The sequence below is a fragment of the Odocoileus virginianus genome, chromosome 24 (assembly GCF_023699985.2).
Source record: "Odocoileus virginianus isolate 20LAN1187 ecotype Illinois chromosome 24, Ovbor_1.2, whole genome shotgun sequence".
NCBI lineage: Eukaryota > Metazoa > Chordata > Mammalia > Artiodactyla > Cervidae > Odocoileus > Odocoileus virginianus.
The window spans coordinates 41,717,490-41,789,578 of record NC_069697.1 but is presented as its reverse complement, the minus strand read 5'-3'; the positions used below and the strand labels follow the sequence as shown (position 1 = coordinate 41,789,578).

At 40.9% G+C, this 72,089-nt stretch overlaps 2 protein-coding genes across 2 annotated transcripts; both read right to left on the bottom strand.

Annotated features, from left to right (window-relative positions):
* Positions 1 to 22,520: 22,520 nt before the first annotated feature.
* On the bottom strand, positions 22,521 to 37,845 carry IL26 (interleukin 26). The gene is made up of 5 exons (XM_020881705.2): positions 37,653 to 37,845; positions 37,511 to 37,567; positions 37,203 to 37,337; positions 23,170 to 23,235; positions 22,521 to 23,083 (listed from the first exon to the last, which is right to left on the bottom strand). Exons 1-5 carry the CDS (start codon positions 37,821 to 37,823, stop codon positions 22,997 to 22,999), a joined length of 516 nt encoding a protein of 171 aa, XP_020737364.1. The 5' UTR covers positions 37,824 to 37,845; the 3' UTR covers positions 22,521 to 22,996.
* Positions 37,846 to 53,699: 15,854 nt separating this feature from the next.
* Positions 53,700 to 58,887, bottom strand: IL22 (interleukin 22). The gene is made up of 5 exons (XM_070454878.1): positions 58,702 to 58,887; positions 57,693 to 57,758; positions 57,438 to 57,581; positions 56,453 to 56,515; positions 53,700 to 54,126 (listed from the first exon to the last, which is right to left on the bottom strand). Exons 1-5 carry the CDS (start codon positions 58,885 to 58,887, stop codon positions 54,019 to 54,021), a joined length of 567 nt encoding a protein of 188 aa, XP_070310979.1. The 3' UTR covers positions 53,700 to 54,018.
* Between the last annotated feature and the right edge of the window lie 13,202 nt (positions 58,888 to 72,089).

The window sequence follows — 72,089 nt, the reverse complement described above, 5'->3', positions numbered from 1 at the left end:
ACTTTTGCCACAACTCTTATCCATTGACTTGGAAACCACATTCAAAGTAATCCTCTCTACCAAGAATTGGCCCACTGATGTAGCAGCAAGGGGCCGTTAACTATCATTTCCACCAACAGCTGAGGTTGTGGTTTTGCATTCAGCACTTTTTTCCTGTGTGGAGTATAGAGCGAAAGATATTACTAATGTAATGTGAGTAATCAACCGATCCTGTGGTTACTACTACCATGAAAAGTTTTTTTTCTCAGTAGGAAAGTGTCATTGGTCATTCCCAAGATGTTACACCTGGAGAGAAAAAAAGTGAATAATATTGGCTCTTACATTTTTGTCTAAGAAATAAAACTTAGTTCTTCGCTTGTGGTTAAAGGCAAGTTATTGTGGTGACACATACCATTTTTTCATTAAGAGATGAGTTAAGCAGGAAGCAGCAATGAGATACATCATCAGTGAGTTTTACATGTATGTGATTCACTTTGTTTTCCTAATACCAATGGCAAGCACAAAAGTTATTTCTATATACTTATTAAACTTTATGCTTTGAATCACCTCCCAACAGCACATACCATACTAATGTTTTAATTTATTAAATGTTTTTCTTTTTTGTTTAAAAAGAACTCCAACAGATTTTTTTTTCCTCTTCATCAATGGTACATCAATTCTCATTTCCTACTCAGTTGGTGTCTCAAAGAACGATGAGAATTAATATCTTTTTGTTTCTAGAACCAGGCTTTGTTCTAGAACTATGGTAGGAGAACCTAGGAACAATAAGTTGGGTGGACTTCAAATCAGGGGCCCCACAGTACTTGATTTCTAGACAGAAATGACAACTCCAGTTTGGAAAACCCATGCATTGGGCACCTCTACATCTTTCCAAAACTCCTTGAATTCACTACTCTTCCCATCTCTGCTACCTCCTCCCTGATCTAAGTTGCCACTATCTCTCACATGCACCACTGCAAGTGACCTTCAGTTGCTTCCTAAGCATCCACTCCTACAAGGAGGGCTGAGAAGCCATGAGTAAGTTTGCTGTCCACTGTAGTTGGTCATCACTTCACAAAGCACGTAATGCCCAATTGTTTCTCTTTTCTTGATGCTAAGATAGATCAGTGGTTTCAGATGTCATCCAGATAAAATCATTATAAGCTGGAGAGTGGCAAGCCATGATTTATACTGTAAAGATCACTCTGGCTAGTATGTGACCAAGAAAAGTTGAAGACAGGGATGGTAATAAAAATATTTAAGAAACTATATGGCACAGGTTTTGAGCAACTACAGTGGACAGCAAACTTACTCATGGATTCTCAGCCCTCCTTGTAGGAGTGGATGCTCAGGAAGCAACTGAAGGTCACTTGCAGTGGTGCATATGAGAGATAGTGGCAACTTAGATCAGGGAGGAGGTAGTAGAGATTTGGTGGATGCTTGTTACACAAGTTTTGGGGATCATAAAAATTTGATATAATGGAATAGTCAGCTCAGTCACTTGGTCGCTTCCAACTCTTTGTGACTCAATGGATTGCAGCACACCAGGCTTCCCTGTCCATTACCAACTCCTGGAGCTTACTCAAACTCATGTCCATTGAGTCAGTGATGCCATCCAACCATCTCATCCTCTGTCATCCCCTTCTCCTCCTGCATTTAATCTTTGCCAGCATCAGGGTCTTTTCTAGTGAGTCAGTTCTTCACATCAGGTGGACAAAGTACTGAGTTTCAGATTCAGCATCAGTCCTTCCAATGAATATTCAGGACTGATTTCCTTTAGATGGACTGGTTGGATCTCCTTGCAGTCCAAGGGACTCTCGAGAGTCTTCTCCAACACCACAGTTCAAAAGCATCAGTTCTTTGGTGCTCAGCTTTCTTTATAATCCAACTCTCACATCCATACATGAATACTGAAAAAACCAAAGCTTTGACTATACGGACCTTTGTTGGCAAAGTAATGTCTCTGCTTTTTAATATGCTGTCGAGGTTGATAATAGCTTTTCTTCCAAGGAACAAGTGTCTTTAAATTTCATGGCAGCAGTCACCATCTGCAGTGATTTTGGAGCCCCCCAAAATAAAGTCTCTCACTCTTTCCATTGTTCCCCCATCTATGTGCCATAAAGTGATGGGATGCCATGGTCTTAGTTTTCTGAATGTTGAGTTTTAAGCCAAATTTTTCATTCTCCTCTTTCACTTTCATTAAGAGGCTCTTTAGTTCTTCGCTTTCTGCCATTAGGGTAGTGTCATCTGCATATCTGTGGTTATTGATATTTCTCTTGGCAATCTTGATTCCAGCTTGTGCTTCATCCAGCCCAGTGTTTCTCATGATGTACTCTGCATATAAGTTAAATAAGCAGGGTGACAATATGCAGCCTTGATGTACTCCTTTTCCGATTTGGAACCAGTCTGTTGTTCCATGTCCAGTTCTAACTGTTGCTTCCTTACCTGCATACAGATTTCTCAAGAGGCAGGTCAGGTGGTCTGGTATTCCCATCTCTTGAATAATTTTCCAGTTTGTGGTGATACACATGTCAAAGCCTTTGGTGTAGTCAATAAAACAAAAGTAGATGTTTTTCTGGAACTCTCTTGCTTTTGCAATGATCCAACAGATGTTGGCAATTTGATCTCTGGTTCCTCTGCCTTTTCTAAATCCAGCTTGAACATCTGCAAGTTCATGGTTCACATACTGTTGAAGCCTGGCTTAGAGCATTACTTGAAGCATTACTTTAGTAGCATGTGAGATGAGTGCAATTGTGTGGTATTTTGACTATTCTTTGGCATTGCCTTTCTTTGGGATTGGAATGAAAACTGACCCTTTGCAGTCCTGTGGCCACTGCTGAGTTTTCCAAATTTGCTGGCATATTGAGTGCAACATTTTCAGAGCATTATATTTTAGGATTTAGCTCAACTGGAATTAGCTCATGAAATAGCTCAACTGGAATTCCATCACCTCCACTAGCTTTGTTCATAGTGATGTTTTCCAAGGCCCACTTGACTTTGCATTCCAGGATGTCTGGCTCTAAGTGAGTGATCACACCATCATGGTTATCTGGGTCATGAAGATCTTTTTTGTATAGTTTTTCTGTGTATTCTTGCCACTTCTTCTTAATATCTTCTGCTTATGTTAGGGCCATAATGTTTCTGTCCTTTATTGTGCCCATCTTTGCATGAAGTTTTCGCTTGGTATCTCTAATTTTCTTGAAGAGATCTCTAGTCTTTCCCATTCTATTGTTTTCCTCTATTTCTTTGCACTGATCGCTGAGGAAATCTTTCTTAACTCTCCTTGCTATTCTTTGGAACTCTGTGTTCAAATGGGTATTTCTCTCCTTTTCTCCTTTGCTTTTTATTTCTCTTCTTTTCTCAGCTATTTGTAAGGCCTCATCAGACAACCATTTTGCATTTTTGTATTTCTTTTTCTTGGGGATGGTCTTGATCCCTGCCTCCTATACAATGTCATGAACATCCTTCCATAGTTCTTTAAGCACTCTATCAGATCTAATCCCTTGAATCTATTTGTCACTTCCACTGTATAATCATAAGGACTTTGATTTAGGTCATACCTGAATGGTCTGGTGGTTTTCCCTACTTTCTTCAATTTAAGTCTGAATTTGGCAATAAGGAGTTCATGGAATATTACTCAACCATAAAAAGGAATGAGATTGGATCATTTGTAGAGACATGCATGGGCCTAGAGTCTGTCGTAGAGTGAAGTAAGTCAGAAAGAGAAAAATAAACATAGTATATTAACACATACATGTGGAATCTAGAAAATGGTACCAATGAACCTATTTGCAGGGCAGGAATACAGATGCAGACATAGAGAACAGACATTTGGACCCTGGGTCAGGGAGGGAGATTTGAAGAATTGGGGGACAGGGATTGACATATCTGCACTGCTATGTGTAAATACATAGCTAGTCGGGATCCGTTGTGTACTGCAGGGAGCTCCACTCCACACTCTCTGATGACATAGATAGGTGAAGTGGGGGGAGTTGAGGGAGGCCCAGGAGGAGGGGATGTGTGTTTACATACAGCGTCCCTTCGCTGTAAAGCAGAAATTGACATGACAGTGTAAAGCAACTATGTCCCAACTAAGGAAAAACCGACAGACACCCACCTGCCTTTTTTAAAAAGAAAATTCTCATGTCATTTATCTGTACCACTTTTTACACCTACTTACTATAAGACCTATTTAATTATTAAAGACACTCAACATTTGTCATAATTTGTAAAACAATCTTTTTCAAATATGTCTTTTACCTTCTAAATGTGCTAAATGTTGTTTTTTAAGTATAATTTTTATAATTTTTGATATGATAAAACACATTGGCCAATTCTTAATGATGTTGCCTTTTATTTAGATATTTACAAAATTGATCATGAACCTAAGATCAATTAAATATCTCTTATTTTGACTGGAATATGTTTATTTACATATTCAGTTCTTTATATAAATCTGGAACGTTTTCTGGAGTTATGTCTTTATGCAGTGTTACTATTACAATTAGCAGCACAGAAGTTCTTCTTTGGGAATATCTATATATCTTAGGTTTTGTATTTGAGGACACAGCGCTGGAATTTATGGGTTACATTTTGCTGAACTAAGATATTAATAGAATACAAGGTTAGGTGCTAGAAATTTTGAATTAAGAGTCCTGAGGACAGATAAAAATATCTAACACTTGTGAAATTATGCAGATTTCCCTCTTCATCCTTTATGTTTCTGTTTTGGCCTTTCTAGTAACACAACTTCTTGAGGGACCAAGGCTTTATCTCGAAGGTTAATGTTCTGGTCTACTCTTTCCCACCATCTTGGCAGCATCCTGGCTCCCACCACCATTAAGAAAAAAATTCCCTAAAAATCTGCTCCAGTAGAGGTTTCCAGTATCACAGGAGAAGGAGAGATATGGGTCATAAAAGCACAAGGAAAGAAAATGCCTTTGTCAAGCATGTGCTTAAATCGCCAGTCTAAAATAATCAAAACTAACCCCACAATCCCAGTGACTCAGGATGAGGCAACTTGCATTCTTTCAGCATTTTTTGAACTTTGACATCTTTTACAGCTTCCCTGGTGGTTCAGAATGAAAGTTTCAGGAAGTAAGAACATGCCTACTCCAGAAGGAGACCAAGTGATGACAGGAGCCTCCATTACAGGAAATCCCCCCATATTCTATCTTCATTACTTAAGCCCAAAAATGTTGAGAACCTACAATGACCCAGGCAGTGTGCTCAGGCTGAGGATACAACAGCCAGCAAAGTTCCTGCTATCAGGGAGCTTATAGTCTGGGGAGAGAGAGTTGAGATAGTAATCAAATGTACTACTGAAGATAATTCAGTCAATATTTAAGTAGTGTTTCCAGAATACCTCCTAGTGCAAGGTCTGACTCAGCATCCTAGGGATGTAGTATGGACAAGGCAAACACTCCTGCCGTTGGAGCTTAATTATAATTAAGGTGGGAAAGTGATAGATGATTAAACAGACAGTGATTAATAATAAAATTCCAGGCAGGAAAGAAAACAGCTCTTGGAGAGCGTATAACAACACATCTGATTAAATTGAGAGTAGTTTCAATGGCTGTAGGCTGCCTAAGAGCATAGACCCTGGAGCTGGAATGCCAAGATGCTAATACCAGCTGCGGGTCAGTTGCTATGTGACTTTGTATATTTCACTTAAACCACTTATAATAATGGAATTAATGTGTGGATTATATAAGGTTAATATCTGTAAGGCATTCAAAATAGGGGCCAGCCCATAATGTGCATCATGGAAGGATTTTTTTTTTTTAATGTTCAAAGTGGAGGGGGAAAATGTGTTCCACAGGGAGGGAGCAGAATGTACAGGCTCCCAGGGCCAGTGCTTGCACACACTAATCTTTATTTAGTGTGTGCCATGCCAGTTGTTTCCAAATCATCATCCATCCTGAGTGGTTGGGCATCCAGTCTGATTGGCTGGAGCCAATCTATGTTTCAACTCTGACCCTTATAAATATTCCCAACAAAAGAAAATGAAAGGACTAGTGGTCTAGATCTCAAAGCAGAAGGACAGTTAGGGAAAGGGTGTTGCAAGATGAGTTGAATGAGGACACAGAGTACCCTGGAAGCCAGGGCCAGAATGCAGGTGAGGAGAGAGAGGTAACTAGGGCATAAAGTGTGAGAGAACACTCCCCGGATCAGACAAGTACATTGCACAATGCTGAGAATGAGTGGCTCCTTGAAATGTACATACCAGCTGCCCCACTGGCCTCATCCTACAGCCAGCCCTGCTGAAGGTCATCTTATGGTGCTTGCCTACCATGATAGCGGCAATGAAAAGCCACTGCCATATTTTTAAGGATGATGGAGGTGGATGTCATGAGAGAATCTGCACTCTGAAAAGTTCTCCCTGGCTATCCAGACCGGGAAAATGTGTGCCAAGAAGGGTCAACGTGGACCGCATGTGGCATTCCATGCCAGCATATAAGAAGGAATGGTGGTTGGAAATCCAGATCAATCACTGCTCCAGAGGATTCTGGAGAGCTACAAAGGTCATATGTTCCCTCTGGCAAAAATATGCTTCAGTGGCCTCACAATCAGGAATCACAGCCCATTCTGACTTTAAAAGCTGTCTCCTTGGGCTTACGTAGACCAAGATCTATGGGGGTACATGATGCTCTAGCAACTAGGCCAAGAACGGTCCTGGGCAGTCAGAGAGCCTTTGAAACCTGATTCCAGCAGGTGGACATTTATAGAAACCATAATTGTCCAAAAACAGGGCAAAAATGTGGCAATAGGGACAACAAAGGACCCTTTAGAAACAATTTAATCCCAACAATTGTATCTAGGCCCACAGATTCCTTCTTTGTCTGTGTGGAGAAATCTAAATTATAGAGTTAGAAAGCTTGGGTTGCAAGTAATGAAAGATTCTATTCATATTGGCCTAAAATAATGATTGATTATACCACTTGACTAAGATATAGGGCAGGTTTGGGGCATAGTTTAAAGTCCGGCTCTATTTTGAAATTCTATAAACTCTGGCTTCTTGTATTGGTTTCATTCTTAGGGTTAATTCCTTCCTGGTAATGAGAAGCCCCCAAGATTAACTGGTGTTACAGTTTTTCTCATTCATGTCTGGAAAAGCCAGTACTCCTTTTTAAATTATTGATCAAAATTTATAAGCCTCAAAATGATTGGACTCCTTCGGTTAAATCTTCGTGTGTGTGTGTCGATTCAGTTGTGTCCAACTCTTTGCAACCTTATGGACTGTAGCCTGCCAGGCTCCTCTGTCCAAGGGATTCTCCAGGCAAGAATACTGGAGTTGGTTGCCATTTCCTTCTCCATGGTCAGGTTAATTCCTCTGGTCCTGTGTTGACTGAATCCTTCACTGTGGCCAGGCCATTGACCAACCTCTATCCTCATCTTTCCCCCCTCCCTATCCTCTTTACCTTTCTTTATTTTTACACTATAGGTCTGACCATTCAGCTTATTATATAATTGAGTTTGTTTATATATTGCCTATTTACCATTAGAAGAATGTGAGTCCCATGGGGGTCGAGACTCTGTTTTGTTCGCTGTGCCCAGAACTGTGCCTGTCTTAAGTATTTGTTGGATGGATAGCTGGATGGTTGGATGGATGGGTGATTTACAGCAGTATTAGTGGTGAATGGCTATTGAGGAAGCAGAAGAGAGGCATAGACTACTCTTGTAGGAAAGTTAGCTATAAATGAAAGCAGAACAACAAGGTGGGGATGGAGATCGAAGGTGAGCTTGAGGCAAGGTTTCTTTTGTAAGACGAGTTCTCTATGTATTTAAATGCTGAGGAAAGAGATCCAAAGAGAGGAGAGTTTCAAGTGTGAGCTGCACACTCCTGATGTAATGTAACCAGAGGAACAAATTGGCTTCCATCTCTTACTTCAAGAAGCAATGCAAGGCACTTTTACTCCTTATCTTGTTTCCCTTGAGTGACACCTAGAGTTAGATCAGAAGTACTAAATCTTTTCTAGCTCTGCTTTACCTAAAGATTATCATTTGTGTGAATCAGTGTTTACAAAACTATTTTCTGTGAAAGAAAGACACAAGATGTTACTAAATGGTAAAGCTAACTTATTCTTGGATCAAACAACTTCTGGAAACAGGTTAAACAAAGTTCAAGAATTATTTTAATGCAGAACTTCTCCATGCCTTTAATATTCTGATGTGTAGTATAATTCCCCAGGTAGAAAATATAGTTTACATCACTTTCCTGAACTTGTTACATAAGAAAACACTTTCAAAAGTTAAAAAAAAAATTTTACTACTATGTCCAGGAAATGCTAATACTCCATGAAACAGAGTGAGAAATTATGGCCTTAGTCGCATATTTGCTTTTTCTTTAGGATCAAGTTACACCCCAGTTTATGTTTAATACTTTCTGTCAGGTCCAAAGAATCTGTATCATCACGGTGGCCATATATTCTTGACTTGATCTCAACTTCAATTACTTGGTTCATTGTTCCTCTAGGCACTTCAGAAATTTTTCAGAATTTGTTGCCCAATTTTTGATTTAGAAAATATGTTCACTACATGTATTAAAAAATCGGCCACTCAAGACAACATGGTTTTCCACAATTAAGAAATTGTTTATGCCATTTATTAAAAGTCATCTGATAACTGGATGAGAGAAGGTAAGGCACAAGAGACAGCTCTGAGTCATGTAAAGTTTTGTACATTATGGTTTTAGTCTGTTTCATAATAACTATATGATACTACTGAAAATACTTAACTTCCCCAAACCCCAGTTTTTATAGCCACAAAATAAGTAATACCTTTGCTCACCTGAAACTTAACACATTGTAATTAAAAAATTAAATTAAAAAGTGTTACATAATAAAAAACAAGAAATTAATGACAAAAATAATAACAATTTTGCTACCTCTCAGTCATTGTGAAGATTCTTTAGGTCTTGGCAATAACATTACCTCATAAGGGGCCTTTTTCTTACCACACCCTTTATAGATTGAACCATTTCCTGCTCACCCTCAACTCTGTCCCTGATCCCCCCTCCCAGTTTTATTGCTCTTTTTTAACACTTGTCATCATCTGACATACTTTATAATTTTTTCTGGTAAGAATATTTAACATGAGATCTACCCTGAACACATTTTTAGTGCACAGTATAGTGCCGCTACCCCTGGGCACGCTGTTGTGTGGTAGATCTCTGGAGTTAATTCACTCGGTGTAACTGAAACTCTATACCCATGGAACAGCAATTCCCTATCCCCGCCTCAGCCATTGGAAACCACCACTCTCCTTGTAAAAGTCTGACTGTTTTAGATAGCTCAGAGAAGTGAAATCATGCAGTATGTGTCCTTCTGTGACTGGCTTATTCCGTTTAGCATAATGTCCTCCAGATCATCCATGTGGTTGCATATGGTGGGATTTCCTTCTATCTCATGGATAAATAATGTTCCATTGTGTGAATATACCACATTTCCTTTGCACATTCATCTATCGATGGACACATTTAGATTGTTCCTGTATCTTGGCTATGATGAATAATGCTTCAAAGAACATCAGAGTGCCCCCTCTTTGAGATCTTGTTTTAAGGTCTTTTGGATATATTCCCAGAAATGGAATTACTGAATCATATGGTAGTTCTATTTTTAATTTTTTGAAGAATTTTCATGCTGTTTTTCAAAGTGGCTGTACCATTTTGCACTCCTATCAAACGGGACAAACCTTCCAGTTTCTCCACATCCTGACCAGCACTTGTTATCCCTTCTTTTGTTTTGTTTTGTTGACTGTAGCCATCCTAGCAGGTATGAGATGATATTGATTTGCATTTTGATTTGTATTTCCTGATGATTGGTAATGTCGAGGACCTTTTCAGGCACCTATTGCCCATTTGTATGTCTTCTTCAGAGAAATATCTAATCAAGTTCCTTGCCTATTTTATAATCAAATCATTTGCTTTTTGTTTTTGCTCTTGGGTTATGTGAGTTCTTTATATAACTTGGAAATTAACCTCTTATCAGATAGGTGCCTTGCAAATGATTTCTCCTATTCCATAGATTGCCTTTATATTTACTGCTTTATTTGTTTATTTTTCATACACCCCCAACTAGAATGATATTTTCATCTATTTAACCTTCAAAACAGACTCTGACACATGAGTAAAGCAAATCAATTTTTGTTGGCTTAATACAAGTTTTAAGTGATCAAATTTATGGAAACATTTGGAAAGTGATATTGGACTAACTCAGCAGAATTGGAAATAAAGTTGGCCCTTGAACAGCACAGGTTTGAACTGCCTGGGTCTGCTTAGATGTGGATTTTTTTTAACAGTACCTACTGCTGTACTTTCTGCAGTACAACGGAATCTCACGGCTGGTTGAATCTGCAGATATGAAACTTCATCTACTGGGGAACTGTGGTTAAGGATGTACTGCAAGGTTGGAGGGCCAACTATAATTTACTAGGGGGATTTTCCAACTCACAGGAGGGTCAGTGCCCCTACATCCCCCTCCTACCCTCACCTCTGCATTGTCCAAGGGTCAACTGCAGTATCAGTGAGATCAGGTGCATATGAAAGCTTAATATATATTTATAGTGGATTGTTGATAATACTGGGAAATTAACTGATAGGGAATAGTCATTACGGGCAATTGTAACCACAGAAAAATCTGTAGACCCAAAGGGATTATGAGGAAGATATAGAATTGGGTGGGAAATGGAAGAATGAAGAGGGCATTGCTGCTGCTGCTAAGTCGCTTCAGTCGTGTCCGACTCTGTGAGATCCCATTGACGGCAGCCCACCAGGCTCCCCCGTCCCTGGGATTCTTCAGGCAAGAACACTGGAGTGGGTTGCCATTTCCTTCTCCAATGCATGAAAATGAAAAGTGAAAGTGAAGTCACTTAGTCATGTCTGACTCTTAGCGACCCCATGGACTGCAGCCCACCAGGCTCCTCCATCCACGGGATTTTCCAGGCAAGAGGACCGGAGTGGGGTGCCATTGCCTTCTCCAGAAGAGGGCATTACAGATGGACAAAATAACATAGAAGAATAAGATCATGAAAGAAGAATAAGTTTGTCTTATAAAAGGGGTTTCTTTAAAAAATGGACCAATCTTCAAGGGAAGAATACATGTCAAGGACTAGTGAGAAATGCATCTGTAAACTCACTGAGTCACTCATTCAACAGAGGCTTGTTATGTACCTATGATATGGTAGACTTTGGGTGAAGACTCGTGATAGTTAAGGGCCTAATGATGGACTCTTTGGATGTCAGGCAAAGAATTTGGAAGATGCTTGTGCTATCCCATGAGGTTATTTTTAAGACTAACAGAATAGGGTGCTCAGAGTGCTCTGTAAGCCATTATGTTCTATGATGATGTGTATTTATATCATTACCCAGCTGGAGATTGATCTGGTGAAAACTTTGTGTTAAACCATGCATTTAACCAGGTGGTAACAGACAATATATTTCTGAAGATCACACAGTGTGTTAGAATTTAGGATGCAAGGTTGTGGGGAAAGTAAAAAAGCCATAAAATAGATTAAGCACCCTAAAGAAACAGACCGGTTTCACACTGGAAGAACAGAAACTGCTAGATTAAATGATAAACTCAATCTTTCCCAAACTGGAGCCAGACCTTTAAAAAACTAATCAGAAACTAATAAAACATTCTTCTGTTACCTCACTTAGAAGTTGTTAGGTGGAAAATTACAAGTGAATAGAGGAAACTGATTGCTGTCTGTAATATCCAACATCTACTATAAAATATAGAAAAAGTAAATCTATGTCACATGCCTCAATGCACTCTTCTGCCACAAATTAACCAGTTTAACAGCATGAATAATTTTTCTCAAAACATCCTTATTGCTTTTATCCTCAAAGAACTGATCAGGTTTTTTTTCATTCTGACAAACTTGTCAAAACCTTTACTACCTGTAATGGAAAATTCCTCATTGATTCATCCCTAAGATTTTTAAGCCTCTACTATGTTCCAGGCTTTTATTAAAGGTTGGCAATACAAAGATCAAGGAGGCATAACTGCTCCTCTTAATGAGTCTTAATTTGGTGAGAGAATAGACATGGGAGTCAAAGGTTACAGTATGCAGTGATAAACGGCATATTGTAAGTATTTTGCAGGTATTCTGATAGCAAGAAGAATCCAGGGCAAGTATCTGACAAGACCAGAGATGGGAGTAAGAATATAAAATAGATAAGGTCACAAACTATTTGGACAAGACCTTTGTTCTCATGAGGATGGTCAGTCATGTCTTCTGGGAGAAAGAGACACTTGAGCTAAGACCTGACTGAGAGGAGTCAGTTTTGCAAAGAACTGGAGGAGAACCAGGTAGAGAAAGTAGCAAGCACAAAAGCCCCAGACAGTGAACTTGAATGTTTCAGAAACAGAGAGATCAGCAAAGAGATGAAGTCAGAGTGTCCACGTAGAACCTTCTAGATAGGACAATAAGGTTTATTCTAGCGGCAAGGGAAGCCACTAAATAGTATCAAAAGGGATAGTTTGATACTAGGAAGGGATATACTTTGGCTTTCACTTTCTAAATTCTCTCTGTAATATATGTTGAGGCTGGTTTCAGGGACAGGAGGTGAGTGGATACAGTGGGTAAGATGTGAGGCTTTTATAGAGATGTGAGGCTTTTATAGAGATGTCAGTGTATACCAGTGGGGGAAGGAGAAGCAGAAGGATTTGGGATGTATTTGGGAGACAGAACTGAAAGGACATGATGGTGAATTTGGTCTGGATGTGGGAGAGAGGAAGAAGCCAAAGACAACCCTAGACTGTTGGCTTTAGCAGTTGATTATGTGTTAATTTCATATCATAATAATAACTCATGCTTTGTTATTTTTATTATGTACCACTCAAAGCTGTAACCACTATATTACCTCATGTTAGCCTCACAAACAAAGCCACAAAATAGGTACTATTACCATCAACCCTATTGTACAGATAAGGGAAGGGAGGAATGGAAAGATTAAACTTACTCAACTTTTAAATTTCAGCCTATTTGAATCCAGGCTCTACTCACTCCAGAGTTTATGTGCTTAACCAAGACCTTATTCTGTCTTATATTCCGCAGTTGCTCAAGGCTAGAGGATGGGCCGATTTTAGGAGATGACATATTATGTTTGAGATGCCTTACATGGAAGTGTCAGATACACGGTTGGATGGGTGCGTATGGAAGTCAGGGGACAGGTCAGCCTGGAGACATCAGTGGAGTCATGGCATGCTGATAGAATTTAAAGCTGTGAGGTTCCACCTGATATATCTAGTGGAAATCTCCAACACAACTTAGAAGATGCTCCAAACCAAGTCTTGGAGTCCTCCAATTTGTGTTTCTCAGACAGAAACTCACTTGAGAAACTGAAAACCAGCATTCAAGTGAGATAGAAAGAACCTCAGAGGAACAAAGATTCCCAGAAACCGAGCAATTAAAGTATTGAAATGTTTTCAGCCAGGCTCTGTCCTCATGGTGGCAACAGGGATGCAGTGGATCAGCCTATATCCTCTCAAACTTAAGGTTTATTGAAAAAACAGACTGTGCCCAGGGAGCAAACCTTGGGATTCTGCCTGACTGGATCTTCTTAAATCATGGGCCCATCTCTAAATTCTGCACCAATCACTGCAACTAGTGAGCTCTAAGGTAGGGTCCCAACCATGATATATAGATGAAGAGTGGGGAGGCCATCACCCACTGTAGCTTGCATTTTGTATGAAACTATCACCAGATTTTGAAAATTACTGTGGATGAAAAGTACTACAACGATCTGATTTCTATGAAGACAATTCTTTCTCATCAGTTCCAAAGAACCTCAAAAGGTTGTCTTACCATCCAAAGGCTGCCGACACTCATGGTTGCCCATATCTTAACCCCCAAATATGTCTTCTCCTTCTAAGCCACTCTAAGCCTGATCTCAAGTGGGCAGGACTCAACTGTGAAATGATATGGGTAAATGGAAAATAGCAAATCACCAGAGCCTCATTTCATATCAACTGCTTTGCAAATAGTTCTATTTAAAGGAAATGTAACCACATGGATGGGAAGCCATTTCACCCACTCTCTTGTAAGAGTTTCTATCATAGACGAGTTTCTGTCATAGAGTAAGGTTAAGAACCAGCCATGGTTAGAATTTTCGACATCCTTGGCAACTGGGGTTTTCTGGTTCCTTCCCTTTCTCTCTGAACACATCATCCACCCACTCATTTATTTATTCAACAACAGTTTTATTGAGCACTTATTTGGAGAAGGCACCATTTAAGTACCGGAGATACAACAGTAAATCATGCAAAAATCCCTCCTATCATGAAATTTAAATTCTAGTAGAGGGAGACAGTTAACACTAAGTAAAAATAATATGTAAGTAATTTATATAGTAGTTTACTATAAAGAGAGGGAAAAGGGATGTGCAGGGCCATGGTAGGAGTTGTATAATTTTGAAGAGGCTGTCTAACTCTCTTAGACACTTTTTTCTATGTCAACTACCTTTATTTATGAAGAATTTTTTCCTAATCAGTTAAAAACATAAAATCAGTGATGCAGGAAAACACTTCCCGAGGGGAGAGGTGGGGCCTTAGAGGACTCTAGTTTATCAGCCCTGGTTTTCAAAGCCTTCTGGGAGTGCAGGGATCAGACTTCATTCTGGGGAAAATGGAACAATCATGATTTATTCCAAATCAGCTGGGATGATCAGTGTTTCAGATGCCCACAATGAAGAATACCCGTGTTGAATCCCTGGGTCAGAAAGATCCTCTGAAGTAGGAGTGGCTTCCCACTCCAGTATGCTTTCCTGGAGAATTACATGGATAGAGGAGCCTGGTGGGCCACAGTCCATGGGGTCGCAAAGAATCTGATATGACTGAGTGACTAACACTTTCATTTTCACTTTCATTCCAAATCAGCTGGGATGATGGGCTGTCTTGTTTTAGGGGGTGGGGAGCAGATGGAGTTGGTGAAACTTTGGACTGGAGCTAAAAAGGCAAGTTGGAGGGGGGCAGGGGGAGTGGCGGGTGGAGGGGGGTGGTTCTTTACTCCCTTGAGGATTCTGAGGCCCCCATTTGTACCTCCCACAGTAGATGCAAACACCTCCATTTACAGCTGAGCTTTCCTGTTTCCCTTGCACACCCAGATCAACAGAGGGATGGGGTGATACACTCCCCACCTTGGGGACACGGGCAGAATCCATCCACATTGCTGCCACTTGCTGACAGTATGGACTTGGTCAGGGTACAGAGAAAGCACAATATACTATCCAAGGCATGTGGCTCTCTACTAAATTATTTGAAATGTTAAAACCAATTAAAATGTAATATTTTTAGTTAGGTTTGGGGAAGTTTTCAAACTTATCTATTAAATAAATGGCCTCACATTTGGGGGTATGTATCTCAGAAAAAGAAACTGTAAATGGAGTATACATAGGAAAAGATGATCAATTTAACAAGTTGTCAGGGGCGTGTAAACTAAAACAATGTGACGCCCTTTACTACCATCAGGCTGGCAAAAATGGAAAAATGTCAATGGTATCTGGTGCTAGCAAGAACTTGGAAGAAATCAACAAAGGAAGAGTTGTGGGGGGAAATTGCCAGTATTTAGCATAGCTTCTGATTCCCTAATATTGCTCCTAGAAAGTACTCCTATAAACTAAAAGCACAGATCAGGATATACATACAAGGATGCTCATTACAGCCTGTTTTGTGTGAACAGAAAAATGAAACAACAAGCAAATTGGAAAGGTTAAACCAATTTTGCTGCACTCATTCCATGGAATATTTAGCAGCTAATTAAAATGAATATATATATCTAGGAAAGATATCTCTGATGTGTTTTTATCTCTAAAAAAGGGAAAGGTATGTATACATATATATTATTGCTGTTGATGAAACTAGAAACATTATGGGAAGAGCTCTAGCAAATCATCACCACTGGATCACTTGGGAAGTTGAAGATAGAGAAGTAGAGAGAGATTTTTTTTTCTCTCTTTATGCCTTGATAGCATTTCAGACTTAAAACAAGCATGTATTAGGCTTGGCTAATGAACCAAGATACCAGCTACCAGCAGCAACAGTGTTCACAAGACTGAATGTTCCCCAGTGTGTCTGCCACCAGCGTCTGTGCCCCCAGAGTGTGCGGCAGCAACCCTCAAACCCAAACCCACACCCCCTTTCCACCCCTCCCCCTGACCTCTCCCAGAGACTCTTCAAGACTCATTGGACGGTCTGGCCCAGGCGCCTATCAAATTACTGCTTTTGCCCTGGGTCCTAGTGCGTGTGAGATTTTGTGTGCGCCCTTTAAGAGCGAAGTCTCTATTTCCCTCAGTCCTGTGGGTCTCCTGTGATTAAGCTCCACTGGTGTTCACAGATAAATGCCCTGGGGGCTTGTCTTCCTAGGCGCTGGACCCCCCCCCCCCAGGCTGGGGAGCCCGATTTGGGGCCCAGAACTCTCACTCCTGTGGGAGAACCTCTGTGATATAATAATTCTCCTGTCCCCCAGCCCAGGAGGTATGGGATTTGACTATATAGTCAGTCCACTCCTCCTACCCCTCTCATGGTTCTTTCCTTATGTCTTAAGTTGCAGAAGATCTTTCCCTGTAGGTCTTTTTCATCAAAGGTTCTTCTGCAGATAGATGTGATTTTAGCGTGCTCATGACAGGTGAGCTCAGGGTCTTTCTACTCTGCCTTCTTGGCCTCTCTCTACTATTCATCTTGAATTTAATTTTTCCTGCAAATTGATTTTATATACTGTTTTCAGGAAGTGAGATACTCCCATGTCTTGATTGTGTGACTTTTTAAAATACATGATCCAAAGCTTTCTTCTGCAGTAAAAATGAGGCTATTACCATTGTTTTTAAAAAATTCTCCAGGAATTTCTTCTGTGTGAAATTCATCTTAACATGAACTCAGACCAAGGTTTTTGTTTTATGGGATAAAATTTCCAAGATGTACTTAAAGCTGGTGTTTCTAAATCCAGGCCTCCTGCAGCAGCAACTTCTTTCAGCCCCTATTTTTATAATTTTTAAAAACACTAACAAAGTATAAAAGAGAAAAGCAAGGGGATGACCGTGATAAAACATGGCCCCTAGAACCCAACAAGAATTCATTAAGAACAGTTGGGAATTCAATTGGAAGAGAATAAGCTTTAGCTGTTGAAAGCACACCAAACCATGCCATTTAAGAACAGGTGGGAAATTTGAAGCTGTTTGTTAGAGAAGAGCTTAGTGGGGAGGGGGTGATGAAGCTGAGATAGAAACGAAAGGACATGGTGAATGCCTGCAAATAGTTAATGCATGGCTGTATCACCCAACATCCATTCTCCCACCCCTCATGGTATGGGACCCTCAATTTTTAGCTGGATGCATTCTACCCCAAATAAAGGCTGTATTTTCTACCTTCCTTGCGGCTGGGTGTGACTCTGTAAGTTCTGGCCCTGGTCTGTGCACACAAAAGGTGTGCTTCCAACTTGAAACTTTGAGCCTCTTCTCCCCCAACATACCTCTTAACTAGCCCACCTGTCCTGTGGAAGATGGGTCCCAATTACTCTAAACCCCAAATTTTGAAACTGGGAAAAATAGATAAATAGATAAAATTCAAGAGGATAGATTTTAGATCAATGTAAATGATTGTCTAACAGGTGAGATTATTTAGAGAAAAGAGAGGGATGTTCCAGGAGACAATCTTTTTTAATTGTAAGCATATGCTAGGTGGGAACAGTGTTATAAAGAAGGTTCTAGTATAACATGCAAAGTTGGACAGCACACTCTTATGGTTCCTTTCAAATTATGAGATTCTGTGCTCCTATGAGGGCTTCCCAGCTGTCTCCAGTGCTAAAGAATCCACCTGCCAATGCAGGAGACACAGGAGATGTAGGTTCGATCCTTGGGCCAGAAAGATCCACTGGAGGAGGAAATGGCAACCTGCTCCAGTATTCTTGCCTAGAAAATCACATGGAGAGAGGAGCCTGGTGGCCTACAGTTCATGGGGTTGCAAAGAGTCAGATACAACTTAGCAACTAAGTATACACACTCTCACACACACACACACACACACACACATGCTCCTATGAAGTCCAGATTTCAACACATTTCTGTCTTGGTGAAAAGGAGATGCTAGAATATCAGTACAGTTTATTTTTCTGAATCCTTGCTTACATTGCATGCCTGCTTGCAGTGCAAAGCACCACTTCAGTGGTGTCTGACTCTTTGTGACCCCATGGACTGTAGCCCACCCAGCTCCTCTGTCCATGGGGTTCTCCAGGCAAGAATACTGGAGTGGGCTGCCATTTCCTCCTCCAGGGCTCATTTACCTTATCAGTAGAAAATGTAAAACCCTGGAGTCATCCTAGGCTATTTCCTCAGCACCGATTCCCCGTAAACCAGTTGACCACTGAGTTATATCAATTTTACCTCCTAAATATCTCCAAAATCCATTTCCTTCTTCCAGCCTCACTGGCATTGTTTTGCTTTTTTTTTTTTTTTTTTACATTGTTCCATTCCAAAAATACTTCCTGAATATCTGCTCTAGGACAATGCCATACTCAGCACTGAGGACACGATGTTGAATAAGATTCAGTCTGTCTTCAAGAAAGATATGTGAGCAAATAGAAAATTACAATATGATGTGGTAAAAAGCTATGCTTTGCAAGAGACCTATAACCCAGCCTGAGAGTCAGGGCTGGAAGGAGGGATCATAGAAGGCTTCCTGGAAGAGGCAACACCTGAGGTGAGTCTTAAAGGCTAAATTATCTAAAACTTCATCCCTTAGTGCCATGTGTCCTGACCCCCACTCCACTGCACCTTCTCCATAACCCCATTATTGCTTATATTTCACCATATGATTATCTATCTATCTGCATTCCTAAGTCCTAAATTGCTAAAAAGCAATTATGAGTTTTACTGATGCTTATAACCCCACTCATGACCATGAGGCTAGCAGACAGTATGCATTTGATGAATTGATTGGTTTTCATTTTAGTGAACAACTCTCAGCCCTAGCGAAGGATACGATTCTCCTGACTTCTTAGGATGGGTGGTAACTCATAGCACAGTTCTGCAAGTACTTTTTAGAGTTTCTGCCGCTCCTTCTACTCAGCTTTCACTTTTTGTTCCTGGCACTGTGTGCACATCTGACCTCTCCAGAAGCCTCCCTAACAGTGACTCCCATAGCTTCCCTGTCTGGGAAGCCGTGTGGACCACAGCTACCTGGACAGAGACTGTGCTCCCTGGGGGTCGACAGGGTCAGGACCAGGGCTGTGCCACCTTCTAGCATCCCCTGTGGGGAGCCACAGTCATCGGCCCAGTGGAATGACTGACTGGGTGAGTGTGCTTTCGTACCTCCGTCTCTGGAAACAATGACAGGAGCTCTGAAACCAGCTTGAAACCTAAACATCGTGGCTTGACTTTTTCTAAACTGGTCTCTGTGGGTAGGTTAAAATGATCATGTTCGAATTTCCAACTATTTTTCTAAGTTGGACCAGAATGAGGCAGTGGAAATTCATTAAAATGCAGTGTTTCCCAGTGTCTGAGACACGCTCCGCCTGGGGTTAGGAAGGTGATTCTACAAGGTACACAAGTGAGCATGTTTTAGTTGAGACTATCTTTGCTTCAGTTTAATGACCTGTGTTAAAAGTCATATATTTATTTACAGCCATCTGTGAGTTGGGGCGAGTAAAAGAGTGCGTTGATTTCAACTCCTTGTTGATGTAAATAATAACACAGATGCTCTTAGAGGACTCAGGTAGAGAAGCACTGTTCTATCACAGGCTTCAAATTTCACACCGACCAGTGACAATCCTTGCAACAGATATGCCAGAGCTGAAAGAAACCTTGGAAGTTATTGCTCCAATGTACTACTTTATTCACTTATTCACTCAACAAATATATATCTGGCACTTACCGTTTAAAAGGATCTGGATAGAACTGCAGTGAATCAGAGAGGGACAGTCTAGTAGGAGAAACAGATACTAAATCTCAGAGGAATTATGCTTAAGACAGGTTCTGTAAAGAAGCAAAAAGTATATGAAACCATTAATGGCAGGATGACATCTGAATGAAATCTTAAAGGATTAGGAGAAATGAAGCAGGCAGAGCAAGGCTTGAGGGCGGTACTGGAGACAGGTTGGGGAAGAGAAGAGTGTGTGAGGTCCTTTAAGGGCGTGTATCTGGCATAAAGGAAGACCTCAGTCCCTCTCTGGGTGGATATCTGTACCGATCTCCCATGGTAGCTAATTTCACTCAGGATTCATCCAGAAACACAGGCCCAGGAAGTGAATTGACCTGACATTAACCACACCTCCTGAGAGAAGCAGGGTGCAGGCCTCAGTCTGTTCTCTCAAGAGTTCACACATTCGCCTTATGCTGATGTAGTGTCCTGCATTTAGACCCCGTTCTGAGTGCTGGAGACCCTCCAGGAACAGAACAGACAGAGGTCCTGCCCCCACAGAGCCTGTATTCTGACATGGTGGAGAGTCAGTGAGTAAACAAGTCAAGCCAAGCACATCAGTGAGAGAGAAGTGGTTTAGAGCAAGGTGGGGAGGGAGGGGGTTGGTGCTTTGGATGGATGGCCCTCTGAGGATGCATGCAGAGACTTGAAGGAAGTTGGGACAGATCGGATCTCTTGGTCTCACTGAGGGCTTGTTTTTACCACTCCAGGCTATGTGGTAGTATTCAGGCTCTTTCCGCTCTCCCTGTTGCTAAGAGCAGAGTCAGACCCTTAGCTCTAATTATATGCTGCCAGACAAAACATTTTAATAGGAAATGTAGTCTCCTCGGTGTGATCCAGGAGGGATCTGCCAGAAGGAATCTTCCCCTAGGAATGCTAAATTGCTTGGGGATTCTAGAGCATCCTGTGGGCATTTGGGGTATGCAACTGTTTCCCAGTATGCAACCATCACTGGTTCTGGTAAAGTCCAGAGTGGGACCTGTAATCAGAGGGAAACTTTTGCCCTGAGCCCACAGTGACACACCCAATGCTGCTTCCTCCCTGGGTACCAGGACAGCAGCTGCTCTCTTCTTAACTGCCTTTTCAAAATACTAGTCTTTACTCAGTGACACTAAAAACCATGCTTTCCCCTTTGGTATTTGAAAAAAAGCCTTTGGTATTTATGATTAGACACCAGCACAACGATATTGCTTTCTTGTTCAGTGATGATGTTTAAAATCCTACAGTGCTTCTGAGTTTAGCAGCTTTTTAACTGTTCTAGGCGAACAAAAGAATTTAAGAGACAAAAACATCGAATTCATCAACAGGGAAGGGACACATGTCTACTTGTGGTTGATTGACATCACTGTACAACAACAACTGATATGACATGGTAAAGCAATTATCCGCCAATTAAAAATAATTTAAAAACAACTTTGAATTCAATCACTCCAAAGTATTAGAACAATGGTGAAATTTTATCCCGAAGGACCTAAAGTTGCCCGATTGGCAAATGTGAATATTTCACATCCCCTCTAATACCTGGAGTTCCAAAGTAATGAAACAGCCTAAGAATGGTAGCCAAGACAGGAGACTCTCGGCTCCGTGGCAGCAAAGCACAGATTCAGCTGTGAGGGTGCCTGTCCCCGGAAAACACCGCGGGCCTGAAAGTGAGCCAATGAGAGGCCATGGCTGGTTCACCACTCCCTCTCGGGCCCATGGGAAAGCCAGGGGGCAGATTCCTGACCCAAGATGCCAGCTCCTCCAAATATTGCTCAACAAGGAAGGCTTCCCCATTACTGATGGCCTCGAAGCCTGCCCTGGGAAGCCCTAAGTCAACAGCACGAAATGAACGCAGAGTCCCCCAGACTCCCCACCCCCAAACCCCTCCACTCACCACAGCGTTCCCTGCCTGTGGGCCTGTCTAATAATGAGGTCCCCAGTGGGATAAGACGTGGGGGCACAGGGTGTTGATGGGGAAGGCAGGAAGGAGAAAGGGCAAGAAACAAAGGGATACTTTTGGAATATGAAAGAGAAGGTAGTCCCCAGTGGATAGATAAATGAATATGTGATTGAAGAGACTGGATGGTGAGAAAACAAGAGAAGAGATGCCAAGGATGAAAACCACAGAGGCCTTCAGGACACCCTGTCTATTCCTACCACAAAACACCAAGTCCCAGGGTTGTCTGTGTGCAGCAGAGACAGAATGGATGCTTTGTGGAAGCGAATTAGCCATCACACAAATCACTCTCTGAAACTGCCCATGGTTACTCTGCTGAAGCAGGGTCCGTTTGATGCAAAACAATAGTCAGGCTACATGACTCATTCAACTGAAGGGCTGGCTGTATGGGTAAGGTTTTTAGATAGTATGGCAAGTTTCCTGTGGTAGAATCTTCACTGCATTCAGACTTCTATTTGGCCTCTAATAACATTCTTAATTGCATGGCACCTGGAAGGAACATAATCAAGCTTTAGCATCATTTCCACTTAGTTCCTTGTAGTCTATGCAGCTTGAGTTATCTTTCAAACGTGTGTCTACTAAACCATTCCAAGCAGTTAGTTTACATGTGCAACCGTTTGATCTGATCTGATAGTTACCCATTGTACTGAATGAAATTCTAGCATGCTGTCTTAGGATATCCAGGACAAAGAAACACAACTTATTTCATTAAAATCAAAATCTGCTAGGGGCTAAGTTCACACTGGGCATAATTAATTATCATCAAGCCCTACACTATTCTATGCTTACTCCTTAAGTAGACAATAATTATATACATGGCATCTATGTAAGTCTCATTATATTGTATCCCAGAAATCTGTCATTTTCTTTGAGTAAATATTACATGATTTAATTCTGGTTGTACACTTTTAGATTAAACTCATACAATGCACTTGGGAATGACAAAACATATTCAAAATGAAAGCATTCTTTGAAAATACAGAAAATGTGCATATTAATTATAACTTTTCTCCAAAATGTTATTGCATTAAATTCCTCTAGACATCTAACTTGCTGTTAGCACTATGTACAAAATATTTAAAAGAAAATACACTGCTGTAAATTGATCTCTGGTTGTGCTCATTATATTTCAAAATAATAAAACAATCCCACTTGGCTCCTTGAATTACTTAATACTTTCCAAGAACTGTTTAATCCAGGAAAGAAGAATATCCAGTTCACTGATGGCTTTGTAGATTCCTTTATTTCCAATCTGCAGATAAAGTAGAAATATTAGAAGCAGAAATATTTCATATCTTAAAAAAAAAGTACCCAAAGACAAGAATTTGGTATACTTACCTCATAAAATGTTCTTTTCATCCTGGTAATGGATTTCATCTCTCTAGCTGATGAAGCACAGGAAATCTAAGAAATTAGCAGTAAATACAGAAATATTGCTGAAGAAGTTCCAGTACTCACTCTTCCATCCACTCAACCAACAATTTTTGAGCATGTTGTGGGCATGAAATACACTGGCAAGTAAATAATACGCTGGCCTCTGTCCTAACAAAGTTTACAGTTTCATGAGGGAGAATAATGATAAATTTTTAAAAAAAGAAAAATCAAAATTTACAAACTGCAACTAAAACTGTGTTTGTAATTCATGTCTCTATGATAGGGATCTACAGAAATGACCCTCTTTCAACTGGATAGTCAGAGAGGGTTCTTTTGAGGAATGACACTTAAATTAAGGCCTGAACGGGGGGAGGCAGCAGGTATATGAGGAAGTAAAGAAAGAAAAGAGGGATTTGGAAAGGATACACAGGTGGAAAAATAATACACAGGGAACCTGAGCGAAAGGTGGGCAAATGTCCTGAGGCAAGAAAGATTACGCCTTCCAGAAACTTAAAGAAACCATGGCTGGAGCAAGAGAGATGCTGGAAACACAAGAGCTGTGGGAATGATGAGAAAAAAATTTTACTTTTTGAAAAATCACTCTGGCTGTTTGAAATATTGCATAGTACAATATTCAGATGTTGATTCCCAGGAGAAAGCACCAGGAAATGAATATTAGTTTCTAAACTGGAAGAAGAGTAAGCTAGTGTCTTGAGAAGACAGCCTGTAGCCTGACTTGGGGTGGGGAGAGATTGGTAAATGCTGGTCTCCTTTGAGGAGGTGAGTTTTCAAATCTGAGCATGATTATCACTTAGAAGTCATGGAGGAAGAAATTCTCCAACTTCCGTTCCTCAGCTTTTTTTCTCCCACAGATTCCCATAGGGAAGACCTTGCATCGGAAGGTAGAAATTCTTCCTGTGAAAGAGGCTTTTGTGATGAGGCATGGAAGAGCTGCACACAGAATGTGAAGGTTCCGTCTGCAGGACTCCCAAGCATAAGGGCCGAACCTCCCTGAGATAAGGGCCATGAATTTAGGGGACGTTTCCTCCCACACCAGACCCTGTGAGGCCAAAACAAGGTGGAACCAATCCAAGACAGTGGTAGCCAGAATCAGCGCATACAGTCAGGAAGAATTCATTTCTTTGTTAAACAAGCATTCATGAAGTGCCTACTAAGTGTCAGATCATGTGTCAGGCACTAAAGACATAATAATGAGCAAAACAGAGCTAGCAAATAGGATAGTGGTAGATGGGAAAATCAATAAAATACAAGATCAATAATAGAAGATAAAACTCTAGCAGTTCTTCTTTATCCCAATTTCCCTTCATGTGAAGATTGTTAGATAAAAAATAATAGTAGTCAACGTGTATTTTGTTAGCATTCTGTGTCAGGCACTAATATGAAGGCTTTGGTTATATTAACTCATTCAGTCCTCAAAACAACCTTATGAGGTAGGTACTATTATCACCCCCATTTTACAGGTTAGAAAACCCAAGCATTGAAGTTAACATTCTGTCAATGTTCACATAGTATTAATAAGTGGAAGAGCTGAGATCCAAACCCAGGTATTTTGACTCCAGAGTATGTATTTAAAAGCCACTATATTACACTATTTATACACTATATATACACTATTATACTATTTTTTTATATTTAAAAAAACTGTATAACTTGGAAAAGATATTCCAGCCAAGACATTCTCCTGTGGAAAATCTTAAATATCCAGTTCCAAAGAAATCTTAGGTCAAAGATTCCTACTCTGTATTATCCTGGGGGAAATACTGGGAATGCCTCTAAAACCCTCAGCTAATTGACAGAGAAAGACACAGAGAGAGAGAGACTGCACAGTGAGGTAATGAACAAAAGACGAAACCCTGTGTGTGTGTGTTTTTGTGTGTGTTTATGCGTGTTTGCATGTGTGTTTGTGTGTGTTTATGTGTGTTTGTGTGTGTGTTTGTGTGTGTATTTGCATGTTTGTGTGTGTGTTTATGTGTGTGTGTCTTTGTGTGTGTTTGTGTTTGTGTGTGTGTTTGTGTGTGTGTTTATGTATGTGTGTGTTTGTGTGTGTTTATGTGTATGTGTGTTTGTGTGTGTGTTTATGTGTGTTTATGTGTATTTATGTGTGTTTGTGTGTGTTTATGTGTGTGTGTTTGTGTGTTTGTGTCTGTGTGTTTGTGTGTGTCTTTGTGTGTGTGTGTTTGTGTGTGTGTTTGTGTGTTTGTGCGTGTGTATTTGTGTGTGTGTTTGTGTGGGTATTTGTGTGTGTGTGTTTATGTGTGTGTTTGCATGTGTGTGTTTGTGTGTGTGTGTGTTTGTGTGTGTTTGTGTGTGTGTTTGTGTGTGTGTGTGTGTGTTTGTGTGTGTGTTTATGTGTGTGTGTGTTTGTGTGTGTGTTTATGTGTGTTTGTGTGTGTTTTGTGTGTGTTTGTGTGTGTTTGTGTGTGTGTTTGCATGTTTCTGTGTGTGTGTCTGTGTGTTTGTGTGTGTCTTTGTGTGTGTTTGCATGTGTGTGTGTGTGTTTGTGTGTTTGTGTGTGTGTTTGTGTGTGTGTTTATGTTTGTGTGTGTGTGTTTATGTGTGTGTGTGTTTATGTGTGTTTGTGTGTGTGTTTATGTGTGTGTGTGTTTATGTGTGTTTGTGTGTGTGTTTGTGTGTGTGTGTGTTTATGTGTGTGTGTGTGTTTGTGTGTGTTTTGCTCCCTTTGTTCATTTGTTTTCCAGACTGGAACTGCAAAAGTAAATTCTAGAAATACCGACTCTAGTTCCAGCCAGGAGAGTAGTTCTGGAAATAATTATTATAGAGGAGACTGCCTATTACTTTTTAAATGGAGAATCTGGCTAGATGCTAAAGCCGTCCAGTCAGAAATTATCTAGTATAAATGTAGTTGGCCCAAACATTGCAACTGGAAGAGAGGACTTCATGAGGATAATCAATACTTGCCAATTCCAATATATCCAAAGTTCTTAGATGCAAAGATCAGTCACAAGGAGCTGAATGAGCAAGTCATAGGGCACAATATCAAATATGCCTGGGTCAGGATTTAGAACTGTAACACTAGAATCCACCTGCCGATGCAGGGAACAGGGGGTTGATCTCTGGTCCAGGAAGATCCACATGCCACAGAGCAACTAAGCCCCTGCGCCACAAACCCTGAGCCCTGCGCTCTAGAATCCGAGCACCGCAACTGCTGAGCCCCGCACTCCAGAGCCTGGGGACCGCAACTGCTGAGCCCCGCGCTCCAGAGCCTGGGGACCGCAATGCTGAGCCCCGCGCTCCAGAGCCTGGGGGCCGCAATGCTGAGCCCCGCGCTCCAGAGCCTGGGGACCGCAACTGCTGAGCCCCGCGCTCCAGAGCCTGGGGACCGCAATGCTGAGCCCCGCGCTCCAGAGCCTGGGGACCGCAATGCTGAGCCCCGCGCTCCAGAGCCTGGGGACCGCAATGCTGAGCCCCGCGCTCCAGAGCCTGGGGACCGCAATGCTGAGCCCCGCGCTCCAGAGCCTGGGGACCGCAATGCTGAGCCCCGCGCTCCAGAGCCTGGGGACCGCAATGCTGAGCCCCGCGCTCCAGAGCCTGGGGACCGCAATGCTGAGCCCCGCGCTCCAGAGCCTGGGGACCGCAATGCTGAGCCCGCGCTCCAGAGCCCAGGAACTGCAACCTCTGAAGCATGCGCACCCCACAGCCCTTTCTCGGCAACAAGAGAGTAGCCCCCACTTGCCACAACTAGAGAAAAAACCATGCAGTAATGAAGACTCAGCACAGCCAAAAATAAATAAATACTGGGGGAAAAAAAAAAAGATTTAACACTGAAAATGTGAGACCGAAGAAGCCAACCAAATTCTGGACATTAGAGAAATTAAATGTCATTAAGGCATTCCTTGATGACGAGGCCCTCTCCCCAGACAGCTTGGGCCTACGGGGCCTCCCATAGTAGGGTAGGGATTACAAGAAAGGTTTGTGGCTTCACCCCATCTAAGGCACATGCCACCCTAAGAAGAACAAAGAGAGCAGAAGGGGAGAAAAACAAGGTTTGGCAAAAAATAAAAACCCATCACTTAATAGTGGCACTGTTTCCTCTAGAGCTCTGTAGGTTTATGGGATTCTTTCTGGTGCCTTGAGCTCTGTTTACTATAAATGACCCCTAGTAAATGCAAGAGTTTTCACTTTCCTCACTGTTATAAACATGTCTATAGACCCAGTAGGATAGCCTGATTTTACTGCTAATTCAGATTTCTTTGCTTGGAAGGAGGGATTCCTTTTACCTTGTATTTCAAGGTATAGTTCCATTTGCAGAAAACAGCATGCAAAATGAAAGGGCAGCAGTTTTGTTCTAAGAACGGCTGCATGATTTGACAGACTCAGGCAAAGCAGTTATGAACTGGACAAGAGGCATTTATTAGTAGGGCTGGAATAACCAGAGATTGGCTCAAAAACAAAAAATAATGTGTGTGTGATAGTCACGGAATAACACAACACAAGGCAACAGCCTAATCATTCACCATTAAGTCAATGGGTGTTTACTGCATACTTACTATATGCTGGGCATATAATCGTGTCTCTGACCACATAGCATTGATTTTACTTAATTTATAAAAGTGCCCAACATGCTGAAAACAGCCTTGGGGCACAAGCAATGGCCCGTAATTGTCAGAGACAGCAAAGGAAAATCACAATACTACATGATACTATTGTGATTTAAAAACAAAACCCGTTCTAAGGACACAGCAGAGGCCATCCAACTGTGGGACCCCAGGAGGCTTCCAGAAGGAAAAAACAAGAGCGTTGCATCTTAAAGGGTGACTAGAATGGGATGGAAGAAACAGAATGGGTGAGTAGGCAGAGGAAGCCCGATGCTCAAAGGTTGGAGAGAACAGAGATTATGTATTTATTTGTTATTATTGTTATTATTTTGGGGGGTCACAGTTGGCAGCATGTGGGATCCTAGTTCCCTAACCAGGGGTCGAACCTGTGCTGCCCGCATTAGGACTGCGGAGTCTTAAGCACTGGGCAACCAGGGAAGTCCAACAGTGATATATGCAAACACCCTTCTGGTCTCAGATTCAGTTACCTGTGATACGGCCCCCAACCTCCAGCCCTCAGCATCCTCTTGTTTCCTCCCTTCATGGCACCTATCAAAATCCGAGAGTTGCTGAAACTGACTGAGGGCATTCTCAAAAGAATTCTGTACAGAAAGAGATATTATCTATCAATTTTTGTTGAATTTCCAGCATCTGGAATAGTGTTCAGCAACACTAGATACCCAGTGCTTGTTTAATGAATGAATCAATGAATGAAATGCAAGCATCAGCTTAGAGCTTTGGGGTTCACAAAGCCCACTGTTTTAATATTAATAGTAGTCTGAAGTATATACTGGGCATTAGTGAGCTCTGTTTAAAAGAATTTCATGAAAAAATAAATGTAATCCTTAAATCTGAATCCCCAGTATCCACAACGTGTTTGAAAAATCATGAGAATATGTATTGTGTATTATATACACTAAAGCAAAACTGAATAATCTCTCCACTGATAATTCTGAGGAAATGAAATAGCTTGGCCAGGGAGCGGACAGCTGTACATGTCATAGTCTCTCACCCTGTATTCTCACAAATAATGAACTCAAATTCTTCCTACAAAAGGAGTTTTACTATACTATAGTCTTTTATGAGCATGTACCAGGCTTCCCAGGCGGCATTAGAGATGAAGAACCCGCCTGCCAACACAGGAGACCGTAAGAGATGCGGGTTCGATCCCTCGGTTGGGAAGATCCCCTGGAGGAGGGCATGACAACCCACTTCAGTGTTCCTGCCTGGAGAATCCCATGAACAGAGGAGCCTGGTGGGCTACAGTCCATGGGGTTGCACAGAGTTGGACACGAATTAACTGAATTAGCACAGCACAGCCCAGCACAACTAAGGGATAACTTTGATGCAAAAGAAATTCTATAATACAATTAGAAAATATACTTACCAAAGTTAAAACTGATGACTCATAAATGATCTCTTTATCTTTCACTTAAACACTATAAGTAAAACACTAACATTAGGCACTAGAAAGGTATTTGATTGTTTAAGAGAATCTCTCCTTTGGAAATTGTTGAGAAAATGTAATTGGAAGAAAATTAGTGTTCTGAGTATGGAAAACAGTAAGGAAAGATATGAACAATTTTACGGAACTACTATGTATTAGGCACTTTGACATAGTATCTTATTTAATTCTTCCAAAAACCACACAATGAGATTATTTGTATTGTTAAAGACAAGTTTAGGACTTCATAGTTAATGAAAGAATAAACCAGAATTAGTCTCACTTCCTGCTTCAGTTTTTATCAGTTCAGCCAATTGTGATTTTTAAAATATTCAAAATTGCAAACAAATAATTGGCAATGCTTCACAACTTGACAGGCTAGTTGCAACTATTTGATCATACAAATTACTTATGATACAAATTACTTATCAAACATTCTACAAGAATTAGACACAAATATTCTATTTGACAAGACTTGCCAAACTTAAAAATTAATCGCATACAATTAATGTAAAGAAACAGAGCTCTCTAATTACCAATTACTATTTAGACTCTCAAAATGTTAATTAAAGTAGATTATGAAATCTTGAAAACTAATGTACTTTTTTTCCAGTTTCAACTTTGAGCACTAGCAATTAGGTGAATTATCCTATGAATTCAACTAAGTAACTATTAAATTCCCTTTCAAGTCTGAGAGTTTTTCTATAAGAATCTTTAAAATGTCTTTTTACATAGAGGCACTTTCCAAGTATCATTTAGACAAATACCATGGGATCGCAAAGAGTCAGACACAACTGAACAACTTTCATTTTCACTTTTCATGGCTAACAAAGATTAAAAATAAAGATATTTATGTTAACCACTGCTTTTTTTTCTTTAAACAATTATACCACCTGAATTACCCAAATCAGACTTATTAAAATGTATAATATTTTACTAGGTACTGCAAAATACCTAGAATGTTCTCAGAAATGATAAGATGACATTCGAATACAGTGGTGCTGGGATTCCAGACATTGGAGTCTATTGTGAAAATTGTTGTAGTGCCGTGTCTTGAGAATGGCTCAAGAAGATGCCAGTCTCGGTGGATTTATAGAGAAACCCTAAACTTTAAAGAACCAGAAAGACTTCTCAAAAATGAAAAAGAATTTATGTCCAGGAGTTTAATAATGAAGCTAAGAGAAAATAACAACACATTGATCACCTTGAAAGAATATTAGAAAATCAATCGTTATATTGAAAACTGATAAATAAAGAAAATGAATTACATGTTTCTTTTTAAACAGTAGAGATGACATTGTTGAAGCAAATGAAATAACAAGTTTTAATTAAAAATATAATGTCATCATTCGGTAACTTTTAAAAATATCTCATACATTTGCATAAACAGCTGACTCTAAATAAAATTGCACACTATCTAGAAAATCACAATATTTAAAACAGGTAAGAACCAGAATTACATGTTTATTCTGACCTTCTTATATGATAAGGTCCTCAGGACAGCCAAACAATTGGGGAGAGATTCTCTTTACATAATTATCCCTATTTATAAATAAAAGAAATAGAATTTTAAAGCATTATTTTGCAATGCTTTATGAATTAATAGATCTAAACAATAATTATCAGAGACTGATAACAGAAATAGAGTCCATATAGTACATTCTAGAAGCTAAAGGAAAGATGGATCACTTGAAGTAGGAAAAGGGAAAATATTAAAAAGAACAAATTCAGACTTCTAGTAACAAAGGCTATAATGTCTAAGATGAAAAACATACTGAATGGGACTAAAGTAGGTTAGATATTACAAACTAAAAGATTTGTAAATTTTGTAAACTTGAAGGTATAGCGATAGAAACTATCCACAATAAAACACAGAAAAACATTGCCATTGACCATAAAAATGACAGCAAGGATTTTGAACAATTTTAACTCCATACACTACTGGTAGAAATGTAAACTGATTCAACCCCTCTAGGAAACAGCTTGGCTGTTTATTGCATCATTAAACATACACCTGACCTATGATCCAGCCTAGGTGTTTACCACTCCTAACACTCAAGTGTTTACTCAACAGAGGTGAGAATCTCTCTCCAAAAAGACTTGTGTGGCATTTCTCCAGGCAAGATTACTGGAGTGGGTTGCCATTTCCTTCTCCAGGGGATCTTCCCCACCCAGGGACTGAACCCCAGGTCTCCTGCATTGCAGGCAGATTCTTTACTGACGGAGTCGCTGGGGAAGTATATAAATATTAATAGCAGCTTTTTGTGTGATAATGAAAAACTGGAAAAAATAAATAGCCATCAATAGATGCATAGATAAAGTGTGGTATATCATTACAGTGGAATGTTAATTGGCAATGAAAAGGGAAGAAGTAATTAATACACTCAATAACACGAGTGAGTCTCAAAATAATCATACTGAGTAGAAGTCAGACTTTAAAGAATATGACACGTATATAGATTTTCCTCACTTTATAATTGTCTTAAGTCCTGATAAACCTATTGTTAATTGAAAATATCTTAAGTCAAAAATGCATTTAAGGGACTCCCCTGGCAGTCCAGTTGTTAAGACTTCATCTTTCAACCTAGCGAGTATGGGTTCAATCTCTGGTCAGGGAGCTAATATCGCATATGCCTCAAGGTCAAAAAACTGAGACATAAAACAGAAACAAGGCTGTAACAAATTCGATAAAGACTTAAAAATATGCCCAGTATACCTAACTTTCCAAGCATCATAGCTTAGCCTAGCCTAGCTTAAACGTGTTCAGAACACTTACATTGGCCTACAATGGAGAAAAATCACCTAACACAAGCCTATTTCATGCTGAAATGTTGAATATCTCGTAGAATTTATTCAATACTGTAATGAAAGTGAAAACAGAATAGTTGTCTGGGTACAGAACGGTGGTAAGTGGATTGGTTGTTTACCCTCATCTCTTGGCTGACCGGGAGCTGTGGCTGCCGCTGCTGTCCAATATCAAGAGAGAGTACCGGGCCAGGAATCACTGGCCCAGGAAAACTGGAAATACATACCTTTTGTACCTCTATAAAGTCAAAAATCACACCATTGTAAGTTAGGGATCATCTGTAAAACCATTTACATTAAATCCTAGGAAATGCAAATAAATCTACAGTGACAGAAAGCTGGTCAGTGGTCCTCTGGAAACAGTGTTGGGGAGGGGAAGGGGAGGGGATTACCAAGCCAACCAAAGAAACTTTGAGGGGTGATGGATGTGTTCATCATCTTAATTGTGGTGATGATTTCACAAATATACACATAAGTTAAAACTACCCAGTAACACACTTTAAATCCATTCAGTTAACTGCATGCTAATTACATATCAATAAATCTGTTAACAAATACATCATAAATATAAACATGCAACATAAATATAAACATACAAATATATTTATAAATATATATAAACATACATATAAACATACACAAATATAAACATCATAAATATAAACATAAATATAAATATAAGCAAAAATATCACTCCTATGATTGTATTTATGCATGGGACTTGTCAAACTTTTAGCAGACCTAAAGCAATTTATTAACCTTTCTCCAAGCTTTTTCCTTCTGATCTCATAGTGAATGACACCACCAACCAGCCAGCTTTCCAAGTAGAAACCTTGGGCTCACCCAATCTACTGCGGCTGCTGCTAAGTCACTTCAGTCGTGTTCGACTCTGTGCGGCCCCATAGACGGCAGCCCTCCAGGCTCTTCCGTCCCTGGGATTCTCCAGGTAAAAACACTGGAGTGAGTTGCCATTTCCTTCTCCAATGCATGAGAGTGAAAAGTGAAAGTGAAGTTGCTCAGTCGTGTCCGACTCTGTGCGATCCCATGGACTGCAGCCCACCAGGCTCCTCCGTCCATGGGATCTTCCAGGCAAGCGCACTGGAGTGGGGTGCCATCACCTTCTCCGCATCCCAGTCTGGGCTTCCCTAATGCCGCAAATGATAAAGAATCTGCCTGCAATGCAGGAGACCTGGATTTGATCCCTGCGGAAGGGAATGGCTACCCACTCCAGTATTCCTGCCTGGAGAATTGCGTGGACAGAGAAGCCTGGTGGACTGCAGTCCATGGGGTCGAAGAGCCAGACACTTCCACTTTCACCCGACTCCGCTCTCTTCGTCAGACTCTCCTTGTCCTTCCTTATGGCACTAGTGTGCACACTTCAGTCCAAGCACCTTATTGCAGTGCTCTTTCCATTGTTTCTGTTGCCTGGAGTCTCACCCCTGCAGACATACAGATGGCCAACAGGCACGTGCAAAGATGCTCAACATCACTAACCGTTAGAGACATGCAAATCAAAACTATAATGAGGTATCACCTCACACTGGTCAGATGGCCATCATCAAAAAGTCTACGAATAATAAATGCTGGAGAGGATGTGGAGAAAAAGGAATCCTCCTACACTGTTGGTGAGAATGTAAATTGCTGCAGCCTTTTTGGTTTTCCATTTTGAATATAGCAGCGTGTACATGTCAATCCCAAACTCCCTAACTATCCCTCCCTTCCCTCGACTCTTTCCCCCTCTGTGAGGAAAACTTCTCTGTTTCTGTTTTGTAAAATAAGCTCATTTGTATAATTTCTTTTTAGATTCCTATAAGGGATATCATACAGATATTTCCGAATGAGTCAGAATCGCCACACCTAGAAATGTCTGCATCCAATAAAAAAAAAAAGAGAGATGACTGGATTGGACCATAGATGCTATTTCTGGTTTTCTTTTTCTTTTTTTAACTCCAGATTCTATAGACCAAGACATGGATTTAGTCTCAGGATCAATTCCTCGAAAGTCTGCCCAAGTTTCAGTAAGATAGAGAGGAGAGCTTTAAAGCAACCAGCAAAGCCACATGGAAGGGGGAGAAAAGTTTCTGCAACTTGCAAAGCTTTGATTCATTGGCATATTCAAGAATTAAGGTAGCCTGAGGTCCCTGGAAGGAAGGGGGAAAAAAGAAACACAGTGACAATTACACATCTGGTGCAGGGCACAGCTGCTCTGTTAGGAAAACTGCCCCCAGCCAATCTTCCCAAAATTAAAGCAAATGTTCAAAAAAGAAGGAAAAAAAATCACATGTAAATAAATGTCACCTACTTCACATTTTATAACTTCCCTCTACTAATCTCTGCCACATCCACTGATTCAGAATTCCACACAGAGCAGCAAATGCTCAGTTAATTTATATTAGACACATGCTTGCTTCTGTAGCCAAAAAGAAAAAATGGTGATTGCCAGAAAAACTAAATACAAGCCTGTTATTAAAATTAAACTTATTTCCCTAAAGCAATATCGGAGGCAACTTTCTAAAGCTCAGCTTAATCCTTCGACTTTCTTTTTTACAGTTTTACGGAGGCGGTTTGTTTACTCCAGCTCATAAAGTCCTTAGCTTGTGAGCCAAATTAACCAAAGCTAATAAGGGTTGTATTGGGAGGGGGGATCATTAGAAGGAAAGACCAGAATTAGGTGGACCTCAGGATGGTTGGCTAGGTGATGTGCTCGTATTTGGCCACAAGAGGGAGCCAGCCGCCTTGGAAAGCCTCCAGGATGAGCCTGAGCGGTACCGCCCTACTCCCATCCTGCAGCAGCCCAAGTCTCTCAAGAAAAGCTCTTGACAAACTAAGGTCCCTTTGGGAACTGACTTCTCCCACAGCAAGTCAAGGCAAACCAGAGTTCCTAGATAGCTCTATGGTTTCTAAGTTTTTCGTCTGAAACATTGCTCGGTTTGGGTTATAACTATTATGTGGTCTCTAGCTATATGAGCTGAAGAAATAAAATCAGTGGTCAAAGCAGACATGGCTTTTGGGAGTTTCAGGGGTCCAGATATACTATACTGTATCAGACGAGGATTTCTAGTACCTCAGCATCATTAACAAACTTCATTTACAATAATATTACATTAAATTGGATGACTCTGTACCTTATTATTTTAATGGAATATGAAAGTTTATGGGAAACTATGCAGCTTATTTAATTTATATGCAAAGTACATCATGCAAAATGCTGGACTGGATGAAGCACAAGCTGGAATCAAGATTGCTGGAAGAAATATCAATAACCTCAGATACGCAGACGACACCACACTTATGGCAGAAAGTGAAGAACTAAAGAGCCTCTTGATGAAAGTGAAAGAGGAGAGTGAAAAAGTTGGCTTAAAGCTCAACATTCAGAAAACAAAGATCATGGCATCCAGTCCCATCACTTCATGGCAAATAGATGGGGAAACAGTGGCAGACTTTATTTTGGGTGGCTCCAAAATCATTGCAGATGGTGGCTGCAGTCATGAAATTAAAAGATGCTTGCTCCTTGGAAGAAAAGCTATTACCAACCTAGACAGCATATTAAAAAGCAGAGACATTACTTTGCCAACACAGGTCTGTCTAGTCAAAGCTATGGTTTTTCCAGTAGTCAAGTATGGATATGAGAGTTGGACTATAAAGAAAGCTGAGTGCTGAAGAATTGATGCTTTTGAACTGTGGTGTTGGAGAAGACTCTTGAGAGTCCCTTGGACTACAAGGAGATCCAACCAGTCCATCCTAAAGGAAATCAGTCCTGAATATTCATTGGAAGGACTGATGCGGAAGCTGAAACTCCAATACTTTGGCCACCTGATGCGAAGAACAGACTCATTGGCAAAGACCCTGATGCTGGGAAAGATTGAAGGCAGGAGGAGAAGGGGATGACAGAGGATGAGATGTTTGGATGGCATCAGCAATGTAATGGACATGAGTTTGAGTAGACTTCGGGAGTTGGTGATGGACAGGAAGTCTGGTGTGCTGCAGTCCATGGGATCACAAAGAGTCCGACATGACTGAGTGACTGAACTGAACGGAATGCAACCCAAGTCCCAGATGAGGATGTAACTTAAACACAAACTAACCAAAGGGAACATAAATTTGTTATATTTTTTTACCCTACTGACCAGCTCACCCTTATAAAAATTGTCTGCACTGTAGGCTGGAATTTGGATTACTGTGTACTTTCATGGACCACAAGAAAAAAGATGTCCTGATATTTTAAAACTGAAAATCTGCTACCAACAGCCCAGAGTTTAAGTTTCGTGACCCTGATGCCCAAGGATAGAAAGCTCATTACCTTCTGGTGACCCAAGGACTGTAATAACCTTCACTACCCCCTACTTTGTGCCACCTACCAGTACAGCCACAGGAGACTGGAGAGCGCATATTTAGAACAAAACCCACTCAACACTTCTCACAGAGGCGAGCCAACTACTGCACAGATCCTGGCTTGGTTGTTTTGCTTTGTTTTGTCTCTATACTGATCTTTAATATCATGGATGTTAGAAATACGGTCACTTCTGCCTTCTTAATGAGTACCCGATTGCTTAGGGTGACGGTGACCATACCACTGCATCAAATAATTTAGGTACCAAAGAAGAACACACTTCTTTTATCATTTTGTTTTGACTGAAACTTTGCCTTGTAAAGGATACAATTCTATACTTACACAAATAAATGAGAAAAAGTCAATCTAAAAGCACTTATCAATATGGGAAAGAAAGAGGAGGTGAGAGAAAGTGAGCAAAAAAGAAAGAGAAAAAAGAGAGAAGAGAAAGGAAGAAAGGAAAGAAGAATAACAAGGACACTCTAGAAAAGTGTTTGGCACATCATTGGTGCTTCAGAAATATTTGTTAAATGAATGAATTAGTTTGGATTTGCACAAAGAGAAACTGATTTGAAAAACTAAATATTGATCTAAGGAGCATCTTATGCTCTTTTAGCTCTCTTCAACTTATTTTACATGTCATTCCTTAAGAAATAGAACATAGTGGCATGAGAAGTTATACAGGATTATTTGATACTGTTTCCCTGGTGATGGATTCTCCATTTGGACTACAAGCCAACAATTAGAAAATCCCTTCACTCACCCGTTGGGGTGAAAACAAAATATGCTATTTTCTAGGTAGATTTCTAGGATCAAAACCATATTTGCTGTGCATACTTACACAGCGGCTCAATTTCTGCCTAAGGCTATGAAATTCTTCCACAAAGTGCATTTCCTTGCAAACTTGTAACTGGAGTTGACCAAAAACATCTTCCATGAAGAAGGACAGAAGTTGTTCCTGGAATCTGCAGTTTTTCTATAAATAAGATAGGAAAAAATTGCCTAAGGTAAACCATGAGCAGCTTTTGTAAAATGAACCAAAATATCCCCCTGATTACTACTTCATGACCATCTGGAAAAATTAAAAATGCAAGGAGAAAAGCATGCAACAAGTAGAAATGTGAGAAAGAAAAGCACCCCCTGGCTTACCATAAATAGCTTTTTTGTTTTCTTTTTTAATAACCGTATATTTTTTATGCGATCTTCCTACAATAAAACAAAGAGAAATAAGATTTATCCAGCATTTCAAATGTCCCTTAGGTCTTCATTCTAAGCAGAGCCTAATACTTACTGGAATCGTTGCTCTGAGGCTTGCTGCCTTGACATAGAGCGTGTCAACAGCTTGGGACAGGGTTCCCCTTGGGTAACAACTTTCGGCAAAGGGTGATTGCTTCTGCTTAGCAATGGCAAGAGACAGGGTGACAAACAGCAACCCAGATCTCAAAATGCAACTCACCCACATTTCCCTCCACCCCACTCAGCTCGTGTCACTCACAGTAACCAGTTATTTGTGCCGGTTAGACGGGAGGATAACCTACTTACTTTAGCCCTCAAGGTCGCCTCTCCAATGAGATGCTGCGAAAGATAACTTACAGTTTAGAAAGAGGAAGATCACTTCAGTTCTAATTTTTCAGAGCTTGCTTCATAATCAAAAAACATTGACCACACCATAGGGTGACATTAAGTAAAAGCTCAAATTTACTGGCAAGGTGGGGGCCCTGTTTCCAAAAAGCATTCAGAACCTCAGATGTGTCTCACAACAGATTTCATTATTTTTAAAAGCCAAGCCATGCCAGTAAAAGAACCCTGATCTCCTGGAGGCTGCGTGACTGTTTTTAAATATGAAAAAAAAGAAAATCTGCTTTTGTAACTAGTATCCCAGAAAAAGTATAGAATGAGCAGCCCTGGGAAACCTGCTCATGACCTCATATGGGTTTGACATTTGTCCTTTGCCAGATCTTTCATCTGTCTGCCCCTACCCCACCCAGCAGAAGCCATCATTCTGCAGCCCACCATCAAGACTCAAGAGAAAAATTTTCCAATTGTATTCAAGAATTTTTCCACCTCATACATTTTAACTCCCCCAACATACTCAAGACTTTTTTGAACCAGGACCTGGAATTAAGACCTACTTAATTAACCTACCTAATTAACCTATTAATTTAATAGGTTCTCTATCATCGGTCCATGGGCTTCCCTGGAGGCTCAGACAGTAAAGAGTCTGCCTGCAGCGCAGGAGACCCAGGTTCTATCCCTGGGTCGGGAAGATCCCCTGGAGAAGGAAATGGCAACCCACTCCAGTATTCTTGCCTGGAAAATCCCACAGACTGAGGATCCTGGTAGGCTACAGTCCGTGGGGTTGCAAAGAGTTGGACACGACTGAGCGACTTCACTTTTCACTATAACTGTTTTGTTTTTTCATTTATTCCATTAACAAATTTTTACCAAGCATCTATCTATACAAAGCACAGTGCTTGGAACCATGGGCCCACATACTAAAGTAGATGCTCCATGGACTTCTGCCCTCAACTCTGTCCCAATTCTTCCCATGGCGATGTTTCCTTTTGCATAGCATCCCCAGGATAACACATGGACACAGCTCAGAACCATATACTGAGAAGCAGCGCTAGGTCACCAAAGCCCAGGACGAATGGCACCAGCCTCAATCTGGGCAAGTTAACACTAAAACTCTGGTTGTGATAAGAGATTCATCAAAACTAGGAAGAATCAATAAACAGGCATCAGAACACAAGACTGAATTCAGGGCATCACAGGAGGAAAGAGAAAGTATAAAGTAAAAAAAATCCAAACACATGGGAGTATTTTCTGCTGTTTCAAAAAGTAGGTGGGTCAGGACTTTTCTGGTGGTGTAGTTGTTAAGACTCTGGGCTTCCCAAGCAGCGCACGTGGCTTCGATCCCCGGTTAGGGAACTAAGATTCCCACATGCTGTGTGGTATGGTCAAAATAAAGTATAAATTAAAAAACAAATATGATTCTAACTTATGAACAAGTTCAGTTTTCTAAAAGTGACTTAAAAGAAATAAAACAAGATTAGATTTTTTTTAAAAGTAAGTGGATCTCTTTGGAGAGCCCAAATGTCATTTCCAGAGGAGTACCTCTGCTAATTAATGAGCAGTACCTCTGCTCATCTGAAATGAGATGAGAATTCTTCCCAAAGACCTACCAGAAGACTGTTGATCAGGAGTGCAAAGTGAAGTTTACTGAAGTTTTACATGAGTTCAGGAAAAGGAAGAATTGGGGTTTTTGGGTTTAATTAATTACTTTATCTTAATTTAATTGGAGGCTAATTACTTTGCAGTATTGTAGTGGTTTTGCAATACACTGACATGAATCAGCCATGGGTGTACATGTGTCCCCCATCCTGAACCCCCCTCCCAACCCCCTCCCCATCCATCCCTCAAGGTTGCCCCAGTGTACCAGCTTTGAGGTTTTAACTGGGAGTAGCTTAAAGGATGTTGGAACTGGATGTGAAATATCTTAAGGGTTTGTTGGTTCTGGTTGTTTTTTTTTCAAGCAGAGTGATACCTACTGTTCAAAGTTCTTTTAGACAAAAGAGTGTTAACATTAGGAATCAAAACCCCAAATGCTTTCAGCAGGCATGGGATTAACATACTGAGTGGGTAGACATAGGACAACAAGGACTTATACATGGCCACCAAACCTAAAGTCTATCCAGTTGTATAGCCTCCTGCAATAAAAACACCGCATAGAATACTGCTAGGAGCCATACACTGCCTTGAGCCACTAAAATCTGGGGGCCCTGATTCATACCAACAAAACATACATGCAACTCCAATTGCTTATATTGACAGTCATCAGGGTTGCTGTTTTTTTGACCTCAGATAGCTGCATTTCCATAAATATCTTATGTCTCTCAAATCCTCATGATCCAAGAAAGATCATATATGCCCCAAGGGTGCTTCTGCTTTAGGTTTCAGCCAACTTAAGAAAACCAGTCTTTTCATGACTGAAAATTGTGTCACCCCAGTGATCACAGTCATCCAACACCTTAGTCAGCAGACCTGCCTCGTTAGCGTGCATTAAAGAGTCAAAGCTGACCTCACAGGATGGATAGTGAGCATCCCTTTGAACAGGGTACTCAAAGCGCAGATCCTGAAGACAGTTCCCAAGGGACGTTCCAAAAGTGCCCTAATCCGTAGAAGAACCATTAGAAGAAGTACACAGTGTCTTTCAGGTACCAATTGAGAAGTTTCTGCTCATTTGGATTTATTTTTATTATATCACTTCCACAATTTTCTTCTACAGACTTGTATGAAAATTGCTGTTCATTACAAGGAGATTTAGTTTTGAAACTCAGATCCACTTCTCATTAGTTATTAAGGCATTGGGAAAGTTACTAATCCTCTCTAAGCTTCAGTTTGTGTCATTGTTAAAGCAGGACAATAATTATACCTACCGCAAAGGGTTATCGTGAGCAAAAAATACAACAATATGAATAGAATGGTTAGCACAATGCCAGCTATAGCAGCTCTCTGAAAGTGGTAGCTACTGCATTACTATTTTTCAAATAATAAATACGTCTTAGTCCATGCGGGTGCTCTAACAAGACTGGGTAGGTTTCAAAGAACAGAAATTTATCCTCACAGTTCTTCAGGCTGGATGTCCAAGATCAACATGCCAGCATGGTCCCATTCTAGGAAGGGTTCTGCCCTGGGTTGCAGATGCCAGCCTCTCACAGTGTCCTCACATGGTGGAAGGAGTGAAGGAACTCTCTGGAACCTCTTCTTTAAAGGCAGGAACCCCGATCACCACGGCTCTGCCTTCATGATCAAATTACCTCTCCAAAATACCATCACCTTGGTGTCTAGGTTTCAACATACAAACTGGAGGTAGGGGCAGGGGGGAATAAACACAAATATGCAGACCCTGGCAAAATGCATGTGTAATGCTCTGAATAGTGTTCAAGTTTATTAAAAGCCTTGAGAAGCTCTGAGAAACGATTGAAGAAAATGAGAAAAAGGAAGGATGAACAATGATCTGACAGCATTTCAGAATGTGTGGACTTGAAGAGTCCCATTTATCCCACACACACCCAGAGGGCGGACTAGGACCAACAAAGTGAATATTTTAAGGCTGCCACTCCTACATAATATACAAGAGAACATTCAAACACTTTATCTGCCCCAGTGCACAACAAATGCCCCAGTTCCTAAAGGCCAACATGACAGCCATTTCCCTTGAAATTTAAGTCCCTTCCTACCCAGAAGAATGCTAGCCACTTGCAGCCTGCTGGTCAAGCATGTCCAATAAGCAAAATGAGCTCCCCGGCTCCGGCAGAGAACCACAGCTCACTTTGAGTCCTCAGTGGTGCATCTGCTCCTCTGTAGGAGGAAAAAAATGGGGATTTTTAATTTGCTAAATCGTTTTGTTGACTCTAAGATGCTTTGTTTTCATATGTAAATATCTCTGAAATCCTAGCCTGTTTTCTAATACATGGAGTCTTAAAATGACATCACTGAATCAGAGTCTGTACAGTCGTCTCTTTCTAATGACGTCATCACTCTAATTGAACTGTGTGTGTGGCTATTACTGTGGGTATTGAGCTTAAGTGCTGTTCAAATGCTTTTGGAGAAATTACCCTATGATTTGGCCTTGACACTAAAGTTAATGTGTTTATAGAAAGGCACAGAGCAACAGTGGACCACAAATCTGATATTAGAGAAGTAAATATTTGTCTTTGGAGGAATGATCAAAAATACATATTTTCTTGCAAAGCAAGAGCCATATGCTAAAAGTTAAGAAAGCACTGCTTTGTAGTTTATTCAGCAACATTTTTTTTTTTCTTTCTCTCCGTGGTAAATGAAAGAATACTGCAACTCCCAATATATTGCATCTTAAATTTTTTGATATATGACATTTAATGACCTCAAAGATTGGTATGATTCTCAGGATCATAAATCCTGAAATCAACACAGACATGAATAAGAAGCAAATAGATCTATTTAAACCAGTCATTCAAACAAAGACAAAAAACACTGAAATCCAATGTTTTTCCCAGGATAGAGTCAGAAGATATAGACATGAAATAGTTATAGATAGATAATTTGTTCAGTACAATGATAGCTTGATTTTTGTCCCCTCAGAAATGGTAGGTCCTGCTTTACTGAACCATCCAAGAAACCTGTTTATCTTTTATTTACATCCTTATAGGGATGGATGAGAACAGATTAGAGAGGGGAAGAAGAGTGCTGTCAATGGTCTGCGTGGAAGAAAGGGGGCTATTGAGGTTGGACACATGAGCAGCATAAGGAAGAAACAGCAAGGAAATTCACTGAGGGTCTCAGCCTATGTTCCAGGCCTTGTGTTAGGCAGCTGGTATTCTATGTTTTCACCCTTCATCATTAATTAATTCATTCACTAGGTTCTTAAACTGAGTGTTTGTCATCCCCCAAGCTTATTGGAGGTTGTTGGGAGAAGAACGTTTTTATATCCTTAAGTTCAGGGTACAACTAAATACTTCCCATTATACTTGAGAATGTAGTTAGTCTTAGAGCATCTGGTATTGCTACATTTTACAGAGAAAAAACCTGAGGTCCAGGGAAGTTGAATCACATGCCTGGTGACACTCAGTTCAAAAAGGCAGAGAATTCTGCCCATGTTTGTGAGACTCCAAAGCACATGTGTTTTCCACTCCGTGTGTGGGCTCCCTCCACACTGGAGAGCAGGATGCAAGGAGTGTCGGAGGCTTTGGTGGACACCACAGAAAACAGGAGACGGGAAAACAGTGAGCTAAGGGGAAAGGAACAAAAGGAAAAAATGTCAGGAATAATAAAACAAATCTTTGTGATATTTTATAACCCTTGCATATTCACTGTAGGAATATCTAATCTTATGTCTAATCATATCTCATCATAACTATTTTCCTTTACTTGATCTTCCCAGTACTTCTAAAAAAGGTAAAGGAGGTCTTGTTTTTCTTGGTTTACAGGTAAGAGAGCTGAGACTGAAAGAAGTTGAATGACAAGTCTGAAGGTGAAAAGACAGGAAGCAGCAACCTGGGTTTTGACCTACGTCTTTGAACAACAAATCCAATGGTGTTTCCACTGTACCATGTTGACTCTCCAGATTAATAAATAAACATGATGTATGATTGAGTTCAAAATCTTTTGATGGACAGTGTGAGAAAAAAACAAACACACCAACACACACAAAAAAGTATTTTCCATTCCAGTAGCTATTAGGCAGTATCACACAGCTTTGAGGGGCTTCCCTGGTGGGTCAGGGGTAAAGAATCCACCTGCCAATGCAGGAAACGCAGAAATGTGGGTTCAACTTCAGGTTCGATCCCTGGGTCAGAATGATCCCCTGGAGAAGGCAATGATAGCCCACTCCAGTATTCTTGCCTGGTAAATCTCATGGACAGAGGGGCCTGGCAGGCTACCCCCATGGGCTCATTAAAGAGTCAGACACAGCACAGCGACCAGACAACAGCAATAGCTGTGTAGGTGTTGGTTTCCTTAGAGTTTTCAGTTTTGACAAGTCGGTCATTTGTTCTCTGGCAATGAAAGGCATGACATCCATAAAACCTGCAAAGAATACAGTACCCTAGCCATGATTTCAAAATAGAAAAGAAGTCCCAAGCAGATTTCATATAATAACCCACCGCAAATGGAATGAGACAAATACACCTCTGCCACTGTCCCCCTCACCAATAGCCCAGAAGAAGAAAAGAGACAAAAAGGACATGCACATGCCCCAATCCAAGCCTCCTCCAAAGTTTTATCAAAGCACGTGGCTTAAAAAATAGCCTTTCTAACTCATTTTCTAAGTGCATCAGAAAGAACGTTGACATTAATAACCACAAGAGTTGAGACAGAGTTTAGAAATTGCAACAGTGAGAGTCCTAGAAATAGATGTATCCTTTCCATCCAAATGTGTTTATCGTTTGTCCATCTCCTCATCCCCGAGGTTCTGGGGCAGGCAGCATAAGTGCCTCATAGATTCCACTCAGACTAAGCAATGCACTTGAACTTCAACTTGCAGGCCACTAGCAGCCTGATTGCTCCCCTAAGGACTTCCTCTCACATTCCGAGTAAACGTCAAATCCTTTCAATGGCCTAAGGGCCTGATTTGCTATTCTCTTTTTCCCCTGGGCTTCTTTTCCTCCTATTTCCCCACCACCCCCCACACCTCTTTAGTCATGATACTTCCATTCAAACTCACCAAAATGCCTGTATCTCAGAGTCTTTGCACTGGCTATTCCCTCTGCCTGAAATGCTTTCCCCCCTAGATATCTATATGGCCAGCTCTGCTAAGTCTTTCCAGTCTTTGTTGAAATACCACCTTCCCTGCTGGTCTTTCCTAGGATATCCATTGGGGCTAAACTTTGTCCCTCCGAAATTCACATGTTGAAGTCCTAACCCCCAACACCCCAGAATATGGCTGTATTTGGAGGTACGGCCTTTAAAGAGGTAATGTTATGTGGCAGCCTATATGGGAGGGGGGTTGGGGGAAAATGGATACATGTATATGCATTGCTGAGTCCCTTTGTTCACCTGAAACTATCACAACATTGTTGCTTAATTGGCTATAACCCAATACAAAATAAAAAAGTTTTTTAAAAAGAAATAGTCAAGTTAAATACCTGTCTGGGCAGACCCTAGTTCAATGCAACTCATGCCCTCATAAAAAGAGATTAGAATACAGACATGCATAGAGGATTCTTCCCTGGCGGCTCAGACGGTAAAGAATCTGCCTGCAATGCAGGAGACCCAGGTTCGATCCCTGGGTCAGGAAGATCCCCTGGAGAAGGAAATGGCAACCCACTCCAGTGTTCTTGCCTGGAGAATGCCATGGACAGAGGAGGGCTACAGTCCATGGAATTACAAAGAGTAGGACGTGCTGCAGCTGCTGCTGCTGAGTCGCTTCAGTCTGTCCGACTCTGTGCGACCCCATAGACGGCAGTCCACCAGGCTCCCCCGTCCCTGGGATTCTCCAGGCAAGAACACCAGAGTGGGGTGCCATTTCCTTCTCCAATGCAGGAAAGTGAAAAGTGAAAAGTGAAAAGTGAAAAGTTAAATTGAAGTCGCTCAGTCATGTCCGACTCTTCTCGACCCCATGGACTGCAGCCTACCAGGCTCTTCCATCCATGGGATTTTCCAGGCAAGAGGACTGGAGTGGGCTGCCATTGCCTTCACCGAGTCGGACATGACTGAGCGACTAACACAACAATGATACGTGGACGAGGGCTTCCCGGGTGGCGCTAGTGGGACAGAGGAGCGTCACAGGCTGTAGTTCATAGGGTCACACAGAGTCAGACTCGACTGAAGCGGCTTAGCATGCACACACACAGACAGAGGAAAGACCATGTAAGGACACAGAGAGAAGGTGGCCGTCTGTAAGCCAAGGAGGGAGGCCTCAGAGGGAACCGATCCTGCTGACCTCTTGAGGTCAGACTTCATCTCCAGAACTGCCACTCAGCCTGTGTACTACAGTGTTATGGTAGCCCTTGCACACTAATACAATACCCCAAGGAGAATTAGGGGACCCTGCCCTCAGCTTCTCTGTCTCCTTTTTCTGTTTTATTTTTTCCAAATCTCTCATCATTATCTAACATGCCTTTCACTTATATATTTTGTTTACTATTTATCTCCTTTTGCTAAAATCTAAGTTCTATCACGGCAGGGAAGTTTTTCCTGCTTGGTCATTGCAGTTACTCTGACTCTGTTAATAAATATCGACTAGCCTATAGTATGAATGCAATAAATACTGTTGGATTACTGATTACACTCCCATCATCATCACGGAACACTCAGTGAGGTGAGAGAAGACCGAAAGACAGTCAGGGCTCTAAGGAGGAAGGAGAAAGAAATTTGGGTGCTGACCTAAACATAACGAACTCTGCCTCGGCAGCTCGACCCACTTCTAAGCTATGTTGGGCAGCCACAAGCAGCTCTTTATCTTCTCCTTTACCTATAAGATCTGCAGAGGCCACAGTGGGCTCCCCTTCCGCCTTCGATATTGTTTCCTGTCTGTCCTCTGCACCCAAACCAGACACGTAGGAGGATCCGATCAGCTGAGCATCTAGACTTGATGCGAACCTCTCATGCAGCTCTGTGCTGGGGGATGCTAGCTACTGCTTTTCGTTCTGTGTCTTTCTCTCCTACACACCAGCTGTTCACTTTACTGCAGTTAAATGCATCTGTGTTTTGGTTTTACCAGCCTGGGTGTTCTCATTAGCAGGAACCAGCTAATGAGAGGTCTCTTATTCCCACAAATTTGTTTTTGATTCTAGTGCCTTCCAGGGATTCTGTCTGAATCAATGTATTTGTTAATTCCTTCAAAATGCCATATATATATATATGTATATGTATGTATATATATATGTATACGTATACATATATATATATATTATTCTACTGATCATAGCAGATCTTATCCATAAGATAGGCAGTATTAATTTATATACATATTAGCTTCCCAGGTGGCTCCGTGGTAAAGAATCTGTCTGCCAATGTAGGAGATGCGGGTTCGATCCCTGGGTTGGGAAGATACCCTAGAGAAGGAAGGCAACCCACTGAAGTATTTTTGCCCGGGAAATCCCATAGATGGAGGAGCCTGGCAGGCTATCATCTATGGGGTCGCAAAGAGTCGGACATGACTTAGGGTCTACACAACAACAGGCGATATTCCAGATGATAAGCAAAACGAACCAAAATGCTAACCCTCACAGAGCGTAGATTGTAGTGAGGAACTGGCTCAGCCCAGGTACCTCGCGCGTCTGCCCTCACAATCTGTATTCCAGCCACACTGGGGACCTCAGATCTTCCTCTGAGCACTCTGTCTCCTTTCACTCACCATCTGTTTGTTTCGCTCACCATCTGAAATAGTGCCTGGAACATTGCTATAGTTTAGTCCCTAAATTGTGTCTGACTATGTGCTTCCCAGGTGGCGCGAGTGGTAAAGAACATGCCTGCCAGTATGGGTTTGATCCCTGGGTCGGAAAGATCCCTTGGAGGAAGGCATGGCAACCCACTCCAGTGTTCTTGCCTGGAGAATCCCATGGACAGAGGAGCCTGGCAGGCTACAGCCCATAGGGTCACACAGAGTCAGACATGACTGAAGCAACTTAGCATGAATATGTGTGTGTGTACATATACGTCATTTTGAAGGAATGAATCAGAGAATGAGCCAGACATTTAAACCCCACTGAAATAAGGGAAGCACTGTGACTCAGACAGGCATTCTTGCTGAACATCCTTGGCAGCTGTAACAAGAAAAGAGTTGAAGGAAGGGTCGCACAAAGGAGAAGCAACCAAAACACAAAGGGGAGAGGAGTCAGGATGCTTTGGGTGTAATAGCTCTCCCGTCCTCTAGTGGGCGCAATACTGACTTCGACGGGGTTCACATGTGCCAGGTGTGGAAGGGAGAAGGGGGTTCACATGTGCCAGCAGGGAGAAGGGGGGGCTCAGCAGAAAGGAGTAAGAGTTCTCCTGGACCAAAAGGGAGAAGAAAGCCTTTTAGGTACTTCAGGTAATGCTGCGTGTTGACCCAAATGCCTCTCTTTCCCATGGAGAAATCTATTGTGGAAATAGGGTTTTTTTTTTTAATTAAAAAGTATTTTTATTTTAGAAACCACTGCTTTCTATTTTGCTTCATTGTAGAGTCATACATTTCCGCAACTTAGATGTGCCAGAAACTGGCTTTATTTATTGTCCATGAAATGAAAGTGAAAGTCTCTCAGTCATGTCCCACTCTTTGTGACCCCATGAACTATACAGTCCATGGAATTCTCCAGGCCAGAACACTGGAGTGGGTAGCCTTTCCCTTCTCCAGGGGATCTTCCCAACCCAGGGATCGAACCCAGGTCTCCCACATTGCAGGCAGATTCTTTACCAGCTGAGTCACCAGGGAAGCCCTTTATTGTTAAAAAAAAAAAAAAAAAAAATGATATCTAAACTAGTAGACTCCATCCTGCTACTGGGCGGGAGCTGGGAGGAGAACAGAAGAGAGAACAAAGATATATAGGTCAGAATCCCAGTGGAAAACATACTCAAGCTGGGTAATGGAAAGGAGTTGTTCTTTTAATTGACATATAATTGATTTACAATATTGTATTAGTTTCAAGTATACAGCAAAGTAATTCAGTTGATAGATAGACAGATAGATATAGATATATAGACATAGATTGATATGAACTTCCTAGGTGATGCAGTGGTCAAGAATCTGCCTACCAATGCAGAAGACACAAGAGATGCAGGTTCCATCCCTGGGTTGGGAAGATCTCCTGGAGCAGGAAGTGGCAACCCATTCTTGCCTGAAAAATTCCATGGACGGGGAGCATGGTGGGTTACAGTCCATGGGGGTCACAAAGAGTTGGACATGACTGAGCACACACATACACACACACGAGATAGATATAGATATTTCATATTATTTTCCATTATAGGTTATTACAAGTTAGACAGTAAATCCTTGTTGCTTCTCTATTCTATATATTGTCGTGTGTATCATTAATCCCATGCTTCGTTTGTTCCTCTTCTCCTTCCCTTTCCCCTTGGTAACCATAAGTTTTGTTTTCTATGTCTTTTGAGCTGTTTCTGTTTTGTGTTTGGGTTCCTTTGTACTGTTTTTTAGATTTCACATATAAGTGATATCATATATTTTCCCTTCCTCTTCCTGACTTATATAATTTAGTATGATAACCTCTAGGTCCATTCATGTTCCTGCAAATGGCAATGTTTCATTCTTTTTTGTGGCTGAGTAATATTCCATTGCATATATATATATGCATATATAGAATTCCATATATGCATATATATATATATATATATATATATATATATATACTGCAGCTTCTTAAGCAAATCATCTGTTGATGGGCACTTGGGATGTTTCCATGTCTTGGCTATTATAAATAGTGTTGCTACGAACATTAGGGTGCATGCATCTTTTCAAATTAGAGTTTTCATCTCTTCCAAGTAAATGTCCAGGAGTAGGATTGCTGGATCATATGGTAATTTTAAGCTTTTTTAAGAAACTTCCATATGTTTTCCATAGCGGTTGAAATAATTTATGTTTAAAAAAAATTTTTGTTGATGTACAGTCAATTTACAATATTGTGTTTGAAAAAGAGTTTAATAAGGGATTGACTTTTTTAAGGTGTAGAGAGAGTTTAAGGAACCCTGTAAAGAAGTAGTATGCTGCCCCAAAGCTAACAATAGCTGGAAGCCCATTAAGGACCAGGATTGAGAGCGATTTCCAGATCTAGGAAGGAGAATTATATGGACGAGAGCTGTCTGCATGAGCTGAGGTTTTGGGTAGAAGTAGACAACCAACCTGCAAGGCAACTTGGCTGGAGGGTTCCAGAGGAATATGTATTTTAGCTGTATTATCTTCTTTCAGTCTCCTTCCTAACTTATTTCACTTGCCAAATGCAATCAAAATCCAGAAAGTCAGCATATACAGGGAGCAATTCATGTATGTCAATTCCTCTGGAGACAAAGCAGAGCGGGGAAGAACAGATGATGGATCTGGAGGGCCAAAGTAGCTCAACCCATTCCTCATTTCTTCAGCTCCCGCTCTTGTCTTTGTTCAGGTGAGAAATGCTTGCCTCCAGCCCAGGAAATACTCAGAATCTCACCACCACCACCATATGGAGGATGGCGGTGTGGGCACAGTCCCACCTGAAAAGTGAAATTTCAGCCCTCTTTAGTACTCTTCACGTAAGAGAGGAGGGAGGAGGAGGAAAGATGACAAAGAATGAATTAACAGAAACCATTTCTACTATAATTCCTGCATTTATAGCTGTTCACAGGACTTTAACAATCATGAATTCCTTCTTCCACTACCCATTCCCTTTACCGTCTGCCTGCCCCTTCATTGCATGCGGTCCTTCACCTGATAAAGGGACTAAACCTCATTCCTACAGAAATGGAGGTCTTGAGGATCCTGTCTCTTTGGGGTTGAGGCAGTTTTTTATTGACCAGACTGTTGGGCAAGTTGGCAAGACAATCAAGTGAACCTCTTTGGCCCAGTTACAGTCTACCTTGCCCGCAGGGTGTAGCAGTAATAGAGTTTCCTCTTGGCAATTAGGATCAGTCATCCCAGCCTCGTCTGGGCTTTCCCGATGGCTCAGAGAGTAAAGAACTCGCCTGCAATGCAGGAGACACAGGAGACTCAGGTTCAATTCCTGGGTCAAGAAGATCCCTGGAGAAGGAAATGGCAACCCACTCCAGTGGAGAATCCCATGGAGAGAGGAGCCTGGCAGGCTACAGTCCATGGGGTCACAAAGCATCAGACTCGACTTAGCGTGATGCACAACAACATTCCAGACTTGTCTAGCTGTTTTGTCAACAACAATAAGCATTCCTTGAAGTAGATTTTAAAGATAAAGTCACTATGCTGGGGGCTGCCTCGGGGACAATAGGACCCTGGCTTTCAACCTTGGTATCACTGCATTCTCCTCATTTGATTTAAGTGTCTGCACTCAAATCTTGAAATCTTAACGTCCTTTCAGTACAAAAATCACTGTCTTTATCATCATTCCTATATGAAGCACTGCATGCTACTAAATATTCTAGTGTAAATGAAGGAACAGGAAAGAAACTAAAGGCTCACTTTTCCTGTTTGTGAATCTGACCCATACATAGCTCTTATGTCCCAGGCCACCAAGTCGCTGAATCGCACTCACACACAGTCACACTCTGGCTCTAACCTCATCTAGTTCAGTTCAATCACCATTTTCCTTTTAAAAAAAAATTATTTATTTATTTTAATTGGAGGATAACTACTTGACAACAGTGTGATGGTTTCTGCCATACATCAGCATGAATTGGCCACAAGTATACATGTGTACCTCCCATCCTGAACGCCCTCTCACCTCCCTCTCCACCCTAACCACAGCACCAGCCTTGGGTGCCCCTCCAGTGATTGCACTGGCCTTGCTTCTATTCTTACCCCTCCTAGAACTATTCTCCACCCAACAGTCATGAGTCACATCAAGTCTTCCCACACCTGAAACCCTCAAGGGCATCTCCTCAATCCTAAATGCTGGTTAGGGTCTCAGGGAGCTTGTGTCTCATACAAGCTCACAGATTAGTTTTCTTAAATACCTGAATGCTGCCATCTGCTGCTGGGGAAGTAGACACCCAAGGCTTCTGCCAGTGCCAAGAACGAGCCATGCCAATAGTACCAGCCAAATGCTAGCCACTGCCACTGATGCCAAAAAAATAAAAGAGTTGCTACAGCAACTGCCAGTGATTATGTCAAGATTCCCCATGAGGAATCTGGACTATCTCATGTCACTGTCACATTTCCAGAACTGCCCTCCAGACTTGGACAGGATCCTGGCACCTTATTGCTTATATCCATTGGCATTCAAAATTTTTAAATCTCTTCATTTCAGACTCCTTGTCATAGGATGGAAGTATCTGTGAATCCAATCTTAAAGGTATTCTTCCACGGATGGCTCGATTTCTAGAAGATTGGTCAAAAACAAGTGCAAATTTTTCTCAAGTCATTAGTGAAGTCTCTCTGTCATGTCTGACTCTTTGCGACCCCATGGACTGTAGCTTACCAGGCTCCTCTGTCCATGGGATTTTCCAGGCAAGAGTACTGGAGTGGGCTGCTGTTTCCTTCTCCAGGGGATCTTCCCAACCCAGGGATCAAACCCAGGTCTCCCGCATTGCAGACAGAGGTTCTACAATCTGAGCCACCAGGGAATCCCCCTGAGACTTATCTGGAAGAAGAGAGAAAAGAGTCCTAAAACTCAGCTTAACCCATAAATAATTCTCATCCCATCATCCTGGAAGCTTAGCTTCGGTACCTTTCAGCATTTGGAGCCAATACCAAAAGCATTAACTCTTCTTTATCCACAAGTGAATGTGCAATTTACATATATGTTCACAATCACCATCAGTCTTTTTTTCAAGTGAAGTATAGTGGCTGTACAACATTATATAAGCTACAGGTATATGATATAGTGATTCATGGTTTCTAAAGGTTATACTTCATTCATAGTTGTAAAATATTCACTGTGTTTCCCATGCTGTACAATATATCCCTGTAGCTTATTTCATACCTAATGGTTTGTACGTCTTATTCCTCTGAACATTGCCCTTCTCCCCACAGGTAACCACTTCTTTGCCCTCTATATCTTAATCATCACCAGTCTTGACCCCATCTTTCAGGAGCTTGGCAAACAACTGGTGAGTGCCCTGTAGAATAGCTCCTGGCTTTTTGGAGAAGAACGCATTTGAGACTGCTGACCACCGACTTTCACCTTCTGTGGAAGGACCTATACAAGCTTCAGTGCTGGTGGTGTTTCTCCATTCTTCTAGACAGAACTAGTCCAACTTCATCTCTACTCTCTTCTCTGTACTGCTGCACAAATCTTGATGACGTCCAGCTTTTGCCCTCATGTGTGTTTCATCTTCCACGCACAAGACTTCTCTACCAGGGCTAAACTCCACTAGCAGATGAGACTCCCCAAACTCAATCAGCTTCCCCTTTCCTTCCTGACTCACAGGCAAACTGGAGGATGCCCTGCCTAAGAGGCTCAGAAGTGAAGTCGCTCAGTCGTGTCCGACTCTTTGCGACCCCGTGGACTGTAGCCCGCCAGGCTCCTCTGTCCATGGGATTCTCCAGGCAAAAATACTGGAGTGGGTTGCCATTTCCTTCTCCAGGGGATCTTCCCAACCCAGGGATGGAACCCGGGTCTCCCGCATTGCCGGCAGACGCTTTATCCTCTGAGCCACAAAGAGTTCATCTATATCACCACAGGCAATATGTATTTCTCCTCCAGCATCATTCTTTTCTTTTATCCACAAACTGCTAATGATGCAGATGAATTCTTTTAAATTTCTTACCTTTTTACTTTCAGAATCACATGCTGAATCAACACAATAAATCTATATAGGTAATACAGAAGATCCCCTAGAAGTCAGATAGAACTAGCTTGAAAAGTTTCAACTACTCATAGTAACACAATATTTTAAACATGTTTCTGATTTGGCTTTCTCAGCAGTAAAAGGGGATAATACTAATAGCACCTCATTTGCTTAGAGTCAGGAATAAAATCATTTATACAGCTTCTGGGCCCATTTAGCAAATAGGAATGATTACATGATGATGATGGTGATGATGGTGGTGAAAACAGTAGAGGGGAAAAAAGTCACAAAGCCACAAGATTTAGGATATCGATGTGTTTATTGAGACCAATTAAACATAGCTCCATAATTATTATCATAAATATTACTATTAACCTTATGATTAAGTAGGAATATCTTATAATGCTCCCATAAATAAACCCATATTAGTAAAGTGACATAAATAATAAGACATGTACTTATAACAATAAATTAATTCATAAATATAAAGTATTGATTATGGAAATAAAGTTATTTAGGGTCTTTTTCTAAAGAGATAGAACGTAATCTTCTTTGTGGGGAAATAGTTAAATTTCTGTGTATAAAACACTGACTACAATAAAAAGTTATTAATATGCTTGGAAGGTCTAGCTTCTGATCTTATGGATACAAGTGACATCGTTCTCATTTTGAAGCTAAGCCAGGGTTTTTTTAGAATTTACACAGGACTATGGAGTTTGGCTTCCCCTTTTCCTTTTGATAAAAGAAAACCTCAGGGGATCTTATTGTTTAACAGGTGAGAAAGGTTAGTAATCCATTTTCCAGCCTTGTTCTACTTGAGCACATTCACGTCGCAGAGCTATAAATAGCAAGTTCAGTTCTCCAATGACTTTAATCTCTCCACTCTCTCCAAGCTGTGAAAATAAGAACACACAAGTATTTCAGCATTTATACCATGTTTTCTAAAGAGAAACAAATTAGAGAGAGATGAGATGGTGAGGTTGTTGGAACAGAAACCAAGTTTTAGCCTCTTAGAAAAGATTAGTGATAATACCCTTTTCCAAAAGTATATGACCTGATCTGAGAGGGCACATATGGGCATCAGTCTCAGCTGGTTGACGTGTTAAATCACTGCTGACCCAGAGCAAGCAGGTAGAGGCTGTGCTGGGATCTGGGAGACCCAAGCACCACTCATCACTCCTTGCCCTGCCTCTGAGCCCCACGACTATCTGTGACCAACCAGTTAGTATAACCACTCAACTCCAATAGTCTTGAATCAAAACTACCACATTTACCAAAACATGTGGACTTTTTCTGTTTCCACTTTCTTGACCAAGGTGGGGGAAAACAAGTTTTCACTTTTGTGGGGAAATATCAAATGCCTCCTATCTAGTTGCTTTAACAGTGAAAGGGCAGATACAGAGTCTAACACCCTTTCTTTCCTCCTCCTTCCAAGTAGTAGGCAAAATAGTCTTTTAAACCCCATGGGAGAGGGACCACAAGTCTAAGTCCCCTCCTCTGAAACTTGTCTAATTAAATGTGCTCAAGATTATTTCAAAGGAAACAGCAACCCTAAGTCATCACTGTCCTCTAGATTTTGAGCTTTCTCTTCCTGCTTCCTTCCATCTTTCCACCTTTCGATACTTCCTTTGACACAATGATAAGAGATATTTTTTTAATATCTCAAAGACTCTCAAGATGATAAAGAATTCTACGGTCTGTTCTCTGTTCTGCTACTGCCTGCTTTCTGCTTTTCTTCAGTGACAGGGGATTACTATCCCCCCAAGATGACCTCCCATTTCACAGTGCTGACCAATGTTTATGCATGCTGAGATTTCTCTGATTAATATTCCTCTCTCACTATGCTTTCTGGAACTACAGGGTTAAAAAAGAAAAAAAAAGCTTAACTACTCATCCACATTGCAGCTGATTGCTAATGTGAAAGTCAATTCCCTCAAAATGGCTTAAGAGCTTTAAAATCTGTTTCCCCACATCAGCTTTTTCTCTCCCACACTCCACTTTTCTAAAGACAACAAAGTAAGCTCATATGAGGAATTTTTCACACCCGAAAGGCAAAGTACTTCTTGGCTATGGCCTGCTAATATTCAGCCCTCTGTGTCTAGCTAATCATTCTATGACAAGAGAATTTATCTTCACAATAAAAAACAACAAATCCTTCAGTTATCAAAGGAAGGTATTGACAATGTTCATTAAATCACATTCAGGAAGAGATACTTTTTATTAAAAAAAAAATCAAGATGGAAAAAAGGGGGAATTGAGGTTACGCTTGTTACTGAAAATTCCATCAACCAGAGCCTTCTTGTTTCTGAGGTTTAATTCTATCTGCTTGCCAAACCATCACTTTTGCTGCTGCTCATGGTAGCTCTGGCTTCTGGATTAGTCAGCTGAGTTCAGCCTTCCCCTGTTGTTCTTTTTCCCCAAATAGGCCACCTGACCGTATCATTCTCTGTCAAAATATACACTAACCCAAATCAGATAGACGCTCTCTAGGGCATTGTCGAGGGAAGGAAGAGACAAGGAAAGAGGAAGAAAGAGGGCTTCCAGTGTGGACGTTCATTTCCCTGCAATGAACCCATTACTAATATTAACATTTCCATTCTATTTGAAACTGTGTAAAAGAAACTGGGGGGTCATTCACTCTCACTTTTAAATTAAAACCAATAGCTGCTGGGTATTTTAATACTTAAATATAAGTACCAACCATTCCAGAAACTCATCCTATGTGCAAGTCCAGCTTTTTTGTTACGGCTGTTCTAGGTATATTTCTCCAAGTTTTACATCATCATGTGAATGACTTCAAAATTATTTCAAATAAGTTTTCCTCAGTTTTCTGGTTTTGAACAAATGCTTCTTCAGACTAAATGAATCAGTAGGTATCTTAAATTTCCCGAAGAACTAATGAGACTAAGTGGAATATCGAGCACTTCTAACCTGGATGGGATTCAGAGGTCCTGCAGTCTATTCTGACTCTGACACTGGCCATCCCTAGCACATGGGTGACAAGATTAGATGACTTAAGTTCCCAGCCAGTTCTAGAATTTGCAAAATTTGGAAACTGACTTATAAACATCTATATGTATGTGCACCTAAATAATCAACCCAATGGCAGGAGAGTCCAGTAAAAAATCATGACATGGGAGAAAAAAGAAAAGAAAGGGAAGAAAAACAGTATTTGTCTCTTCCATCAAATGATTTAGCACTAACAGTTGTTAGTAGTACCTTTTTCACTGTGTTCTTCAGATTCTGTACATTTCTCTGGATGTGCTGGCTGTCATACTCATGCTACAAAATGGAAATGAGAGTAACAAGTTTAACATTGTTGTACTGAAGCTTTTTGAAACTCAGCCTTCCTAACCGAAGTATGTTACAATTCACCTGGAATTAAAGTTCTTAGCAATTTTGCCCACAACGACCTAGATATCAGTAGTGACCTAGATTTTCTGACCTCTTCAATTCCCTGGGACACCAAAATCCAGTCATTTCCCTTACACGGGGTCCTCGCTTCACCTTTGGGAAACCCTACTGAGGTTGAAGTTTGTGGAAAGAGTGGAGTGGTTTATGCAAATCCTGTCAAGAATAAAACCATAACGGCACCTCATCAAAAACACGGGCTCAGAACAAGAAACCTACATGAAACATCTCATGTGAATAGGGCCCTCCTCAATAAATACTAGGCCCCCTTTGCTCAGCCCACTCCACTAAAATATTTTTCTTAGTTTTCAATATTCAGAGGCATCAAGCTCACCCACCTCTGATTTTGTCACTTCCATTATCAAAAGGGCAGCAGTCTTCATCCAACCCACCCACTGCCGAATATTAAATCTTCTTGTCTCTCCCTTTCTCTCTTTCCCATCCCCTCCCTCCGTCAACTTATATTCAGTGAACCCATTTGCATCAATAGGTATTTTTCCTTACAGCTCCCAACACCTTTCTCATCTCACATAGTCTGACTTGCTTTTTCCCAGGGACAAATGAGCCTCTTGTGGTCTTTCAGACCCTACCCATCACGATCAACTAAAAATGGGGCTCAATTAACGCAGAAACAAACAGGCTGTGACGCCAAATGATTTCTGTAATGGTGTGACGGAGGCACCTCTACCAGCACGGAAGGAGCACTGGGGTGGGAAGGAAGAGAGTTCCACACAGAAGAAAGAGGAAAGGCAGGCACCCGGGAGGATCGGACTCAGGCTGGAGAAGAACTTACGCATTGGCTTAGCTTTTTGCTGAGCTTGAAGAAGAAAGGCACCACCTCTTTCATATAGGGCTGGAATTTATCGGACTGGGGGAGCAGCACCTCTTCAAGAGTGAAGTTCAGTACCTGCTTCAGCAGATAGCAGCGTTTTGTCACCTGCTGGTGAAAGTGAAACAGCAGGGCTCAGATGAGGCGACATCCGCAAGACCCAGCCCATCCTCACCGTCACGCCAAGTAACCACAAGTGGCATCATGCCTATGGCTTACATTGATTCCCTGGAACAGTTTTTTCCCAATGAGACGAACATCTGTGATGTTATCTGCCAAACTAGCCTGGAAGAGAAGAAACAGTAAGTGCCTGGACATCAAAAAGCTAGAAGAAATGTCTGTAAGTAGAACTGTATTCTGGCCCCTCTTCCCAGAGCAGCACTGTGAAGGCTGAAGAAAGGGTTCTTTAGTGCATGGGTTTAAAATGATGCTCAGAGGCTGAGGGGAGGGATAAATTAGAAGTTTGGGATTAACATATACACACTACAATGTGTAAAATAGAGAGCTAACAAGAAGTTACTATATAATACAGGGAACTATACTCAATATTTTACAATAACCAATAAGAGGAAAGAATATATAAAAGAATAAACATACATTGTATATACACATATATATATAGACCTGAATCAGTGTGCTATACACTGGAAACTAACATGACCCAGTAAACCAACTATACTTCAAAGTAAGTTAAAAAATAAGATAGAAAAGTATAATGTACAGCATAGGTAATATAGCCAATATTTTATAATAACTATAGATGGAGAATAATCTTTAAAAATTGTGGATCCCTATGCTGTATACCTGGAACTTAAATAATACTGTCAATGAATTATACTTCAGTAAAAAAAAAAAAAAAAAGAATGGATTTAAAGCTCCTAGAATAGAGCTCATAACATAGTAAGTGCTCAAAACATGTCAATTTCTTTCTCTTCAAAAAATAAAAGAATGCTTCGAGGAGTAAAGGGAACCATAAACAGTCAGATGGGTTACTACATGGCTCTTTTGGGGGTAAAACTGAATGTACATATCCTAAAGGGCAAAATGGAAGGTCTCGAGGTGAAGCTTGATCTCCAAAAAGTCTTAAAAGACATAGAAAATGATGGCAGGTATATCAGTAGAGAGAAATGTTCATCTATTAAAGATCTGAGATGGTCTCTGAAGACATTTTAAGAACTCTTCAGGTTCCAAGTAGGTAAGATGCAAAGAGAAAGGCTGAGATGAGTACCTCCTGGGCCAGAGTGAAGGTGTAGTTGATGATGTAGGGCTCCTGGAAGTCGGACTCGTTGAGCCTGCAATGCGACGTGATGGGCACAGCCACTGCTCCCTGGGCGCCCAGCACCAGGATGAGGAGGCAGCCGGCGGCCAGCGTGGCCACGAGGGGAGAGCTCACGGATTTCTGCAGGGCAGCCATCGTGGACAAAGCAAACCTGAGCACAGGTGACTAGGGAAGGAGAACCTGGTATCAAGAGGACGAGAAACAAAATCAACATCCAGGAACAAATTAAGTATCCAAAAGCAACAGACCCAGCAAGCCAATCCTACCAAGTTCGGGGGAGGACTTACCTGTCTGGAGGCTTCTGCTTGTGATGGGAAAGTAGAAGCTGCTGCTTTTATAGCCCCCAGGACACCAAATTGTCTGTGTGAAAATTGCTATGACATCAGCAATTATCTAATTTCCAGTGCGGTCTTCTGAGAACTACCTAACCACCATAGGAGCCCACAAGCACCACCTCCAAGCCTTCCCACCTTGATACGCCAGCATTTCCCTACAACGTCACTATTAGGCCCGGGGGGTGCTTTGACAGACAAATCCCAGAAAGTTTCTAAGCCCTACATACTTTTCAAAGAAAATGACTGTTTTGTCTTTGTAGATTCCAGGTTTAGTTTAAAAATTTTCTGATCTCCTGTAGTGAGTAAGCATTTTGGTCACGGACTCACTTACTTTCCTAGCAGCTTCATAGATTCTTATCTCCTTAGAGGTGATCAAACAAAAAGGACCTATATCCTTTACTTTAAAATAAGCAGTAATGACAGCTTGGAGACAATTCCATTTTTCAAAAAGAATTTTATGTCCTTTTTTAAAAACTATGCTGAATGCTGAAGAAGACTTAAATTTTAAAAGTAGCAGTATTGGCTAACAGAATTTTCCTCTGCCATTCTATGGCATTTTTTAAGTGGCTAAATGATTACAGTAGATGTAAATATATCTTAAAGTTTTCATTAAATTATAATCAATATCAATTTAAACTTGAAAATAGTAATGCAGAACAATCTGATCAGTATTTTTCTTAACATGCAAGTATTTTAAGAATACAGTCAAGTAGTTAATTTTACCTGCCCTCATTCTAAACAACATACAAGTTCCCCAAAAATATTTCCAAAGACCTTATAACACTTTTTATTGTATACATGAAAGTCTAAAGAAGAGAATCTGGCAATTTAATGATTACAGGTGGTTTTTATTAAAATACATTGAACTCTGAATAATACCTAAAACTGAAACCTTCCCAAGGAGGTGGGATCAGGGAACAAGGGCACTGATCTGTTACTAAGGGAAGGAATGTAAATTCGTGCAAATTAGTTTGATCAGATTTTTCTTTTCGCAACAAGCTTGGATCAGGAGCATCAAAGAAGGCATGTGAATAATTGTGGAAATTTGAGCATTTTGTGAGATTGCACAGGCCTTGGGCAAGGAGCCGCGGTGAAGAGTTAAGACAGCATTAGGACGCTGAACATTTGGGAAGGTAATTAAAAAGGAAGGTCAGGGAGAGTACATAAAAACCATACCCACTGCACAAGTTTGCTTGAGCTGATTCATCAATGCCAAACGAGAAAACTCTTCTTTTCCAATTTCCTACTAATAAGATATGACCATTTTTGTCCAAAATGCTATATAATTATATTAGCATTAGAGTTAAGAGTTAAGTTCTTAACTCTATGCATAGTTAAGCTCTCTATATAAACTATATAATGGATTAAATTAGGCTTCTGTTGGTTTGCCTGGGAACCTTACAAACATACTTAATTTTGTGCCCACCAGAAAATAAGTTCTTACATTATTGAATTATATGCTTTTGAGAGAAAAGTCTATCTCTCTCTTTCATCTTTGTATCTCCAGGACTTAGAACAGTGCTATACACATAGGAAGGACTTGGTAAGAGCATATTGAATGAATAGATAAATAGATTAAATAATTTACTAAGTGTCTTTGGGAACCCGCATGGAGGTAATTTGGGAATTGCCTTCTTATGTTGGGGTTTGACCCAGTACTACTTGCCAGCTTCATTATTGTTCCTGTATAAGGAATAAATAGTTGTAAAACAAAAATAGAATGCCAGAAAATTGCAAACCAATTTAGTAGCAGCAATACATCTATTGTTCATTATGTGACCCTGATGAGCAACCTTTAGTAAGATAGTGTTAATGGAGCCAAGATCTTAGATTTTAGTGAGCTTGACAAGGCCTACTAAGGGGAAAGTCTGCTCCAGGGCTGTATGTGGATTTCCAAACCATCATACAAGAGTCTCACAAGTATGTGCTATCAGGAGAGATAGTAGATACATCATAAAACTGCTTCTATGAAAATAACTATTCATAGAGACATATGTGTGCTAAATAATTCCAGATTATTAACGTGTCTTCTTTAAAGTTATTTCTTTGTGAATGTTCAAGTCTCTCCCAGAAGCCACACTGGATGAAGGGCAACCACAGCATCATGCTCCCTGGCCCCAGACAGATAGACTGTACCCGTGGGTGACCTTAGCTACATACAACAAGCTGCCAGGACGGGCTAACCAGAGTCTCCAGCCAGAGGCAGCCTTCGTGTCTCTTTCAAACACCATCCCAGCACCTAGAACAATGCCAGACACACGGCAGGTGATGCAGGATGAATATCCACGGACTGCATGATTACACTCGTTCCCGGCTCGTTGGCCGATACTTGGAAATCCACAGTCTGTTCCTCTGAAGTACACATCTCTCTAGAAGCAGGACTTTAGGTAGCTCAGGTAAGAAGCTTTGTATTCATCATACTCCTCAGGACAACATAGACGGGCGTTGTCCCATATGAGGTTCCTTCTGTGTGTGTGTTTGTGTGTGTGGTGTGTGAGCCCCTACCCTCATTGTTCTCCTTCCCTCTGCACCCATCACCCACCACCACCTCTCAGCCTACTATAAACACCTGCTCTCATGTATTTGGCATACATTTGTAAATACATATTCATCCCTGTAAACTGTACAATTTTTATTTTATAGAAATGGTCCTCTCTCTTAATCTTTCACTCGCAGTGTTCTTGCAATCTACCTTGTTGCTGTGTGTAGGTCCTATTCCTAACATGACATTCTATCCTGTGTCTCCACGTTTTATTATTGGCTCCCACGTTTCATCACTTATTACTTGTAAACCACCTCTGCCTCACTGCTGTCCAGACATCACAGCACTAAGCAAGCTCATCTCATCCAAGTCATTTTAATGGTAATTTTGGAGAGTATTTTTGAAACAGTTACCCAGGTCTACGGGGCCATAGATATAACTTCATTAACTAGACACAGCAGAGTCAGTATTGATTTACTCTCTCACATCAGTGAAGTAATATTTTTGTTTTCTAAGATCCACACACACACTTGACATCATTCAGGTTTTAGAGGTTTAAAATGGCATCTCATTGTTAAAATTAGCATTTTTCATATGTTTGCATCCACTAGGGTCCTTTTTTATAAATCGATTGTTTACATCAATTGCCCTTTTTTTTTTAATTAGGAAAATGGTTTTTTTTTTTTTTTAATTAGGAAAATGGTTTTTGTTGTTTTTTTTTTAATTGCCCATTTTTTTAATGGGCTTTGGTCTTTCATTGTTATTGTTAGTGATGATTTGTGAGTGTACCCTATGTATTTTATGTATTATTTTCTTTTGGGTTGTAAGCATAACAAACTCTTCTCCCAGTTTGTGTCCTGCCTGTTAACTTTTTGTACTTCTCTTTTGTTGAACAGAAAATGTGATTTGGATGTCATCTTAAATTTCTTTTTTTCGTTGTATGATTTGTACTTGCCAAGGTTTTGTGTAAAAAGTCTCCCTTCCTCCTTAGGTCACAGAGATATTTCTCTGTCTTTTCTTGTATTTACCCTATAATTTTGCTTTTCACAATCAGGTTTTTAATGCCTTTTGTATTGGATGGAAAGTAGGGAATTGGTCTTATTTTTTCCACTTAATGAGACAGTTTTCCCAACACAGTTACTAAAACAGTGAGTCCTTTATCATATGTGAATTTCTCATTAATAAACAGCTATCTTTGAGCTCTCTGCTGTTTTCCTATTGATTTATTTGGTTTTCTGTTTTTGTTCTTGAGCCAGGTCCATATTTTTTATTACTGAGTCTTTATATCTAGACATCTACCCTCTTTTCTCTACTTTTTCAAGGCTGGCTTAGCCATTCATGAACTTTCGGCATATATTTTTACATAAATTTTATAATAGATTTGTCAAGTTCCTGGAAAAGTGCTGCAGAAACTTCAGAATATGGTTTAAGTTAAAGACTAATTCAGAGAGAATTAGCATCTTTATAATATGAATTCATTTCATTCTAGAACATTTACCATCTCTCTTCTACATAAGATCTTCTTTTATATCCTTTGATAGTGTTTCCAAATTGTCTCCCTGAGGTCTGGTTATATTTTTAATCCCTAGCTACATCACAGTAGAAGATATTAAGCTGTTATTAATCACTTTCACTTGGTTGTGAACGAGTACCGACTTGACTTGGAGAAAGAGATTATGGGATGCTCATTTCCTAAAAACAAAACAAGTATGCGGTTTTCTTCAAGGTCAGTAGAGAGGAGAGCTAGAGGTATCCAGCAAAGAACAAGCTAGAGACTAGCTAGGGTTCCTCAACATGAACTTTCTCTGCTTTTCAGTTCTGCTCGAAGATAACCCTGTCAGCACCCAGGACAACTTCTTACCATGTCCACCCTCCTTCTTAACACTTTGCCCACAAAGACACTTGTCAACCATAGGCACCTTTCTCTCCTTCCTGAGGACTAAACCTTGTAAATCTGTACTATACCTCATCTTAAAGGGAACACTATACCCACAGGGATGTGTCACAATATAAATGAGTACAGTTTCCTCTCTAGTAATACCAAGTACTCAAACTGACTTAAGCGATAAAAGAAAGCAATGTTTATGCAATTTCTCACTACTCTAGGGCATAAACACAGAATATGGCATTATGTTCTTAATGTCTGTCCTTTACTACCATAGATTTTTTTAAATCTGTAGGTCCATCCCAGTCTCTCTTTTCATTCATTATTTTAACTAGCAAATCACTATTAAAAAATCCTAATTCATACTTGCTTATGCCACCAGATATTCAAAGTCATTGCTAATTACCTATTATCAGTGAATCTTTTATCCTAACTCTGTAGTCAATTTTAGGATTATCAGTTTTTCTTACAATCTTTTGCCCGGGTTCAATTGTATTTTAAAATGTTGTTTTAAAAATTCATATTGAAAATTCTGTGTATCTTAGTGCAGTTTTACCAAAACTTCTCAGTCTCTGATGGGAAAATTGTGGGCCAAGTAAACTAGACCTTTCCCAGGTTTTCCTGACCCAGTTGAACTTGTTAAAATACAACTGATAAGATACAGTTCCAATTCTGAGGTAATTTGGTTTTAAAATATCACAAATGTCAGTCCTGAGAAATGCCGCTTTTCCCTTTTCTTTGTCACTGTCCTAATTCAAAGGCTGTTTGTGCTATAAATACGGTGAAGCATGACCAATTTAGGTTAGTGGACAAGATTCACTCTAAGTCAGTGGTAAGTCTGAAATGCAATATGTTTTTAAAGAAGTGCCATTTTGTTATTACTTCCAAATTCTTAACAACCAGGCAAACTAAGCTAATCTATTTCAGTCTCTTTAACAAATATCTGTTTTGTTCTGTTAGAATACAGTACCAAGTCAGGATTCTTGAACCCAGGCTTAATACTTTTAAAAAATACAGTAATGGTTAACATAGTAATTTGGTTGTCACAGCCTTAGGATTTATCTGAAGTGGGAGGAAGTACCTTTGAGAGGAAACATAAGAAGTAACTAAATACTGACTAGAGAACTAGAATTGAAATTGAACTCATGTTAGTTCATGAATGCAGCTTTAGAGAAATTAGAAGTACCTACAGGCCCTTCAATGAGTAGGGAGGGAATTATATATAAGAACCAGATGGAAATAGTATTGTAATACTTAAAAGGCTAGAATAAGAGAAGGGTTAGCAATAAGTAACAAACAAGTGGAAACGTCCAGTTGAATGGTCAAAGCGGAAATATCTGAGTGAGGCTTACCAGGAAGTGGAGCAGCGAGAGCACCATGGGCTGGATGAGAAAAGGGGGAATCTGCTTTATTTATTCACTCATTCATTTGCCCACCGTAACACCAGCTCCATAAGAGCGCAGGTTCTCTGTGGCACTGTGCTTAGAACATAATTTTCTACGTGTATGTCACAGTAATGAAAGTTTTAATATCACTATTCCTCAGAATCAGTGACACCTTTTCAGCAGTGACCTTGTCCACATTTTTCTCTAATTTGGACAATAATTTCCAGGGCTGTTTCTGCTCAGTTCTATACTTCTCAAGAAGGGTTGACTTTCACTCTCTGCTCAGGTTTCTCTTCTTAGCTCATGGACAAAGCCCAGGCCATACTTGTTGATTTCTAGAGCTCATCCTACACATCCTACATTTAGTTTCTTTTCAGACCTACTCTCTCCAAGCATGATAATTCCTACTTCTTTATCTTGAGAACTCGATGTAATAATGACAGCTGAATATCTGCCATGTGCCTAGTACTGTCTTGGGCTTTGTTGGATGCAAAATGACTAAGACATGGCCCCGACCTCAAGAAGCTTATTAATACAATTGATCTGATAACATTTTTAATTCAAGTGCTATGTCCCAGGCACTGGATGAACACTAGGGGTGCACAGATGAATAAGGTGAATTTCTTGCTTTTGGAGCACTCAGAGTATAATGGAGATGGTGACTACTCAAAGAGAAAAATAATATTCTATGTAGTATTAACCTACAAGTTAACATTAGAGTTATAAGACATCTTATAATGGAATTATAACCATTACGTAGAGGTGTCTGACTAGAAACTGATACTGGAAACTCATTCAAGACTTCAAGATGTTGAATTTGAGTAAAATTGTTAATATTAGTTTTGCGATCAGTTTAAAGAATGGAAGAAGATTTCCTAAGAAGAGGAAATGGGAGGGAAAACAAACCCTGGAGATGGGGCTGATAGAACTGAAATGACTGGTTAGATTAGAATGGAATGGTGTTGAGAAACGGGGGCAAGGTGAGGTGGGGTAGATAGGGTCACAGCAGCTTTGAAAACCAGCCAGAACAGTCTGGACTGGAGACAGTGGGCAATAGAGAGCCATTACCGATCCCTGGGTGGGGAAGATCTCCTAAAGGAGGGCACAGCAGCCCACTCCAGTATTCTTGCCTGGAGAATCCCATGAACTGAGGAGCCTGACAGGCTACAGTCCATGGCATCCCAAAGAGTTGTAAACAACTGAGGTGACTTAGCATGCACAGAGAGTTGTGCATGGAAGGGACTTGTATAAAGCAATAAGCTAAAAAGATAGCCTGAGAGTTATTGGAGCATGAATCCAAGAGGCAGAAACTGGCATCAAGGAGATGAGCTAGGAGACTGTGACAGCAACAGCTGGGGTACTGGTGCCATAAGAAACAATGAAGACGGGACTTCCCTGGCAGGCCAGTGGTTAGGACTCCAAGCTTCCACTGCAGGGGACGTGGGTTCTACCCCTGGTCAGGGAACTAAGATCCCACATATCCTGTGGCATGGCCAAAAAATAAATAAACAAAATTATTAAATGTTAAACAAATAAATAAAATTTTTAAAATTTTCAAAAACACGAAACAAACAAACAATGAAGACAATGGTCAGAATCCAAATATACTTGAGCCACCAATGGGTAAGATTTAGAGTTAATGCTAGTTTGAGTTTGAGACAAAAAATATTTAATACTTTCAGACAATTAAGTATAAAGAAAAAAAATGTCAGCTACTTAAAATGTTTTAGGAACGAGTGATCTGTGAAGCATAGTCCCACACAGTGCTGGTGATCACTTGGCCTATCCAGGGTGTAGAGGTCTCATATGTGTGGGGAGGGGGTCCCTGAGAAGCTGCAGCCACCTAGGAGAAAGAGATAAATGGAATAGGAAATGGTGACTCTGAGGGAAACTAAGGCCAAATTTAAAAGCTTTGGAAGGAATCACTAGACTGCTGCCATTGATTATATCTCAGCAGCCCAAAGGCTTCTAACCAACTTTCTCCTTTTAGTTGTTTCCTGAGCCCAACAGATTCCATTCTATTCTCGGGGATTACGCCTCCTCGTCTACTCCAGCTGAAATGACTGGGGTGGGGGGCGGGGGCAGAGGTGGATGGGGTGATGGGGTCGGTAATTAATTGGAATAGAGATGAAACATGACTTCCCCTGTGGAATGGGGTGCAGTGGGGGGAAAGAATAAGAATGGCATGCTGGGGGCACAGAGTTTGTATGTTTTGGAGAGAGGGGTAAAAGGGAATTGTTGGCTCCTGGATTTTGTCCTCGTAGAATTGACCTTCTCACCTAAGACAGAGATCTGCTAAGTGAAAACTACTAGAAAACAAACATTCTAGTTGCTTTGACAACTTCTCGGCAGAGCCTGAGAAGGAGCGTGAACTGAGTAAAACCAAAACCCTTCTACTCCTCATCAGACTCTCAGACATCTGGAGGCAACTGAGTAATGAAAATGGACATCTTCGGCTTCAGTGTAGACTGTCCTCATCTCCACACATTCTCATCAGAGGGAAGCACAGAGGAGAGTTTTTTATGCTAAATTCGACCTCCAGGCAGGACTTTATCCAAAAGCATCAAGGATGGGACAAGAGATGTTCCTGCTTGAGGAAGATCTTTGGCATGACATTTTAAACTCTCTTTCATACAAACACCCTTTGCAGTTCACTGTGGGGTTCTTCTCCCCATTCCCAATCGTCCAGCCCCACCCAGAAACTCTCTTTTCTGGCTCCCTAAGAATTGAATTAAAATTCTTTAACCTGGCTTCATCTTGGTCTCTGAATCTGATTTGTTCTGCTAACCACTTAGACATTTGCAGGCTGTTCTCAGCCAACCATGAAAATATGCCCCTGTTGGGCTTTCAGAAACTCTGCCAGATTCTGAGTCTGAAAAAAAAGAAAGGACTTTTGATGATGTCAGTATAGTTTCTGTTGGAAGGAAAAGAGGCGGTTTATCTGTGGACAGCATGACACTAACTGAGTCACACATTCTAGTCTTTCTTTCCTTTTCCTCATTAATAATGGGGTCAATTGTTTGCATTTCTCAAAACTATTATATTCAGTTAGAATTGATTTGAAGCAAAACTGTGGAATAAAACAAGGGTGCTTTGGGACCTTCATCTCTTCCTTTCCACACCATTTCATTCACCATCATCTCTCTAGCTCCAACCTCTCCCCCAGACTCTTTTATATCACACTAAGTCATAAATCATAAAACTAGTATCATCCATAATTTTCAGCTGCTGCCTATGTTTTATCTCATTTGCTCTTCATAATAACCTCTCAAATTATGTTATTCCAAATTCTGCAGAGAAGAAATACGAGGATCAGAAAGGAGAAATAAGTTTCTCCAAGTCCCGCAGCTACACAATGACAACTTTGGGGCTAATGAAGGGTGTTTTCCCTCCCCAAGCTATCTCAGAGTGAAGTGTCAACCTAAATGCATCTCCAGTGATTGGATTTCAGATATTAGTGATCCAGGCAAAGCAAAGATTTGGTTAGCAAAGAAAGTTTCCTGGAATCCATGAATCTATACCACTTTCTCTTTCGCTAAGTCACACAGTACCTTGTGTTCATTCCTATCACGGCACATGTGAATCTGAATTTAAACTGCCTGACTATTTCTCTGTCTCCCCAACTACATGGTCGATTCCACCAGAGCAGGGAACATGGACAGGTCAGTTTTTATTTGCTTCTCCCTCTAATTCCATTAAACACTGTGGTCTGTCTGAGTCTGTCTGTCTCTCTCACACACACATATTCTCCAACACTTTATAGGGATGGCCTGGAGTAACATGAAAAGAACAAGAAGTGAGGTGGTGGCTATTCTACATAACATCCAACAAATGACGTGATTACTCAAACTGAACCTAGAGAGAATTTTTAATAGGAAGTCTCCCTCTACATTAGGAGCAGAGATTGAGAGAGAACAAGGAGATAGAAGTGTGCCATGGCTATCAAAAGGAGATAAGGAACAAACCACCCCCGTCCTTATTTTGTGAAGGATAAAGTCTGCACCTACGTGATCCCAGCCTCACTGTGATTCGTTCTCTGAGCTAAGATCAGACCTGGAATTTCACTCCAAGAAGTCTTCTCAAAAAGGATGCTGCCTTCATGTATCACAAAAGTTAGCCAGTTCTTACCACCATGTGCAGACACACATGCCCCCAGAGTGACCCAGCTGCAAAGGTTCACAGCTTTTCCACTCTGCACAGTTACAAGGCCATCCTGAGGGCACTCTAGATGAAAAACTGAAGCTGTGGGTAATTGTTTGTCAAATCCATTTCACCTGCTTTCACTATTCAAGCTCATTTTAAGACTTGCAATTCCTCCAAGGGTCTTGTAGCCTAAACAGTATTTGCCCAAGTGGTTTTCCAGGAACATGGAATCAGCTGTGTCTAGTCGGAACTGAACTGGTTGAGACTAGTTAGGACCAAGACTCTCCAACCGGACATGTGTGAGGATCCACTCATGATCTTTTGACCTCAGAGGGGCCAAAAACTCCTCCCTCAGATGGTGCTAAGCACCTCTACATTTGAACGTGCAGAGGCCTGGAGCTTGATTACACCTGCCCAGAACCACAACCACTGCACAGTTTTCCAATCACCTTTCCCCAGGCTTCCCATGCCTCAAGCCACTCTGCACCTTCATTCCTCATCCCATAAATATCCTGAGCCCCTCACTTTCAGGGAAGGGGATCTGATGCTTGCTCTCCCATCTCCTCTCTTGACTGCCTTGGGAATAAACCCTGCCTTTGCTCCAAACCCTGGCACCTCAGGATTTTGTCTTGCTGCGCTCAGGCAAACAAATCTGGCTGGGTAACAAACCCACAAAGGCAGCCACAACTCACCTTCTTTATTAGACCTACTCTCTCCCGCCTTATGTTGGACCCAGATTGCTCAGGGTTTCCAGCGTTTCCCCCACGGAGGCACAGCCTCAGCAGAAATATGCCATGCCCTGGCCCAAACCTCATCAAAAATTGTTCTGACCTTTGTTTCCACTACCCACTGTGGCACCAGGTAATTATTTGAAACAATGTGTTGTTACTGTTGTTTTTTTTTTTTTAGTGACTAAGTTGTGTCTGACTCTTCCTGACTCTCTGGACTGTAGCCCACTGGGTTCCTCTGTCCATGGGATCTCCCAAGCAAGAATATTGGAGTGGATTGCTATTTTCTTCACCAGGGGATCTTCCCAAACCAGAGATTGAACCTGCCTCTCCTGCATGGACAGGCGAATTCTTTACCACTGAGCCGCAAGTGTAGCAACTGAGACAATAATGACTGACTGATCCATACCTAAGCACTAATAGCTAAGAAATTCTAAACACCAATAGGCATTTTTGCATAAGTCTTTAACATTTTAGCTCAAAGGAATGACTACATTCCTTTGGGAAGCTGATACAAAAAGACCCACTTGTAGAGAAAAAGATTTTGGATACATGTCTCTGGGCAACTTTCTTTGCCTCTTATGCATGTGTTGGTCTAGGCCCTATCCTGACCCTCTGACTTTCTTATAACATTAAAATTTCTGTGACTTCTTTGGAAATATTTGTGGTTGGCTACATTCACTGTAGTTGAGATAGAGTAGAGGAATTTTTTTTATATTCTCACATAAGAGCCCAGAATATATGACTGCATTATTTGGCACCAGGTTGATTTGGGGCACTTTATAGCATGCTCACTACTAGGCTTCCCTGGTGGTTCAGATGGTAAAGAATCTCCCTGCAAGGTGGGAGACCTGGGTTTGCTCCCTGGATTGGAAAGATCCCCTGGAGAAGGGAATGGCTGCCCGCTCTAGTATTCTGGTCCGGAGGATTACATGGACTGTATATTCCATGGTGTTGCAAAGAATCAGACACAACTCAGCAACTTTCACACACTACTGGGTAGCCAGGATGTCCAGAAAATCTCTTCCAGAGACCCTTCTGAGAAGATGTTCTAATATCATGTTCACCTATGGGATTCCCCTGCATCACCCTGGTGGTTTCTTATTCTCGACAATGACATACACAATGAAAAGGATTGAGGGAAAGAACTGGAAGCCAGCATCACTTTACCTCAAGAGCCACAAATGCTTCCTTCTTTCATTTTTTCACACCCACAAACAGAACCAAAACTCTACCTTGATCTTTTGAGATAATCCACTTTCCTAGATGTCTGTATTTGTCACTCAATGTTGCTAGGTGCTGGCAAAAGAATCATTCATCAAAATGATTTAAATTAATTGAATTAATTTGAAATAAGTTAAAAGTTCTGACATTCTGATAGAGGTTCTGTCCTAAAATCCTGATATGGACACCTATAACCTTTCCATGAATTTACTAAAAGTCACTTCTTCCCACGAGACAGTCATTCATAAGAGCGTTTATTGAGTGACTTCTGTGTATCTGATGCTGCTTTAGTCCTCATTATGCAGGAGGAAAGAAACATAAGCAAAAATTCCCCATCTTATATTTGAATCAGTGAGACAAACACAAAGAAACAGCAAATTGGAAACATTAAAATAACAGATGGTGCTGACATTAAATATGATAGAAATTTAGAGCAGGGTGAGTGTTGGGCTGTGCCCTGCAGGTCTACAAGCCCTGTGCTTGACCAGCCTCAAGACCGAAGAAAGAGTCCTGAGTCATCGACATAGACGTAGATCATTGAATGGACAGGAATCTTACTTGTCTGAAGCAGGGTCCTGGAGAAACACCCCACCGTGTTACAAAGTCTTCCCTATGGGGAGCAAGGAGTAGGTTGCCAGTTACAGATTGATGTCAGGTTGACACATTGGTTACCAGGGAAACCAGGAGAAGAGTAGACACTTCACTGCCCCTTTGATAAGCTATCCTTTCTGATCTAAAGTTTAGAACAATCGTAAACTGGTGCCGGGGGAAATTATGTAGGCATTTACTGATTCAGCTCTATAATTAAGACAGAAATTTAGTCAGGTAAGTAGGGAGTAAGTGAAGTGGCACTGGTCAAGCAGGCGGTGTGCAGAGAGCAAGAGAACAGCCATCTTAAATGGCAGGATCATAGTGAGAAACATGTACAAATTTCTTGTTAAAAATCTCTCTTTTTATAAATCTTGCTATCTTCCTTTTTCTATTTATATTAGAGAAGAGAAAGGAATTTTACCTTCAGGGCCCCAAGTGAAGCTAAAGAGTTATCCTTGATTGTTCACAGTTTCTGCTCTGAGACATTCATAAAGGAATCCAAATGCAGGGTAACATGACTTTGGAATATCAATCTTTTAGACTAGCAGAGACTCAGCCCAAAAT

What these genes read in the sequence shown, in the direction of transcription:
- IL22 (XM_070454878.1), bottom strand. Translation starts at nt 58,887, where the DNA reads ATGGCTGCCCTGCAGAAATCCGTGAGCTCTCCCCTCGTGGCCACGCTG. An exon ending in CCTTCACTCTGGCCCAGGAG is followed by an intron (nt 57,759 to 58,701) that starts GTACTCATCTCA and finishes CTTCTCTTCCAG; the next exon opens with GCTAGTTTGGCAGATAACAT. An exon ending in TGAAGAACACAGTGAAAAAG is followed by an intron (nt 54,127 to 56,452) that starts GTACTACTAACA and finishes TTATTTTCACAG; the next exon opens with CTTGGAGAGAGTGGAGAGAT.
- IL26 (XM_020881705.2), bottom strand. Translation starts at nt 37,823, where the DNA reads ATGTGGGTGAGTTGCATTTTGAGATCTGGGTTGCTGTTTGTCACCCTG. An exon ending in GCCTCAGAGCAACGATTCCA is followed by an intron (nt 37,568 to 37,652) that starts GTAAGTATTAGG and finishes GTTTTATTGTAG; the next exon opens with GAAGATCGCATAAAAAATAT. An exon ending in TGAAAAGAACATTTTATGAG is followed by an intron (nt 23,084 to 23,169) that starts GTAAGTATACCA and finishes CTTTATCTGCAG; the next exon opens with ATTGGAAATAAAGGAATCTA.